General features: G+C 39.4%; 6 protein-coding genes and 3 non-coding genes across 9 annotated transcripts; 3 read left to right on the forward strand and 6 right to left on the reverse strand.

Annotated features, from left to right (window-relative positions):
* Positions 1-677: 677 nt before the first annotated feature.
* fitm1l (fat storage inducing transmembrane protein 1, like) lies at positions 678-3939 on the forward strand. Its single transcript, XM_042497994.1, has 2 exons — positions 678-1727; positions 2346-3939. Exons 1-2 carry the CDS (start codon positions 1549-1551, stop codon positions 3022-3024), a joined length of 858 nt encoding a protein of 285 aa, XP_042353928.1. The 5' UTR covers positions 678-1548; the 3' UTR covers positions 3025-3939.
* An 86-nt stretch (positions 3940-4025) lies between these two features.
* On the reverse strand, positions 4026-14065 carry trnau1apb (tRNA selenocysteine 1 associated protein 1b). The gene is made up of 9 exons (XM_042497993.1): positions 13899-14065; positions 12441-12538; positions 10371-10470; positions 9443-9495; positions 8642-8770; positions 8086-8202; positions 6616-6913; positions 5439-5481; positions 4026-5133 (listed from the first exon to the last, which is right to left on the reverse strand). Exons 1-9 carry the CDS (start codon positions 13932-13934, stop codon positions 4997-4999), a joined length of 1011 nt encoding a protein of 336 aa, XP_042353927.1. The 5' UTR covers positions 13935-14065; the 3' UTR covers positions 4026-4996.
* Positions 14066-14834: 769 nt separating this feature from the next.
* On the reverse strand, positions 14835-14906 carry trnaq-cug. The gene has a single exon. It is a non-coding gene; the product is annotated as a tRNA-Gln (tRNA).
* Positions 14907-15410: 504 nt separating this feature from the next.
* trnaq-cug lies at positions 15411-15482 on the reverse strand. The gene has a single exon. It is a non-coding gene; the product is annotated as a tRNA-Gln (tRNA).
* Positions 15483-15998: 516 nt separating this feature from the next.
* trnaq-cug lies at positions 15999-16070 on the reverse strand. The gene has a single exon. It is a non-coding gene; the product is annotated as a tRNA-Gln (tRNA).
* Positions 16071-16734: 664 nt separating this feature from the next.
* Positions 16735-18996, forward strand: ankrd45 (ankyrin repeat domain 45). The gene is made up of 4 exons (XM_042497138.1): positions 16735-16966; positions 18150-18317; positions 18455-18540; positions 18822-18996. The coding sequence occupies exons 1-4, from the start codon at positions 16735-16737 to the stop codon at positions 18966-18968; spliced, it is 633 nt and encodes a 210-aa protein (XP_042353072.1). The 3' UTR covers positions 18969-18996.
* A 4076-nt stretch (positions 18997-23072) lies between these two features.
* On the reverse strand, positions 23073-33122 carry bpnt2 (3'(2'), 5'-bisphosphate nucleotidase 2). The gene is made up of 8 exons (XM_042497755.1): positions 32524-33122; positions 31952-32024; positions 29790-29936; positions 28737-28896; positions 27305-27400; positions 26887-27048; positions 25768-25902; positions 23073-24299 (listed from the first exon to the last, which is right to left on the reverse strand). The coding sequence occupies exons 1-8, from the start codon at positions 32640-32642 to the stop codon at positions 24157-24159; spliced, it is 1035 nt and encodes a 344-aa protein (XP_042353689.1). The 5' UTR covers positions 32643-33122; the 3' UTR covers positions 23073-24156.
* A 1562-nt stretch (positions 33123-34684) lies between these two features.
* Positions 34685-46673, reverse strand: LOC121951499 (aspartate--tRNA ligase, mitochondrial-like). Its single transcript, XM_042497840.1, is given in 19 exon segments — positions 34685-35388; positions 36571-36646; positions 36744-36854; positions 36985-37203; positions 37347-37499; positions 38503-38565; positions 38790-38897; positions 39568-39747; positions 40138-40207; positions 40390-40496; positions 41142-41188; positions 42345-42468; positions 42560-42655; positions 44058-44159; positions 44260-44298; positions 44300-44327; positions 45542-45641; positions 46472-46502; positions 46504-46673. Coding segments are annotated over 19 exon segments (1992 nt in total). The 5' UTR covers positions 46648-46673; the 3' UTR covers positions 34685-35194.
* A 1125-nt stretch (positions 46674-47798) lies between these two features.
* Positions 47799-53508, forward strand: cryz (crystallin, zeta (quinone reductase)). The gene is given in 9 exon segments (XM_042498038.1): positions 47799-47983; positions 49223-49345; positions 49348-49377; positions 50455-50618; positions 51642-51693; positions 51789-51938; positions 52064-52165; positions 52797-52892; positions 53124-53508. Coding segments are annotated over 9 exon segments (987 nt in total). The 5' UTR covers positions 47799-47875; the 3' UTR covers positions 53286-53508.
* The last annotated feature ends 223 nt before the right edge of the window (positions 53509-53731 follow it).

Below are 53731 nucleotides of genomic sequence, written 5' to 3' on the forward strand. Positions count from 1 at the left end.
ATATTATGTCCTAATTACAACTTTTCTAAAACAAAAAATCTATGGTGGCCTAAGATCTTTGCACAGTACTGTATATACAGATGTCATCCTCCCTTGTTTGGGACAGAGGGACATATCTTGTCTTGTCTGTATTTAACCTAATATAGGTTGAAAAGAATTTGCAAATGAGTGAACTTCTTTGCTGAAGGAGCTTTGTGGATTATTTAATGTGACTACATAGAATAGCCTTCAGCGTCATATGAAATGTAATCAAAGTGGGTGTATCTGAGAGAGGACAGAAAGGACAGTAAAGTGTGTGTGTGTTTGTGTGTGTGTGTGTGTGTGTGTGTGTGTGTTACCATTCACTGATTGACAGAGACAGACTGCTGCAACAGCTGAGTCTCAGCACAGATACAGTACAAAGGTTATTGCTATTAATACACGTGACAACACACACATACACATAATTTGACTCATTGCATCTGATTTCATATTGTTGACACTTAATTTACTTTTCTGCAACACTGCTTCTGTTGCTGCTTGCTTAGTTCACTCTCAGCCTCTGACTCTGCAAAACCCTGCAATATCCATATCAACACCAAGGAAGCCATGTCATTGGTTCAACCTCCCAGTACCCTTTAGTCGTCTCAGTAGGAGCAATGTGACACCTTAAAGACCCAGGAGGCATATGACAGGGCGAGAACATAGGCAGCGTGTTGGACAGGGTGGGTGTGAGTGACGGAAACGAGCAGAGAAGCTAAAGTCGCTGCGGACATTGTTCGAACACAGGAGGTATTCTGAAACCATTGCACGGCTCTCATGGTAACACAGCGGCGGCTATCGCTGAGTAAAACACAGTGGTGGCCATTGCATTTCTGCAGAAGTGATCCAGAAGTGGCTAGTGACGGTCACTGCTCCACAAGAGGAAAAAAACGGAAGACGGCACCTAGGAAACCTGCTAAACAAGGTCAGAGGAGACTAAAACTGCAGCCGCAAGAAAAACTAGCAAAGCAAGATACGTGACTTGGTTGCTCTGAAACTACTCGCGGATACATTATACCAGACTGAGTCAGGAGAAGCAGTGCCTGCTGGACTGAAGAATTTTTCATGCTTGGATTTCACATATCTGCAGTCAGTGGAATGCCAGGGGGCCAGCTGTCATTTCATTCATGTCACACTCTACACATGGATGCTGAACACTAGCAGCTAACACCGGTGGACTTTAAGGACTTGTGCTACACAGACAGCATCTTTGGATTTCTGGATCTGGATTAATCTTCCATTAATGTGTCAATGGATCCACTCTCAAAACTTTGAAATTATAGTTTAGTTTGTGTAAATTAACTCATTCCAATCAGTCTTAAAAATTGTTCCGTTATGCAACAGAGGTAATCCACAGCATCAACAAGTGTGTTAAGTGCATTCTCGACGGGATTACAGCCGTATCACATGAAACAGTGTATGCTATACTGAGGAGGACAATCGACTGCTGCGTTCAGAGCCAGCGGGAGTGTATTTTCATTTAGCAATATTAATAAAGCATAGTGAGAGGTTTGGTTCTGGGTCCAAATGTTCCTCAACACAGTGCTGGTGGTCCTGACGGACCTGGCGGCCCGGCTCCTGGGCAACAACATGTTTCGACAGCACTTCCACCTGTTGCTGTCAGCTGTGGTGATGTTTGGCCCTGCGCTGAGCCTCTGGGTCTCCCAGCACAGCGTCTTTGCCAAGAGAAGCCACTTCCTCTACAGGTGAGGCTGCTTCCTGTTTACTTCCAGATAACTTGTCCTGATGGCATTTCCTTCTCTGTATTAGTCTATTGACAGTATAATAGCATTCTCATTTTGAAATTTTCAAACACTGCCACTTTGATGATGCTTTTAGCATAAGATCACGACACCAAAAGCTACCTTTCGTGTCTGCATGATACGTCTTTTGAGAACACGGCCGAACAGAACCGATAACCTGTCACGTCTCCTTGATACGCGTTGGGTTGAAACAGTGTAATGTAAGGAGCACCAAGGTCCCTATAGGGTGGGTAGAGGGGGTGTTGAATGGATTTGAATTTTTTTTTTCTACGCGTCAACATGTGCCTCTTTTGCCTAATCCTAACCATTAGTGCCCTTGCTGTCGAAACCTTTGGTAAAGGTAAGGATACAACCAAGTGTGGTGTCTTTGATGCCAACCCAGGTTTTGAGGCAGTCAGTTAAAATGGCATGATCTACTATGTCAAAAGTTGCACTTGATGTTTGACTACTACACGTTTTTGACCTTCCATGAGCAAAATCTGATTTGTTACTTTCATCCATCATTTTCTGCCTCCTCCAATCTCTTACTTAATATCTTAAACACATCTTACCTTCTTCCAGGATGTTCTTGCGCTCTGGTTGGGGCTGGACCTGCATCTTTGTCGGCTCCTTCGTCTTCCTCCTCTCCTTCTCCATCCGTCGCTCCCTCTCTCTCTCCATCCGTCACCTCTCCCGTCTTGGCGTGGCTGGGGGATTGTGGCTTGGTTTCTGTAAACTCCTGGACCTTCTTGAGAATGCCACCGGAAGCTGCTACGAACCTTTACTTAATGGCCCAGAGGTCACCAACGGGCAGCCTCTGTTGGTGTTACGAGAAGGAGAAAGCAAGTCCGAGTGTCTCAGGGCTGGGATGCTGTGGAGGGGGTATGAAGTCTCAGAAGATGTCTTCCTCCTGTGTCTCTGCTGCCTGCTGTTGGCGGAGGAAACAGCCGTGTTCGGCCCTTATCTGAGCCTGGGTGGGATCTCAGACGCCCCTCTGAGGATCCTCTTCCTGTTCTGTGTTCTCCTGCTCTGGCTCTGGATCTTTCTGCTGCTCTGCCTCTTAGCTTACTTCCCTCAGTTCCCCACTCAGCTGTTAGGGGGCGCTCTGGGGTGTCTGAGCTGGAGGGGACTGTACCAGGGTTGGTATCGCCTGGGGCCCAGCTGGTACTGCCCTGGGAGGCCTGGACTGGGACTGCTCAACACCAAGACCAGCAGTATTGAAGCGCAGGAGGCACAGCTCAACCACGACCACTGCAATTAACTGAAGAGACAAACACTGACACAAAGACGATTTCAATCATGAGCTCTCTGTGGTTGTTTGGACATGACTGAGACAATCTGTCCACTTGTGTTTGTTGTCCTCTTTTAACAGTAAGACAAAAAAACCCTGTTTAAGCTTTTTGGACTTTTTTTTATTGAACTGCTGTTTTCTTACATATGGCAGCAAAGACATGCTGTACATATAGGCCTGCTTTTTGTAACATTACAACAGTAATTTACAATAGATGACAGGAGAAGTCTCTGCAAGACAGATGCTCAGGACAAGAGAAAGCAGTGTCCAAGTCTATACAGACTGGACACAACAGTTTGAGACACCCAGAATTTACTTAAGCAAGTCAAAACTTCAATAAATAAATGACTGGAGAACTTGTGTGTAACTAAATGGACTAGTATAACAGACAGACGCTATAAAACATCCATTTTTTTTCCTCTGTCAGTGCCATTTTGCATGAGTAGCAGGTTTGATAAAGCTCACTGTCTGAAAGCTTCTGAACAGAGAACATGCAAAGATACTGGTTAAGTGTGTCTCTGTTGTTGGGACGCATTACTGTCTCCTTTGTTTCAAGACTGCAAATGCAGTGATTAAAACTTCAATTGCAATTATTCATCTTGGACTGGATTCTGGTTCTCTTAACAGCTCACATCACTTTGCACCAAACTAATGCATAAAAAAAGAAATGGATGTTTGTGCCGAATTTGACAAAAAATTCCAATCAAGGTATTCTTGAGATGTAACCTTCATGAGACTGAGAAAGACAAGGTCCCAGAGACCTTTGACCTTTGAGTCCAAGTGGACTTTTGTGCCAAATCTGAATTCCCTAAAGGCGTTCACCAGAATTTGACTGACGGACTACCGGAAAACGCCTCATAAAATGCTGCATAAAAAGTACAGAACCAGCTGTTATTTACCAACTCAAAAATGCGGAACAGTACCTGAAAGACATGACTCATCACTTCTGTGTTACAGACGACATGAGACCATTTTCCTTCTAAATTCGTTTTATTGATAAAACGTCTCCACAAAGAAAATATATACAAAACCTCAGCCATTAAACAGCAGGAAAATATGCCGCCTTGACCTGATACAGCAAATCAGCTGTAAGCCTCACTGAACCATTACACAGTGTCACAGCACTCACAAGTATTGGGAGGTTGAACCAATCATCTGTTAGACTGAAAGAATTTCAGCTTTTCGTCTAAAATAAACAGTGATAAAATTACATCTGTGACTGATTACTGTTGGATACACTCAACATCTGCATCTTCTTTCCATGTTTCACTTCAGAAAAATTAAAAAAAACTGAGGAAAATTCCTTCATTTAAAAAATGAACAAGACACGACAAACTGATATGCTGCATATATTAAATTATTCTAATAACCATCATAGACTGAGGAGGTACATGGCGAATGACAATTAAGGCATAGTTTAAACTTTTGTCTTCAGAAGACAATGTAATCTTAAAAGAGTCTGGGCCATATCCAATGAGTGAAGTTAGCTTTTGCTGGTGTCACCATCTCAACACGGATCAACTAAAGTAAAAGACAGCAGAGTTTGTTCCTCAGTGATATCATAACTGGTGAACTATTGACACGACATTCAGTTTCCAATGCTACAGCTACTGCGTGCCAGTCAGCAGCATCAAGGCTACTTCAGCACGTCCCCCCAAAGCTCACAGCCCCGGGTCATACAGAACAGTATGCACTACACAGTAACGTCACCGGTTATTGAACACCTTTTTGACGATTACCAAATTGGTAAATATTAAAATCAAGCTAATGTTTGTGTGTACTTTGAAAAGGAACAAGTACTTACGTCTGGAGAAGCACTGAGACGGTGAAGTGACGCTGGCCTTTTTTTAAGGTGTCAATGTGGTGTTAGATCATAGCACATTATGGGAAGTACAAAATGGTGAAATATTTAAGGTTTAGGAAGAGATCGGAAGAAGAATTATCAGGAGAGGGAGGGGATGGGCGAGTTTACAGAGTCCAAGGGTTCCCAGTGACTGCTCATCATGGCGTCATAGAGCTCCTCGCTGCGCTGCATAAAATCTTTGTTCCACTGCTCCACGTCACACTCAGGGATGGGCTCTGTAAAACACCACCAAGCAATAATTCGTACACATCCACTGTATATGGTTATCTGTGCATGCAAGTCATAGCAATAACACCCCAAATACTGTGTCACATATTAGTTGACAATATAGTAATGGGCAGGGCCCTCTGTGGCACCAGAGACAGCTGACTGTGCATTTACTAGGTCATATCTGCGAGGTATTTACTGCTACCACTCCTGATGAGCGTGTCTACTAACATACTGCATATCATGTATGATAATAGTGCATACAAAAAAAAGACTAATTTGATGATAATTTAATGATAAAAAGGGGTCTTACCCTCTGCATTATCTTCCTCCATATCTCCACCCTCCTCGTGGCTCTGCTCGGAAAGACATTAAAAGTTGGAAATGTTACTGAGAATCACATGAATGAACTAAAAGTGCCATCTTGCAGTTGTATGCGTCTGCACACCAGTCAAGTTGCAGTTACAGTTTACACCCATGAGTGTGAAAACATGGATGCTTCGCACTCATCTCCCCCCCGGCAGCACAGAAGATCTCTACAATCAGCAGAGTTTTAAGGTGGATGCCCAAGATTAGCGTCACCAATTCAGTATCTGACCAAATGCATTCCCTTCTGTTCCTGAGTTATGGCGCTGAGTGATGGCCAGTAAAGTGTTTGTGCAGAAAACTATGATGTCACAGTGAAGATGACCTTTGATCTTTTAGATATAAAATGTCATCCCTTCATCATTTTATCCGTTTAGACGTTTGTGTGAAATTTTGTTATGGATATAATCATTGTTTGTGAGATCACAGAGACCTTGATGTTTGAACTATTTTGATCAGCTAATTCTTGAGTCCAAGTGGATGTTTGTGCCAAATTTGAAGAATTTTCCAATAGGCACTGCCAGCATTGAGGCATAAAATCGCTGGTAAAAACCTGGTCATCATGCAACACAGCCAAAAAGGTATATATCCACATCTGGAAATACACAATAGAGCCTCATTCCCCTGGACAAAAAACAGCTAACACCTGCTAACATCTGGCTTTTTAATGCAATGGGAATGCTTATGGTGAGCATTCACATCCTGGTCAAATGGCTCTACAGAAGTCACAGGTGTTTATCTGCTCGAGCTCCGATTGGCATTGATGACAACACAACACCCAGGTGAACACAGGGTTAAAATGCAAAATGCTTTTCCATAAGAACTTCATCTGTGTGTTCAGTAGAGAGGTGGCCCCACAGCATGTTCCGCCTAGCTTAGCACACAATCAGGAAGTGAGGACTTATGGACTTAACAACTCCAACGCTGTGTTTTTTTTACAAGCTGCACGCGCGCATTTAAAGGGATTGTTCAGCTTTTGGGGAATTTTGCTGTTTGCTTTCTCACTGAGATTTTAATAAGAGCTTTTTCACTCTCCAAATAATTGGCAACACTGATTATCTGCCAAAGCGTTCCTTGGATGGGATGTGATAATGTGGCAAAACATGTCAGAGTATTTCCCTCACCTCTACAGCTCCTGACATGTCAGTGGGTGGCATCCCCATGGGAGGTGGCGGCATCATGTGTCCTGGTGGCGGGTACCCGTAGGGCCCGTAGTTATAGTTGTAGCCGCTGTTGTAGCCAGTGTTATAGCCGCTGTTATAGCTGCCGCTGTTGTAGCCACTGTACTGGTCATAGCCACCCCACTGAGAGTAGTAACCCGCCTGTCCGCTGCCGTGGTTGCCGTAGTAACTGGACTGGGTTTGGCTGTAGTTGCTATGGTAGTTCTGGCCCTGGCCCCCATGGTAGCTGCTCATCTTCTGGCTGCAATACAAGAAATAAAACAAACTTTCATAAACATTTGAAGGGAATTTGGTGAAAGATACTTTGAATGAGTTTAGTTCTTTGGTTGGAGATCAAATGAAAGGAAGGAAATACCGTCTTTCATCAATATTTTAGTGGCTATAATCTATTCGTAGGTGCTACCAAAATCTGCACCTACCTCTGACCACTCAAAGAGCTTGCGTAAATAAGGATGCACATATATTTGCTTGTCATTATAAGAAATCAGAATTAGAATTTGAACTTTGCTCTGTTCACAATATATGCAGATTTTCTTGAAACACACACATAAATTAGTTGGCAATTAGCAGATTCAAAAAAGGTGACTTAAAAAAGGTCAGTGATGGCTGTCAGGATGTAAAGATATTTATGAGATCATCACAGAGCCTAAAATACTGAGCCGGAGCCAGTGCCGTGTCTCTAAAACACTTACTAAATGTTTTAAATAATGTGTACAGTTAAACATAATGTCAACAGTAATTAACATTTCCTTAATTGTGTATAATTTGATCTATTAACAATATTTTGATTATATTTGTTTCAAATCTATCTCAGATTTGTGGAATGCTGTGCTGTTTGGTAAATATTGTCATGCACTGACAATAAATCATGTAAACCACAATTAACCATATGATTTCTTCAACTTTTGCTCAGGGAGCAAAAATTGGACTTTAAACTTGAAAGAAATACTGATTTGACTTTTTTGGGAGAAAACTATGGATCTATATTCTATATTTTAAAATCATGAAAACATTATTAGCCATATCACCCAGCCCTAATATAACAGCAATCGATATTTGTGTGTGTCAACTTTGGGGTGTTTTTGCTAATTTTCAGATATTTTTCTTTTGCCTTTTTTCTCTTTTTTGTTTAACTCCAATGGATTGGATTTCTTTCAAACACATGGGGAAAAAGGCAATGAGCAACTTGGTAGAAAGGTCATGCAAATCACAAAAAATTAGTAAATTTAGAAAAAGAAAAAAAAATTAAACACTAGGGAAAAACTTTAGAGCACTATATTTCTAATTATCATAATTAGAAATTCAAAGCTATGTATCTCAAGTTGGTCACTGCCACCCTCCCGTGATTTTTGAAAGAAATTAAGTCTGCTTCAGTCTCAAAGTGTTAAGAAGACGCGCAGGCTAGCGTCTTACCTCTTTGCTACAGCAACGCTGAGTCTGAGTGGCTTCCCCCCGAGCATCGTGCCCTGGCACTCCTCGATCGCTTTCTTCTGCTCGCTCTCCTCCCCGAACTTGACGAAGCCGTAACCTCTGCAGGTGAAACGACAGTTACAACTCCTCTCCACACCCACACACACTCCATACTTGGCATTTAACAGCCACTTATAATGAGACACAGAATATAATGGGTATTATTATGGTAGAACTGAAACTTGTTGTTTTACTTTTAACATTCGGTAGCATCACTTGAATTGTGAGTTGCTCTTGCTTAGCCTATATGGGGAAAACAATAGTTTTAGCATAAAACGACAAGGAAACATTTCTTCAGCCTTTTTTTCGAAAATAGATGAAGATGGTGGTCAACGTCCATAGCACTGCTTTTTAACATTTAGTATATAGTATAAATACAATAATATTCAAACCAGAATACTATGCAACACACCAAGATAATAATATGTAGTTCAAGAACTCAGACTTCACATTTCTAAAGCCGTGTGACTGTGCGGTGCTCCTCTATGAGTCTGCATACCTGGAGTATCCGTACTGGTCTGTGACTACTTTGGCTCCCTTGCAGGAAAGATACTTCTTGAAAACTTGGTGCAGTTGGAAGTCGTCCACCTCGGAGGCCAAGTCACCCACAAATACTGAGAACTCCGGCCTGAGAGAAACAAAAACTTTGATTAACCCTTAAATATTACACACACTTGCTCTGTGCACAAAATGCACTTTTTAGAGGCAAGCTTAAAAAAAATATTATACATTAATATTACTTTCTACTTTCAATTAGTGTTTTTTTAACCAAAATCAGTCCAACAACAAAAACGCAATCAAAAAGAATTATATTCAATATACCATATGCAACAGTGTTTATTTGTTTGTTTGTTTGTTGATATGTAAATAATTTGCAGCAACACTGATTGTAACAGTGCATCTAGTGGAAAGAGCATGTATTTTCTCCATATGCCAAAATAGTAAAAATGACAAATTCTAAGGCAAAAGCCCAGAATGACACCCCAAAAAATACTGTGCATGTTTTTATGCTTTGATGGCTGTTGGATCAAAAATGTCAGTTTGAATGGATTTCAATGGAGCAATTTTTTAATGTAACAGTATAAATGTAACAATTTTGTTTACACTGTATATTTTAGACTTATTGTAGATTAAACAAAAATACATAATCTTGCCAAAATGTATGCCATATGCATGAACACAGACAAAATTGTTAAAAAATGAAGACTGTAAATGCATCAAATGCACCGAACAGTTCCTAAAGGTTAAAGTTAGCTTTAGACTCAAAGAGTAACATTTGCAAGTTGAAAGGTAATCTTACCCTGCCTCCGGCCGTTTGCCGTAGGTGGCATAGTTTAGCTTAAACTTCCGGGGCTGCAGAGGGAAAGAGAAAACACGGACACTGAGCTGACCTCAAACACCAAAGACGTGTAGTATAGCACTGATATTGCTGGAAATAAAGAGTGGAGTTATTATGGTTGTTGTTATTTGGGTTTTACATACCTCCACCACCCAGACCAGCCTTTAGCCCATTCCTCAGTTAGTTCCTACCAGAGACTCTATTCACCAGCTTCAAACAAAAGTACATTCATGTACAAGCAGCCTGTCAGCCACCTTCAGCAGCGGGTACAGGCCAGCGGACAGGGGAGCCCAGTAGCTTGGCCAGCTCACAGGAGCCAGCGGCATTTCTAATGCAGAAGCAAGCGGCCGAAGCTCTCAACTTTATGCACAGCATGAGAGCATTTTCAAGCTGCTGCGTTTTCTTTGGCTCAGACCCTCAAGTAGAATTTGCTGTCACTGCTGCCAAATTTGAATATGGTATCATGTCTATCTGTATCTTGTATTTAGCATTTTTCTTTGTAAACTTTAAGTTTAAATTCAGTGGGGAAGCACAACATTGGTAGCGAAATTAACATCAACAGAAAATTGTACACATCTGTCGTATTAACAAATAGTCTGGTGTCTACAGAGCAAATTACAACCTTATATTGATTCATCAACATTTTATACTACTGACTTCCTGTCATTAAAAAAAGAGGACCAAGACTAGTAGAGCTCCACCATCCACAGTCAAATCAACAATTAAATACTGCTTTATAACACAAGTCTAACACTGGGAAAAAAAAGGAAGGCAGTATTAAATTGTCAAGACTTTATTTATAGAGAAACAATCATTTTAGATATATTGCAGTAAGGATTGCAAGAAAGATATATGAGTGAGTATTTTGAAATTACACCACAGAACTGACCGGGTTTGATCCAGGAACCAGTTTTCCGTTGAGTCTTTGGACACAGCGGTCGACACTCGCTTCATCTGCCAGCTCCACGAAGCAGTATCCTGCAGACCCACTGCACACAAGGACAGAAATGTTAGGGACAGAGAGAGGAGCATAAGGTAAGACACTAATAACATTAATAATAACCAACAAAGACTGAGTCCCTGTTTGGTTTTTTAATGTTATTTTTTTTATGTTATTTTTGTTGTTGTCTTGTCTATCCATTCAAGTACATTTGTAGGTTAAACTAGCATACATGGCGTATTCTTTTGGTTCTATGATGGAAATGATATGACCCATGCTAGTGTATAACACCACAAACAGATACATCTATAGAGGCCCTTGCTGAAACACCCTACACTGATTAATTTCCACGTAGGAGTTTTTTGTTTGTATGCCAGTATTCCTGTCATATTTTCTTGTAAACTTGTGCACCTCCCCTCCCCCGGAATGCACGATGAATCGTTGTTGTTTACTGTTCCAATAATGAAATTCTTTCTGGTGGTTAGAGCCGATAATATGACGGGATATGTATGACCAACTTTTCTTCTCATGGCTTGTGTTTGGCAAATTGACGTGTTTGATTTGATGAAGCAATTCAGAGTTTTTGTGAAACTGCTGATGGGCTCAAACTAGAGATTATTGGTTATTTTATTAAGTGTCAGCCATGAAGAGCAGCACTGGTCCGAATGAAAACAACAAACCAAACAAAAGACAAAAAGTCAATATCGAGCACCCCTAATCATTATTAATATTATTTTGTTGTTGCTGTTACTTGTCTTCTGTTTTTATTTGTTTATTTATTTGTTTTCTTGCTTTGTGTGTCATTTGTGGTGATTGTGATGGACTCCGACTGTTGTAGTTGATGATGTTAGGTTTTATGCATTGTGTCTCCTTTCGTCTATGAAAATAAAAAATATTTAAAAGCAAAAGGGGACAGAGGGAGGAAACAGTTTCTGTCAAAGCAATATATAGCTGCAGTTGTCTCTAGTGGAGGCGGGTTAACACTTACACCAAAGCTGTCCACCTCTGCTCAACATTTTTTCTACTGGAAAACCCACCAGCACACCTAATGTTCTAATAGTTTTCTTCAAATCACTAACACAGGGGTTCATGTATAGCATAAGAGGCTCTGTAACACCCGCCAGCAAAATAACAGCCCACTAAAATAATAAACCACAAACCTAATACAAATTTGCTTTTAGTGTAATAATCTCACAAACATAATAGCAGTTGCATACAACAAACGTAAAATGTAAATAGCAGTTACATTTGCTGGGATTGGTTATAAGGGGTCACATTAATCACCTGGGCAATTATCGGATATCTGGCATTTTGCAGATAATCTGTATCAATGTTTCATTTTCATGAATGCAGATAAAATTAATGAAAAAGTGTGCATATTTCACTGAAGCAACACCACACAAGGCAATCTGCAATACATTCAAAAAAAGTGTCACCATGGGCAGAACATTTACTTTGTAAGACCTCAGGGAGCTACTATTATTTGTCCATGTTTTGCTCCATTTTATTTAAAAAAAAAGTTGCTGGGAACTTGGTGTATATGATGTTAAACGTTTCAGTGTTGATTAACTTTTGGTCAAGGCATTAAAACAAAGTTTTGTGTTGGAGTTTGTTATATTCGGAATTCTAAATGTTAACAGAAAAATTTTCATTGGTATCGTAAATGCATATCAGTTACAAATATCAGTTATCAGGCTCATTATGTACTAATAATCAGCATCGGTATGGACCCTGAAAAAACAACATCAGCCAACCCCTAATTGTAATAACAAAATGACCTTTTTGGTCATTGTTGTTTCTTTATTTACTTGCCATTGGGTTCCAGTCAGATCATTAGACAATATCAGCAGAGCAGGTCAAAACATGTCAAAACAGCGCTCTGACTAAGTTATACATAACTTACTGAATTATTTTGTGCATTGTAGGCTGTGCATTAACAAGTACACCTTCTACCTTTCTACTTCCTCTTTCCTCTGTATGAAAAACATTTAGACGAAGACGGTGCTCTGTATATCTTACCCTGTTATCCTGTGAGTGATGATCTTGACTCCAAACGGTGATTCTCCCATAGCGCTGAACGCCTGCTTGATAAAGTTCTCATCCATGTATGGGTCCAGCTACAGAAAGAAGAAATTTTGACTGCATCACATTCAGTTATAGCCAGCAACTTTGTCATTATACAAGTGAAATATGTACACATCTTTATGATGTTAAGGTAAGTAAAAAACGACATAATTACAGGTCCTTTCTGGTGGATGCTACAAAATCAGCAATTGAGTATTTTAAGATAAAATGTTTGGGGAAAAATTTGCAGTTCAATATTTTTAGAATACTGAGAATGTTAACAATGACACTGAAGTCAGCGTCTGATTCTCAGCTGCCGATTCAGCAGTTAAGGGGAGAGTTGAGGGAAAAGTAACTGATATTGCTTGGTGACAGATCCTCTTACTGTCATGAAATCATGTTAGACATTTAAGAAAAAGCCCCAGCAATGTCTGAAACCTTCACATTTATGAAACCTTTGGGAAAAATCCAAAAAAGATGGATTTACTGTAGATGATCAAATGTAGACCACACTGAACTGGGTCCAGATCAAAAACCATTATACTTACACAGCTCAAATCTGGACTAGATTATCCCAAAGAGGCAAAATAGTTTTTAACACACAATGTTTGACTTGTGAATCATTTATTCTATGTGTGAAAATGCAAAAAAAAAAAAAAAAAAAGACAGATCTCACTACATTTTTCACATCTAGGCCACATCGGACCAGGTCCAAAAACCACTATACTTCAACAGGTCAACCTGGACTAGATTATGCGAGAAAAGTTGAAGTTTGATAAAAGTTTCAGTTTTAGATTTGTGAAACCTTTATTCTATTTGTGAAATTGAAAAAAGAGGACATTTCACTGCTTTTTTCAAATGTAGGCCATATACAACCAGATCCAAATTAAAAACCACCATACCTAGATAGGTCAAATCAGGTCTGGATTGTCTTAGAGAGGGTAAATCTTACTTGACACACTTTCAGTTTTGTGAAACTTTTATTCTTTGTGTAAAAATGTTAAAATGAGAGATTTCACTGTTATTGTTTTTTTTTAATACGTAGACCACATTGGTCCGGGTCTCTCTCGTAAACTACCTAAACAGGTCAGAGCTAGACTAAGATACAAGGTGCAATATCGGCGGACGATTTACGTTAGCTCGCGCGAGGTTAGCTAGCGCTTGCTTCAAGGTGACGAGCTCACGAGCGCACCGCTGGGTGCCGTTTCGTCAAATATTTAGCCACAAATGTTTACCACAGTTAGCGATAGTTGCATGAATTGTGCTAAAAAGTACATTAGCACGGAGTTTAGGCTAAAGTTTTCAAACAGCGGTCACATATCCGGGGCTAACTTATCGTAACCGAGCTAGCTACTAGCATGCGCAGCTAAGCTAACATCCCCACACCGAGAGCAAAACAGACTTCACACATACGTCTCCCATCCACAGGCTCGTCTGTCTGTTAAACATCTTGATCTGGTACGGAGATGAAGCTGCAAAGGGTTTGCTGGATTTTGGTAAGGGTGAAAAAACGGGAAATTCTACACAGGTAAAACTTCTCAGCACGTTACGTTGACGCCAAACACATCGGTACTATCGGTAAACGCCTTCCGCTTCCGTGTCACGCTGAGGTACTTCCGCCGCCGTCGACTGCACGGGAGCGCGTACAGCACCTGGAATTCACTTCTTGAAAATACTCGACTTATTTTTTTTAATAAATGTAATTTTTTTCTTAAAACGCTCTAACAGGACAGAAATAATACTATTCACTGTATTGAACTGTTTACTTTTTTTGTTAACCTATTTTTTCACTTGCTTTAATTTCTATAAAATAAAGAAAAACATTGATTTTAGTGGAACTGAAGGAAACTCCCAGTGATGTGACTGTAGCCAATATAGTACTACTGAGACTTGAACTTCCTAGAGGAAGAGCTACACACTTCTTGATGGGTTCAAAGAAGAAGATTAATAGGAAATTCGATAATAAAACCGATTTTATTGGCGATCGTGGAACTGTTCACTCCACTCATCATAAATGCATTGCACTGATGGCACGGCTCAAATAAAGAGGATTCTGCCTTATAGATTATCTCTGCTTTAGTCTACAGATTACAACTATCAATACTCTTAAAAACAATAGCCTTTATGCAGAGTCTCTGAAGCTGATATACAGTAAATGTATTAAATATCACATATGTGAATACACTCATGTCTTTACAGCCAGCATACTAGAGACCCAGTAAGTATGTATTCAAATTTATATGCAAAATCCCCACAGTTTCTAGGTAGTTGCTATCATCTCAAGTATCAGGTACTCACAGTATTTCCAGTAATGTTGATAATTCTTTTGAATTCCGCCCTTGAAAACACAGGTCCCACCGAGATTTGAACTCGGATCGCTGGATTCAGAGTCCAGAGTGCTAACCATTACACCATGGAACCGCTGATGAGCGTCCAGTGGTGCGTTCAGAAAACAATCGTGTGGGTGGGAAATGCCTAAATTGTGGCAGACGGCTAACAGCATGGTACATGGCAGCATAACCTTTTGCATAACCTTAGTTCTCATGTTTTTGTCTACCACCTCTCTCTTTGATTCTTCTTATTGAAATGTTTTTACACTATCTGAATAAAAATAAAGTCAAGAGTAACTAAACCCCCAAACCTTTTTTTTTCAATTGAAAAGCAATACATACATAGCGACTGCCTTCTGAAGGTTGAAAATAGTTCAAGAAATTAGCAAGAATTTAGCAAAACAACACAACAGCAAAAAAAATAAATAGAAAAAAACCCACCAAACAAAAGAAAAAACAACACAAGGAAATAACCTGAAAATTTTTTCCAAAATCTTCCGCAGTTTCTAGGTAGTTGCTATCATTTGTAGAATCAGGTACTCACAGTGTCTACTATAATGTTAGTAATTCTTCTGAATTCCGCCCTTGAAAACACAGGTCCCACCGAGATTTGAACTCGGATCGCTGGATTCAGAGTCCAGAGTGCTAACCATTACACCATGGAACCGCTGATGAACGTCCAGTGGTGCGTTCAGAGAACAATCGTGTGGGTGGGAAATACCTAAATTGTTGCAAACAATTCAGAGTGAGCACTATTATTACTATTACTATAACTATTATATTAATTACTGTAAGCCAGCACAGTGTGTTGTCCCTCACCTCTGGCAGCGTGCTGGTTGACCCAGGCTCCGTGTCTCACCAGCTCACGACACAAGGAACAACTCAAGGAAATGACCTGAAAAAAATGTGTTAAAATTGTAGTGATTCTGTAAAAACGATTTAAATATGTGGTTATGATAATTGTAATTATAGTTCTCAGGACATTTCTTTTAAAAATAATTTTCTTAATCTACTTTGCAATTTCTTTTTTTCTATTTCTTTCTTCTTGCAATCTGTGGGACATTTTTTGTCAAGCTGCTAATTGCCTTTTTTTCCACGTTTTTGACAGAATTCTTTACAGTATTAGTCAGCACACCAGAGACCCAATAACCATATCTTCTTTAATCTTCACACTTAAAAGCACAGGTCCCACCGAGATTTGAACTCGGATCGCTGGATTCAGAGTCCAGAGTGCTAACCATTACACCATGGAACCGCTGACGTATGACCCGTGGTGCGTTCAAAGAACAACCGTGTGGGTGGGAAATGCATAAATTGTGGCATTGTTTCATCAAATTGAAAAAAAAATGTTATTGTTTACTGAAAATGAAAAACAGTATTTGCAAAGAAATTGAATAAAAAAGCAGGCAAAGCCTGATGCATGAATAAAGGGCGGGCTTGCTACAGGTGGAATCAATGTTCACTGAGTAACTTCTGGAAATGAAAAAAAACTGTACTCTCCCACTATTTGCAAATTTCTATTGACGATATATTGTAACATAACGTATCTTAAGATGCAAACAAAAACTATGGAGAAATTGACATCAATACAATAATACAATAATATGAACAGCGTTGTTAATATTAAATTATTTTTTTACAATCCATGAAATCACAGAGGCAAAGTAGTTTTATTTTGAAAGCCCCAGTTAGTGGACTTCTGTTTGTCACAGAAAAATTTTGTTAGTGTTTTACCAAATGAGACCTATAAACGGGTCTTATAGGAGCAACTAAAAGTTATTTAAAGTCCGCGAGGACTTAAACGCAACTAAACAAATAGAGGCTGTTAACTATTCACACACAGGTTCACCGGTTGACGCTGTAACCATGGTAACAGCCTGTGCGTGTTGGAGAGCTAGCTAGAGAGTAGTGGGAGCAAAATGACATCGATACAGGATGACATCTTTCAATGTGTCCTGCGTGGGGACTTTGAGAGAATAAAACAGTATTTTGAACGCGAGGATGTCACAGAGTCGCAGAAAATGGATTTGTTGGAGATGAAGGACGAGGTTGGGAGAAATGTTCTGTCAGCGGCCGCCATGATGGGGAGGAGCGCCATCGTCCGCGAGCTGGTGAGACATGGAGCCTGTGTCAACCAGCACACTGCCAGAGGTGAGGGACAACACACTGTGCTGGCTCACAGTAACTAATGTCATAATAATAGTAATAGTAATAATAGTGCTCACCATCGTAGCGAAAATGGGTAACAACCAAAGACATGGAAAATCTTGAGGGACTGTTCTTTATTTATTAGAGGGGGAGGTGGCTGGGGTGTGACTTTTTCTTCTTTTATTTCGCCCTCCCTCTACCATAAATTAGTTATTAAATTATTATGTTTTAAACTCACTTTTTGATTTGTGAAAAAGTTGAAGACGAAACGGTGAAGGTGGAAAAGCCTTGGTTATTCCACTCTTGTGGTGCATGCTGGGTAGTTAGTGTAATCAGTTTATTTTTGGCAGCATTTTAAATGTTGTTTTCCCCTGATAAAGCTCTTTTTTTGTTTTTTTTACTTTTAATGACTTTAATAATTGTGTGTGTGTGTGTGTGTGTGTTTCTTATAACACTGAAATCTTAACCTTCTGTCCTTTCTTTGTGAGTGGAGGCTTCAGATAAACCCACTTGTTTTTTCTTCTACCTGCACTGCATGCCTTTTTTGTATTTTAAATTGTGGAGAAAAACAAAAAAAAAAACCAAAACCCACCTTTAATCTTTTAACCCAAATGATGTGTTCAAAGGACCATCGGAAATTTAAAAATCCAACGATATTTCCCTTTTTCCCCCCCTTCTTTTAAAAAATGTTTCTGGCTTTGATAAATGGTGTAATTTTGGTGATTTTTAAAGAAAACATGCCCACCAAACCCATGGTATATTTCTTTAACAATCTTAGGTAGAATAAATACAAAATATCTAAAGCTGTATGTTCCTCCTTTTAAGCCAAAATAAAAACATATGTCCCTCCCCACTTTTTCAAAATAACTGACATGCCACCCTCTTTTTGTACCAGCCCCTCCCCTTTCATAAATATTGAACAGTCCCCTAAGTCATTAAATAAACTGGACTGCACAGATGTCCAAAACCTCTTCTTGGAGTCCACCTTGATGCAATTAAATGTGAAATAAAGTCCAATTACGATTATCAGGAATTAGACTGTTCAAAACTGGATTTATTATTATTACTCTTATTATTATTAATTGTTTTTTATGTAGTCAAAGTTGGGTTTTTATTTGCCCATGTTTAGTTAAAATAAAGTGTTTGTTGTGTAAAAGTGTAAAGTTTGACACTGTGTGTCCTGCAGGTTATTCCTCACTGCACCTCGCTGCTTGTTGGGGACACGTGGACACGGTGAGGACTCTGCTTGAACTGGGAGCCGATACACAGGCTGAGACCTTCAGAGGGGAGAGATCTGTAGACCTGGCTAGTAAATACTCCAGGACTGACTGTGAGGACTGTCTCCTCCTGGCCGGTGTGTGTGTGTGTGTGTGTGTGTGTGTGTGTGTGTGTGAGTGTGTGTGTAGCTGATGTTATGGCTTTATCTTTGGCACCTGTAATAAATAAAGATGTGTAGCATTTTAACCTGCCTGTGTGTTCCTCTCTGTGCAGAAGCTAAGCAAGACTTGATGTCATATGTAGCCTTTGTCACAGACCTGACCTCTGACCCCGAGAGGAACCTTACCAAAGAGGAAAAGGTAACACATTTCATTATATTCAGAATTCAGAGCTATTTATTAACCCTTTAACACCTGGAGTGACGTCAGTTTTGCACACATGCACACAAGATGTTTATGTCTACCTAAGTTAATTTTATACTGCCTGTGTGGGTTACATTTTCTTTTTTACTCACTTTATTTTATTTGAACATTGCATCAATGCTAACAAGTGTATTTTCTGCCATTTAATTATTGTGGTCTTCATCAGTGCTATTCTTAACTATGTGTTTCTCCTGTCTCTTCTGTAAATTTTTGCATAGAACATCTGTGCGCGTGCATGCTCTGCCAAGTCCGAATGGATTCAGACTGCCCAAAATGCAACCGTCTCGGACTTCATCGCCCAAAAGAAAGACATGGAGGACACTCTTTCGCCTATTCTCTGCAAGCTGTCTGCTCAGTGTAAGTAGAAGTGATATTATGGTGCCGCAGTGAAATCTCTCTCCCATGCAGGAATCATCTGAAGTTATACTAACTCCTGTGGACTTACAAGTGTGTGAACTTTGTCACAGCAGAAGCAGGATGAGAGAGACTCACAGAGCAGCTGCACAACAGCCTGGTTATCAGACCAGCTGAGAGACACGGCCAGGTCACACCAAACAGATGAACAACAGCATGGTACATGGCAGCATGACCTATAGCATAACCTTAGTTCTCATGTTTTTATCTACCACCTCTCTCTTTGTTACTTCTTATTGAAATGTTTTTACACTATCTGAATAAAAGGTTAAAGAGTAACTAAACCCCCAAACCATGTTTTTTCAGTTGTAAAGCAATATATTTGGGTATAAGTTGTGTTTGTGAAGATTTGAGCGCAAAGTATTTAAATTCTACATATATGAATACACATAGACTGCCCTCTGAAAGTTGAAACCTGCTATTGCAATTCAATTTTGCAATTGGTTGATCCTGGCAGCAGGAGCCCCCCCTGTTGCCATAGTGATTTCATGCTATAAGGAAGTTTGACATCATGATTGACAGCTGTGTACGCCAGTCAATGTGTTCACAATCAACGGCGCTGCTTGCAATTAGTGGGACTGGTGTTTGCAACTTATGTAGTCTCAAACCTCCAGCCTCCTTGGAGATGAGGAGCAGGCTGCAGAGGTCTATCTAAACCCCCCCAATGCCCCAAAATTCTTTCATTTTCAACCTTCGCAGTCTTCAGTGGAAACACAGACTGACTTTGATCAGACTTCACACAGCTCCCTCTGGAGCCACAAAAGGCTTTATTCAACTTTTTTCAAATATGCAGTAGTACTTCCCAACACCTGTAAACACACTATGACTATAATGTAAAATTGGTGAAGTCCCCATTTAATCATTATCTCTGACTCATACGTCTTTCTCACAGTACTCAAGGAGCCAAAGTCAAGACTGAGAGAACATACAGCATTCACATGTCCATCCCAACAAACCTACAGTACCTATGTGATTCCCACGTCACTGTAATGCTATTTAAATTGCTATTGCAGCATTACCCTTGCATATTAAGCATCGTCACCAAAGCCACATCTACAGAAATCACGTTGACTGCTTTGGCTCGGACTGTCATCCGATGACAATGTTGTCTTTGACAGATCAAAGGCACTCGAATCAGAAAACTGAAATGTAACACACGAGGGGTTAACCTCCTGAAGGTGTAACAGCTCAAAGTTGCGTCCTGTTTTCTCTTTGAGCCAAGCCGTCCCCTTTATAATGCCGTCATCATCACACTGTTCAGATTGAAACTTTAACCCTTTGAAACTGGCTTGATTTATGCCAAAAACAAGGGAATGAGGCAAAGAGCAACGAAAGAAGAAATGGCCCAAAAATTAGCAAGAAATTAGTAAAAAGTACATGAAAATTATGTGGAGAAAAAAAGACGAAAAGTGCACATAAGTACTTTTAAAACTATAATTCAGTAATTTCATTTTAAATATGTAATTTTGATCATTATAAATATAGTTTTCACTAACTTTTTTCTTCTTCCCTTGACATTTTTTCCCCTCTTTGTAAAAATAAATTTTTAAATCTACTAATCTTGCAATTTTGCAGCATTTCTGAGCATGTTGCTCAATACCTTTTCCCCACGTTTCCCACGTCCAACCAATCTGACCAGGGCTCAAAGTTTAACCCTTTGAAACCTAAGCAAACGGCATGATTTCTTTCAAAAACATGGAAGGCAATGAGCAGACTTCAGAAGAAATGACCCTGAAATTAGCAAGAAATTAGTAAAAAAAAAAAAAAAAAAAGTTCAAGAAATTATCAGAAATTTAGCAAAACAACAACAGCAAAAAAACAAATTGGAAAAAAACACCAAACAAACAAAAAAACAGCACAAGGAAATGACCTGAAAAAAACTGTGTTAAAATTGTAGTGATTCTGTAAAAACAATTTAAATCTATAGTTATGATCATTTTAATTATAGTCCTCAGGACATCTCTTTTAGAAATAATTTTCCAAATCTACTAATTTCTACTACTTCTACAAATTACTAATAACTGTGGGACATTTTTTAGTCAAGCTGCTAATTGCCTTTTTTTCCACGTTTTTGAAAGAATTCAAACCAAATTCAAAGGCTGAAATACGTGTGAAAGGTGACTGAAAGCAGCACAAGCAAGGTGACGTCTCTCCAGGTTACAAAGGGTTAACCTGCTAACTGCTCCTCATTGTCACCATCATGGCAAGACATGCTGAATGAACACTTAATCTCTATACACATTTACTGTATCTATACAAGGTGATCAGTTATACAAAGGCTGCTGAGACAAACTGAACATTAAACAGGTCACTTGTTTTTGTATCTTCCTCAAGACACTGACGTGAGCCTACATCAGACAGTACAGAAATACCCACAGTAGTCCGAAAAAACGGGGGTTGATTTTGGAATTTCCACTAGGGGGAAAGTGTTAGATCAAAGGTTAATCACAATACAAAACCATGCATGTACACATGTCTGGCACAGCGTACAGTCTCCAACAAAATGACGGGTTCCAGGGTGTCATTTTTGCATCAATGAAAGTTTGGATAATGCACAGTATCCACTGGTAGAAATGGCTTGTAAACAGGGAGACGGAAATGTAGTGATCCAGCTCAGGTGAGTCTGAACTTCCATTTAATTGTTGGTGACATAAAACTCCTGAAACACAAATGCTCTTCTCCTAAAATGCAGACTGGTGAGTGTTGAAGTCCTGAATGAGACTGTACACATCACAGTGGTTTTTCTGCTTTTTTTTCCCCCTGTAGCCTGTTGATTAACAGAGTTGCAGCAGTCCGACCTACACTGTTTGTGCGGGAGAGGTGAGGAGAAACACACTGAAGGTGCTTCAAGGCTTCAGTCCAACTCATGACATGTATTTACAGGCTGTTCAGGAAGATTGCAGCATTGCATTCATGTTTGAAGTTACTGTAACCGACGCTCTGCTCAGAATCAAGGGAGCTGTATGTGACATTCAGGGCATTTCTATAATTTGCAGTATGGTTCAGGTTGTCTGCACATGGCTCTCAACATGGAGGTGGCTGAGTTAACACCTAGCAGCTAACAGTGACAACAACGGGAGCAGTGCTAACAGTGTTAACAAAAGAGGAGAACCAGAGGGTGGGCACTACGCTTTGGCGATGACACCATTTCACCACCATAGGTCGGGACTAGGGATGTCTGTTTTGTTTAATTTTGCTTTCAAAAGACGACACTCGTTAACCAGTAACCAACTGGATATTTTTTAAGAAAACAAAAAAAAAAAACCCCATAAATTACAAAAACGCCCTTTCCTTGAAGCGCCATGCCTCAGCAGGATTCAGGGCTGCATTTCAAAGCCCTACGTATTTAGAGGTGGTAACATTTTTATGTTTTATCCTGTAAATGACCCAGAAATTAGCAAGAAATTTTTAAAAAGTACAAAAAAATTACCTTAAATTTAGCAACAACAAAAAAAGAAATAACAAAAAAAAGGGGAGAGTAGAAAAACAAAAAAAGAAGAGAGAAAAAAAGCTACAAGGAATTTACCTGGGAAAAAAACTGCTTTAAGTTTATAGTAATTCTGTAAAAATAATTTTAGATATATACTTTTGAAAATTGTAATTATAGTTCCCTGGATATCTTAGAAATCATTTTCTAAATCTACTAATTTTTTGCAATCCACTTTATAAAGTTTTACAGTACACACAGACTGACTTGCACTAACGTGCATGCAAGACTGGACCTTCTACCACAACAAAAAACAGAGAAGCTCGGCTTGCAACACACACAGAGGTAACGTGACTTCATTGCATGTTGCGTGTGAATGTTGCATACAGCTCCTTTTAGTTTCAAGAAACACTTCCTTCATATTCTATGGCTGCCAGACACTTAGTATCCCCTCAACTATGTAGACACACCTTGCAGTTAACATACTGTGCAATGTTTCTATATATATGTACCAAGAATATGGAAAATCAATCCATGCATGCTCACACCCAAACCTGCAAACACGCTCAATCAGCCGGAAATCATTCCCAGCAAAAGGTGAGAAAATAGACAAATTTTCCTTCAAATGTCCCTTTTGACCATTTAATCTGGATTTAATTGTGATGTAAAATGATTTTCCACCTTTCTGGCTGCAACATAGTTAGCAATATTAGTAATTTAGGAAATCTGATCCCTTCTGGGCCTTGCCATGACTTGAAAACAATGTAGTCTACAATTAATTCACTACTGAACCGGGATTTCTCTTTTATCTAAATCAAGTTTTCTTAAATTTTTCAAAGCGAAGATCAAATAAATGCAACTACCCCGAAGCCTAAACTCCCGACCCAGAGTTTGAGAGACCTGCATCCACGGTGTGGGCAAGGCCAACAAAACGTAAATCCTGTGACTTTAGTAGAGCTGTAAATCAACATGCCATGAATTTTAGCGGAGCCGACACCTCATCTGTCGGTCCAAAGACAAAATGCTTTATGTGCTGCCTCCGTTGACAACAAGACAGCGTGAAGTGAATTGTTGTGGTACGATGGTGCTGGTGAATAGAGGGTCTGTTGATGAACAGTAACTCCATATTACAGCGGCTGTTTAGGGCCACTGTAGCCCATTGTTTCCCGTCTCAAATCACGACAACTTGTTTGACTAACTGACCTAAGCTGACTTTAATGACACCGTGCCTATGTGGAGTACATGTTGTTCCATGTGTTTTCACAGGAGTCTTATGTCATGACGATGGAAGCAAATATTATGAAGCATTATCAGTCACTCAGTAGGTAACGTTCAGCATTGTGCTCCTCAGATTTTAACATTTCACATTAGAGTCATGAGAGTGTCTGAAGGGACTCGGGAGGGCAACTGTCCAGTGTTCACTGTTTGTGTGTATATGCTTGTGAAAAGGAGTGTGTACCGTTTCTCCCTGTATGTATGCATGTACAGGAGTGTGCGTTCAGAGCCATTGTGTCAGCAATAGTTGTTTCCGTGGTAGCCATGTTGGTTTCAGTCAGTGGCCCATGCCGGTGACTCCAATCCATCACATTGGTGGATGTTTGGTGTCCCACGATGATGAAATAACGTTTGCAGCCTGCTCTCAGTTCCATACTGCTGTATGTTGCTCTCAACACAATCTGACCAAACTAGCAATGGCTCTGTATTTGTGTCTCTCAGTGCTTTTCAGGATCCCAATTTGGTAGTCTCTCCAGTACAGCCTTATGGTCCACACCGACGCTGGCCACCAGTCCTCCTTTGTTGAGTGGTGTTCCACTGTAGTCGATGTCCTCTCCCTTTAATGTTGTCATTTGGCCTCCTACAATCGTGGTGATTACATGTCATTAGTACAGTGCACTACTCATATGTCTATGGATATTGTTTTTTATGTTTATGTTATTATTGTTGCTGTGCATCTCTCCCTCTCTCCTATGTATCATTTTTGCATATACTTTTGTAATTTTATTGTTCTTTACAACATCTATTGCACATCTGTCCATCCTGGAGGAGGGATCCCTCCTCATTTTTTCCTCCCATTAAAGAGGTTTTTTTTTTGGGGGGGGGGGGGGGGGTTCCCCTTATCCGCAGTGAGGGTCCAAGTATAGAGGGATGTGGTATGTTGTAAAGCCCTCTGTGATTTGTGATAAAAGGTTTTCTTAATGACTTAATACCTCTCCAGAGATAATACCAACAACACATTCATTCATTTTGCACCTTAAATTTTAAATTCTTTAACAGGGTTTCCCACACATTTATTCATTTGTGGCAGCCCGCCACGGTTAAAACATCTGCAGCCACAAAAAGATTTTCTATTTTTGGAACTAGACCACTCACCATTTAGTTTTTGGCTGAAAACTTGACTAAATACGGCTGTTTGTTGATGTTTTTGCATTATATAAAATAAGTAAAAGAGAGGAAATAATGATATATAATAACATAATATATATAAACTAAACAGACTTTTGAAGTTGTTACTTTTTTCAAAAAAGTTTTTTTCCCGATGAAAGGTTATATTAATTGTGTGTGATTTAATTCGTTCTCATTTGAAGGAGTAATGAAGGGCTTCATCATTTTTAAAGAGTTCAGTTTTTTGTGTGGATTTCTTTGTTTCCCTGGCACAAAGGGAGAATTAACACCAAAAACAAAAAAACAATATAAAAACTAGAGCTACCCCTTGAATCTCGGAGGCTTGAATCATCGGTCAGAGACCCTCAGTCGACTGAAGATGCTTCCAGTCGAGCGGTCATTTATTTTTGTGTAGTGTACTTCTCCTAATAAAAACATCAGTATCAGCTATTGGCTGATGCTTTGTATTTAACAGTGCTTTGTATTTAATCTCTTAAAGCAGAATTGTTATCCTGCTGTATTTTATCTGCTCCTGTGTAGATTATGAGAGGTGTGTAATATCTTATTTTCTAGGTAAAATAAATACTACTAATATATATACTACGCATTTAGCAGACTGAAAAAAGATCAAAGGTTCTGCTATGAGTGTGAGGTCCCTACATGAACACACGATTTTCTGCCAGAGTCAAAGCAGCTGTGTTTTAATCAGGAAAGATTTGTGCTTTTGCTTTGTGTTTTTTTCACTGTGTTGAAAACGGCGAGGGTCAGTCAGAAAAACGTGATGTCACGTACATCCAGTCCGGATTTGCCGACATTTGTTCAAGATGTAGTTATGTAAAAATGTGCCCTCTAAAATGGCCCCTATAATCGAATCAACAGGAACATCGGAATAAAATCTGAAAATGAAGAGAAATCCAAAACAATGGAAAATACTACATTACCCAGTGCAGTCAGTAGCGCTGCACCAGCACAGATGTCCCATTTCTTAATATAGGTGACGTGGATGTAAACGTCTGCCTGGTCCATAGCAGCTGTTTCACTGGAGGGCATCTCCAAAAGTGCCAGGACCTTATATCCTGAGAGAGAGAGAGAGAGAGAGAGAGAGAGAGAGAGAGAGAGAGAGGATGAGACCATGGTCTATATGATTTTTAATCACACTAGTGCTACAGGATGCTGACTTCTGGTCCCACAAATTAAGATTATATTTTGCAAATCATTACCGAAATTGTCGTTGCAGATACAGCTTTTGAGCTTCATCTGCAAGTGCAATACTCAGGGTTCATACACATTTTTATTTATAAATTTCCATGACTTTGAGGCAAATTTAAGGACCATTCATTCTCTGAAACAACCATCAGTACTCCTTATTGGTTCCTGGATCAACATCATTTTTTTCCCCTCATTCGGACGCTTTACGTGCTTTTAAGTTTTTGACCCTTTGAAAATTGAGCAAATTACAGAAAAATGCAATAACATTCATATATATATATACTGTATATACATCTCCAGAACTATATTTACAGTTATTTTAGATTTAAAGTTATGTAACAAAATAATAAAATATATAAAGTAAACACTTTTATTTTCAGCAATTTTTCTGGGTGAACTATTTGGGTTTTTTTTAAATTATTATTTTCAGGTGATTTTCTTGTAACGTTTTTACTCTTCTCACTTTTTTTTGGCTTGTTGCCTTCCCCCTGTGTTTTTAAAAGAAATAAAAACCAATTTGCTTAGGTTTCCAAAGATTTACCAAAAAAATAAAAATAAAATAAAATAAAATATCTTTCCAAACCCATGGGCTCCCTGATTTGGAAGGGTTTTTTTAAATCACCAAAAATTACACCTTTTATCAAAGCTAGAAACTGTAAAAACACAAGTTATCTTTGGTTTTTCACATTTCCAACAGTCCTTCAACACATAATGTTTTAATATGCAGGTTTGTGAAACAAAATTCCTTGACTTTTATAAAACTTTCAGGGTGTATTTAGTTGAAAATTGCTATGACGCTATGAACCCTGAGTACATTTAAATGTAATTTATAAATGTGAAAGAGTTCTCACCTGCTCCACCTGCTCCTATGATTGTTGTGTTGTTTCCAAAAGCGTCCTGAACAAAACTTTTAACTTTTCCAGAGTGGGAGCGTGACACAATGACCTTGGGAGGGTTGACACTGTAGGACGAGCGGGGACGCATGTTTGAGCCCTGACCCACAATTGCCCAGGCTGAGGGAGAGACAAGAGGGAGGCAGAGAGACAAAGAATGGAGGGTTAAATCCTTTACTTTTAAAGTCTGAGAAAGATAATTTTACAGGTTCTTCTCCTAAATGGCATGGTAGGAGGACTCCCTTATTCCAAAATAAAAGGGCAACCTGAAGTTTACTGATCACCACAAAAGAAAGAAAAATGTATTTATATCAATAAAAATGTCCAATTGTGGAATCTGAAACATGGAGGCAACTTGTTGCACCGGCACACTTACCAGTGAAGCCAGTGAATGGCTGGTGTATGACCCCGACCACTGGTTTACCATCTACAGCCACGCAGACCATCGTGGTCACATACTTCACCAGATTCTCTGTGGAGAGAAGGATAAACAGGGAGGACAGAGATCAGGAGAAAGAAGGACAGAGATAGGAGAGAGGATAAAGGGAGAGGGAGAGAAGAGAGATGAAAATAGATATGGGTGGGAACAGGGAAAATAAAGGATGAATAGAGGAGACCAGAGAAGATACAGAGACAAGTGTCAGTGGAAATTCCTATCTCTGCATACTTGTGTCCGGTAAACCTTTATGTTGTTAATGATCACAAATAAACATTTAACTGCTGTTTGAAAGAACAATTACTTCCTGGACCCGCTGGGGATTCAATAGGTAAACATTAATTAGCGAACTCTCCCACACCCTTAGAGCAAATAACAGTGAGTTTCTCTAACATAAAGTTTGGCACCCTGGTTTTTACATTGTGTCCTGCACTGTTGCTACTAGTGGATCCTTGTTGGCTGTTTTTGTGTGTGATTCAGCATGTTTTACACCTGCATCGACATCAGTTTTTCTCGTGCTTCATTCAGACGCCTTTCAAAAGCATATCTATTGTTTATTGTTATTGGACATTATCAAACAACAAAGGAGAAATGTCCAGAAAACAATATTTATAATTCTGTTAATTATTTGAAATTATGTTACAGGAAAAAGATGTTTTTAATTTTTTAGCGCATTCTTGAGGTCTTTTTTTTTAAACAGTTTTTGTCAACATTTTCATTTAAAAATAATAAATAAATATTAAATCAGCGAGACTACAACCTAATTTTAAGTCAGTGCAAACCCGGCAGGTCGGGTCAGGCCCAATCAGGTTTATGCAGAGATTCAGCGCTCTAGCTCATTGACAGGTGGACATATTATTGTCTAATGAGTCTTTTATCACAGAGAAAAGTGCCAGACAGTATTCATTGCTTTCTCAAGACCTCTTTATGCTCTCTGTCCTAAACGCTCGGACAGGCATTGGGAAAAGGGTTTTTGGGTATTGTGCACCATCAGCCTGGGATTTGTTGCAGAAGGACTTGAAACTCAGGAAGCTGGTGTCTTTGAATGTTTTTAAATCTAAAATGAAAGACCCAGAAGCAGATTCTATTGAATGCCGATGTTTTTAGCCTGCCTGATTGTACAACTGACTCCCAGAAAGTTGTCTTTTGACCCAGATAGTTCTATTTTAATGCAATTTTAGTGCTTGAAAACTGCATTTTGTCTTCTTTTGTGTCTCTGCCTGCAACTTTGTGTTTACACTGTTGACTGTCTCAGCCAGGTCTCCCTTGGAAAAGAGATACTTAATCTCAATGGGACCAACCTGGTTAAATAAATAAATCAATAAAATGATGATGAAAATTAAGCGACCTCACTTCAGTGTCATACACACACCTGTATACTCCTGTGTAGCATCTAGAGGATCGATCCACACGGTGACGCTCTCAGCAGGAACCTCCTTGCCTGCCTCGACCTTGTTGAGTATGTCGGCTGGAATGACTCGGCTCCAGGCTGCAGTCTTATCCACCATGTTGTCATGTTCCTCGCTGTTCACCTGAGGACACGTGCAGGCAGAAGCATTGGTCCTGTGCCTTTGGTGGATATTTAACCCTCTGAAACCGGTATCAGTTTTCTTGTGCTGCGTTCAGATGCCTCACATGCTGTTTAACCATTCGAAACCTCAGAAAATTGGTTCTTTCTAAAAGATGGGGGGAAAAGGGCAATGACCAACTTTGTAAGAAATGTTCACCAAAGTTCAAGAAATTACTTAAAATTAGTTTTTAAAAAGAGGAGAGGATTATTTGAAAAATATATAAAAAATATGAAAAATGTCCAGAAAACTAAACGATAACTAGAATATTTTTAAATCTAAAATGATCTTACAAAAAATTATATAAAATAAATATGTTTTTTTTTCTAATTTCAGCACTTGTTTTTAGGTCATCTTGTTTTTTTTTTCTTTTGTTTTTGCTCATTATCAGATAATGTTCCTGTAATTCTTTTATTAAGTTTTTGGGGCATGCCTTTTTCAAGTTGCTCGCTGCATTCTTCCCATCTTTTTTTGAAAGAAGTCAAACTAATTTGCTCGGGTTTCAAAAGGTTACCTTTCAACAGTATGTGAAGACTTCCAATAAATAGGCTTTGCGGTATTTCCTGTCTGACTCGAATCTAACTGAAGCAAATACAGGAATGAAGAAAGGTCCACTTCAAAACATCACATTGTGGTTCCTAGCTTTGTTGCCAGTTCATGACAGTTTCCAGTTTGTGGTTTAACAGTCTCGACTGGTGAAACTGGTCTTGACTGAGATCTAAATTGCAAATACCAGCATTATCTAACATGACCGGAGTTGCCACAGTAGACGAGCAATGACTGAAGGAAGCAAGAGTACTGGTGCAATGTGCAGATTTAAAGAAACCTGCGCAACAGCTCCAGTGGTTAGTGCTCACCGTGACATCAGGGAAGGTGTTGCTTAAGAGGTTGTACATCTTTCTATGAGACTGCACGTCACCCATGGTCAGAAACTCACTGGCTCCCTCCCTCGTCTTGCCCTTTGACTTCTCCTTCAGGCTATTTTCATCGCGGACCTTCTTCACCTACGGAGGGAAAAAAAACCCAAAAAACTCAAATCCCACATGTTGATACAGTTTAAAGGGCCTGGATGTTCATAAAAGTACGCCTGTGTTTTTTTGTTATAACTGTACTCAAAATCATGGTAAATGTTACCACTTCAATGTAGACATCATGTAGTACTGGTTCAAGAATGTTGCATTTAATGCTTTGCAAGTCCTTGTCAAGTCCTTATCTACTCCCCCCTCATGCTGATGGAAAGTTGAATGAAGTTTTATAGTCCACAAATCACTGCCGGAGGTTCACGGGGAAAAGATGTTGCACTCATCTCTCAAACAACTGAACCAAATAGTGACCAGGATTCAAATGTTAAAAAAAAAAAAAAAAACATAACAAAACCACAAAATGTCTCCATACTGCTCATCTGAAGTAATCAAAGTGTCCTGAAGCCCTGACCTGCCAAGTTGTTTTGAAAAATGTCACTGGCATCACGTTTTTAGCTTTGTTGTAGCCTGTAGCTCCCACTGTGGGAGCCGTTGAGATGTAACAATATGAAGTTGTCATATCACAATTACTGAGACAAAATTACCACGATTATCGATATTATCGTGATATTATTGAATTTGTAATACATGACTATTTTGGCACAAGCACATGGACACAGCTCCCTAGGCATGTTAACAGTTACCAGTTATAACGATAACGATAAGATAGTAATACCATTTAAATTTTAATTATCATGATAACCATGTGTGATTACAGTGCTTTGAAATCATGGTAAATACTGTCAGCAGGGTCTGATATCAACACCTGTTAAGCTCCAAATGCAAGTATATTTTATGTTTGCAGAGTAAATTTCAAAAGGACCACATAATAATTCATGTTTAAAAAATAAGTCAACTGTTGCTTAAATAGAAAGTAAACTTTTGAACTAATAGAAACTAAACTTTTGAATAAACATGTTTGTTTTTCATCCAATAATGAACTAATGCAATGCAGTTACTCACTTTCAATGTGCCCTGGAAAATCCTAAAAATGTGAAAGTATTCTAACCATGAGAGTGATCCTAAAGAACATCTTGAAAAAATACTGCTTACTACTCCAGCACTCTGTCTGTGAGTCTGTTCGAGGTGATAAGAGCTCAGTGAATATTGCCTCCACTCTGTTATCAAGATCATAATCTCACAGCGGTCAGTTTTTATCTATGTAACACATATCTGAAACAAACTCCCTGAAAACTGCAAGTCTACTGAAAATCTGTTCTTCTCTGAATCAAGAATGAATTTCTTCTGCACTTTGCCTCAGTGTTTTTTAAGTTTTATGTAGAGCACTTTGAATTTGCCTTGTTGCTGAAATGTAAGATATAAATAAACTTGCCGTGCCTTGCTTTGCCTCAAGCCAGAATGTTTGAAATTGGAAGCAATGAATATCCAATCACTTTCATAATGTTCCAACAACATTCGATAAAATATGATTTTTAAAAACTATTTTTAAAGATCCATTTTCTAATGCATATCTTTCTTTTTATTGAGTTTAGACAACAGCAAATCAAAAATCCACCATAATTTAATATCATGTATGCAGAGATAGAGATAGTAGAGATAGAGAGAAAAAATATGAAATAATTAGAAAATTAAAAAATAAACTAAAAAGAAAAGAAAAAAAACAAGGAACAAATACAACTAAAGGAATAAAAAAAAACCCTAAGTTGCATGTAGCCAGCCAGCCAAAGGGCCCCATATAAACAAGTACTGATCGAGTTTGTTCAATATAAAGTATGTCACCCTCTCACAAGCAGCCAAATGAGCCTTTAAAGCTTTTTTTCCTTCTTGGTCTTGAAATCTGTCTCTTGTCCTTGTGCTTTTAAACTCATGGCTACTCTCAGGAAATGTATTACCTCCAGCTCAAATTCAAACGAGGAAAATATTACAAGCTACTAATAGTGAATTACATGATACTTGTTCTTATTAAATACCATTAGCATAATAGCTTACTTAATATTTGTTCACTGAACTGTGGAAGAACAAAAGCAATGTTTTACCTCTGTGCCTCCGAGTACTGCAGCCTCCACTGAGACAGCTAGCAGCTCCCTCAGATCCACTGTCTTCCTCTGTCTGCAGAGACAAATGGGACAAAACCAGAATGTAAGCCTCAAAACAGCACTGATACCTGTTTTCCACCAACATGGTTCTGTTCTTGTTCCCGCACCTAATTTTGAACATTTTGACCAATAATAACCTGGTTCACTTGGTTTAAGTTTTTGTTTTACATTTTACATAAATATTATTATTTTTGATCACTTTTTTCAGGCCATGTCGTTTTTTTGTGGTTTTGTTTATTTGTTTGGGTTTATTTTTTTGTCTTTTGTTTTTCTCTCCAATTTGGGGGTAATTTTCTTAGACTTTTTATCTTTTTTTGGCTAATTTTTGTTCATATCTTCTTAAGTTGCTTGCTTGCCTTTTTCTATGTTTTTGAAAGACATCGAGCCAATTTTCTCAAGTTCCAAAGGGTTAAACAGTAACAAGTCAAGCCCTGTATTTGCAGATACACTTAGTGCAGCTACAGTGAGAGATAAATTCATGTGTTATCATCATGAATGGAAATGAGTCTGACCTGAAAGCAGCCAGGCGGTTGGAGATGACCCCGGCATACAGGTGGTAAATGACACCGACTCCAAGGAGGCAGAAAACCGCCACACCGAGCGGTGACAGTCGGATACCCATAGGTGCCATTGTCCCAGAAGTATAGCCTTTATGTTTATATGAGAAAATATAAATAACAAAGCGAGAGCAGAGGCTCCCTGTGTAACAGCCGTTAGCGTTAAGCTAGGTGACGTGGCTGTCAACCGGAGGGTCCGGATAAAGCTGCTACCGCTAACCGGCTGCTGCACACCTGGCCTTTAGTTTTCCGATAAATACGTAAACTGTCATGAAGCAAACAGCCGAACGGAACCGAAGCTGTCCACGAGCCCGGAGCACGAGCTAACGGTAATGTCTAATAGTTGAAGAGCCGTTTAGCATCACCCGACGTCTGTCAGACGAAATTTACCAAATAACCGACTGTCGTCTGTGTAACGGCATTCCGTTAGCTGTACGGCTCGACGGCGGTCCTTCTTGTCGCCGTTAACTCGCTGAGGCGAGCCAAGAGCTCTCTGATGTCGAAAGCAAAGCGGAACAATCACACCTCTGTTCAGTCATCTTCCCTCAGCGGTACGTACACAGCCGAGAGGTCACAGGCTGACCGCTTCTCTTCCGGGTTACCGCTGCTGTCGTCATCGTGTTGGGTTTGCCATTTTTAAAAAACTTATCAATCGTATTTACGACGAATAGGCGAATTAAATAAGAACAAAGGGGAGGTATATGTTAAAGAATAAACATGTTAACATTTGAGAATAAAGTCATAATATTACGAGAATTACGTCGTTATTTCGAGAGAAAAAAGTCGTCATATTATGAGGAAAAAAAGTTATTAATTGGCATGATTTCTTTAAAAAACTTGGAAAGAAGGCAATGTGCAATAAAATAAGTGACCAAAAAATAAGCAAGAAATTAGTTTGGGTTTTTTAAACAGTACAGGAACATTACCTGAAATTTTGTTTAAAAAAACAAAGAAAGTTTAAAAAAAAAAAAAAGACGTAGTAAACATGCTTAAAAATTAAATAATTCTGTAACGTAATTTCAATATTTAAATTTAAGTGTGTGTGTGTGTGTGTGTGTGTGTGTTGATTGGATAAGGTCTGTGTTTAACACAAGCTGAAGAAGCTGTTTTCTTCTATGATATAAAATATGTCACTGTTCCTAATAGCCTCAAAGAATTTCCTTCTTAACAGCAATGCATTGGTATTGCAAAGTTATTTCGTATTTAGTAAATTACTTCCTCTTTGTGTTACTATCCCTCCACATAATTCAGCCAGAAAACAAACAAAAAAAAGCTTTTCACAATACTTTGCGCTGCTCACTACCACTGATGTCATGATCCTTTACTTTATAGCTTGAGCTCATCATTTTTTACTCAGAACAAGGACTGTGGATTTCATGATTACAGGTTGAGTTTTATTATTACCAAGGTGGCGCACAATCTGAAACATCTGGACTAGCATTAGACAGAAACCAGTACAAAATGAGCATCTCTTTGGAATCAGTGGAGCTACCAGTAACTGAAAGATCATCAAGTTTGATTTGGAGATATTGTTTATCATTTATGACAAAAACTTATTAACCCCTCGAGACATGAGCAAATTGGTTTGATTTTGTTCAAAAACATGGGAAAAAATACAATGAGCAACAAGAGAAAATTACCTTAAAAAATGCAAAAAATATTAAAAAAAACAAAAAAAAACAAAAAAAAAAAAATTAACTGAAAATATAATTATTATGTTTATTTTTAAAGATTATTTTTGGGGGATTTTTCCCCTTTATTGATAGGGCAGTTGTAGAATGACAGGAAATGTGGGAGAGAGAGGGAGAATGACATGCAGCAGGGGCCACAGGCTGGAATTGAACCCGGGCCGCTGCAAAGGCCTCGGCATATGGGGCGCACACTCTAGCAGAAAATGACCTGAAAATTTGTATTAAAAAAAAAATCACAATCACAAAAGAAAGTTTTAAAAGAAAGTCAAACGAATTACCTTTGAAAAACTGCTTAAGTTTTTTTTTAATGATTCTGTAACATAATGCTAATTATATATGTTTTTCCTAGCTTTTTTTTTTTTTTTTGTTTTGTTTACCCAAACATCTCCTAGCTTTTTCAAAATAATTTTCTAAATCTATGAATTTCTTGCAATTTGTGGAACATTTCTCACCAATTTGCTCAAGGTTCAAAGCTTTTCATACTTGTGAAAGACATTTGAAGGCAGTGCCAGTAAATTGATTTTGCTTCAGGTTTCAAAGGGTTAAAGAAAGATTAAAGAAGACAACGGTCTGAGAGTACTGCACCACCCTCAAAGAGGTTCAGTGTCTATAAACCAACATATCAATTTAAACTCAGCTGTTTTTATGTCAGTTTCATGTATTTCAGATTTCCATTATGTATGTTTTAGCTGATTAGATTCCCTTTTTCTCTTCCACTCCAAAGTAACAGTGCTGAGACGCATCCACAGCATCACCTCCTCCACATTTTCTCTCCTCCTCCTCCTCTTATTTGCCGGCCAGCTGGCGGAGGTCTCCACAGGCTACAGTATCTGCACCGCCTGCTGGTTGTCATCTCTGTCTCCTTGTCCTCACACTCCTCTGTTGGGTGTGTTATCAAGGTCCGTTAAGACATCAGCCCGTCCTCCTTTACCTCCTCACTTCCCCTCTCTTCCTCCTCCTCCTTGCTCTGTGGGCCATTTGACAGAGATGTGGTAAGTCTTCAGCTCCTCCTCAGAAACAAAGTCAGGGGCGCAGCTCATGAGGTCGTGACCCCGGAATGACTTAGGGAAGGCAATGACATCACGGATGCTCGGAGCCCCGACCATGATTGACACAAGCCGGTCCAAACCTAAAAAAAGCAAAGTGAAGTGATAAGATGACCAAATAGATATACAACCATTTTCACATTTTAGCACATTTTTAGAAGTGGTGTTAAATATCACATTTATTATTTCATATCTCTGCTCAGTGCACCACTGCCTCTTTAACCCTAATGTCGTTTTCATCATATCTGTCGAACAGAAGGTCCTTTGTTAGCAACTATGTCTCTTCACTTGCCTCTTCCAGGTACGGTGTTCCTCAGGGGTCAGCTTTGGGACCAATTTCAAGATTAGTGTCACCAATTCAGAACAAATGTCAAAGTTGACCTTTGACCTCTTCTATATAAAATTTCATCACTTCATCATCATATGCTATTAGACATTTGTGTGTCAATGTAGTGCACAAATTCTTGAGCTATAGCCAAAAACATGTTTTATGAGGACACAGAGACCTCGACCTTTGACCACCAAAATCTTGAGAGCTCAAGAGCTTTGAGTCTTAGTTAACATTTGAGCCAAATATGAAAAAACCCAACTCAAGGTGTTCTTGAGATATGTTCACAAGTTTGGGAGAGAAGGACAACTGGAAAACATAATGCCTCTGGCCTTGGCTAGCGCCAGCATAGAGGCAAAAAAATTAGATCAAATGTGTAAAAATACACTTTTATGGGTCTTTTCTGTGCTAAACTAGTTTGTTTACAGTTAAAGCCTGCTCTGGTCAACTGATGAGTTAACCTGTGAAACCTGAGCAAATTTGCTTGATTTCTTTCTAAAATATTGGAGGGCAACAATCAACTTAACAAGAAATGACCCAAAAATTGTCCGAAAATAAGCATAGAAAAGTAAATAAAAAAACAAACAAAAAGGGAAAAAAAACAAGAAAATAAGCTCAAGTAAAAACATTTGTAAGATCATTTTAAATGTATAATTAAGAAAATTATAAATTTAGTTTTCTTGACATTTTCTATTGTTTTTGATAATATCTAATAAAACACCACAGCTAATTTTCATTTTTACATCACATTTTAGTAAATTTCCTTTCTGCAATTGCGGGACATTTCTTGCAAAGTGCCTCATTATGTTTTTCCCATGTTTCTGAGAGAAATTAAACCAATTTCCTCAGGTTTTAGTGGTCTAAATGCTTGTAAAAGGCGCCTGGATGCAGCACAAGAACACAGACGTCGATCCAGGCGTTAAAAGGTTAACCTTACCCAGAGCAATGCCTCCATGTGGTGGTGCTCCCGAGTCCAGAGCCTCTAGCAGGTGAGAGAGAAGACTGGGGTCCTCCTACAAAAGACACAAGTCGAAAACAGTTAGGACCAGTGATTGATTCAACCCAGTTCCAAAGGTCGGCTGAAATCTGCCGAGATATACAGTGAGGGACCTTGAGGATACTCTTCAGCACGTGAAGCTGCTCTGAGGCCTTGTGGATGCGGATGGAGCCTCCTCCAATCTCACAGCCATTCAACACCAGGTCATAGTGCTGACCACGGACCTACGAGTGACAGCATACAACCCATAAGAACTCATGCAGCCTATACGACAAATGATAATTTAAAGAGATCCAAAAATGAATTAAAACAGACACATAGATGAAGAAATTTGGAGTAAGTCTTTGTGACTACCTTGTGTGGCTCTGTGTAGAGTAAGTGTGCGTCCTCTGGCAGCGGCGCAGTAAATGGATGATGGGCTGACTCCAGCTGCTCAGGCTCCTCTTCTTTAGGCAAGAAGAGAGGGAAGTCCACAACCCACAGGAAGTGGAAGGCTGAGGGGTCGCAGACTGACACGCCACGAGACGCCAGGAGCTCCACACACTTCAGGCGAAGATTACCTAGCAACGGACGCTGAGAGCGGACAGAGAGACAAGACAGGAGGAATTAACACATATTTAGCTTATGTATGGTTTTGTATTTCCTTGCAATGATGTACAACTTTTCCCCTTCATCACTCTAACATAATCTGAGTGTGACGTCCGTGAGTGTCTCACCACAGAGTGGAGGGAGCCAGCAGCCAGCAGCAGCAGGTCTCCTGGATTGGCTGCAGTCCTCTGCAGCAGCTCCTCTGTGGCTGAGACAGACAGCAGCTTCTTCAGGGGAGACTTCAGTGTCCCGTCTGCTTTGACCTGCACCACGCTGAGCTCCTTGGGACAAAACATAGACACATCACGAAAAAAATGACAATTAATACTGATTCTTTTTGTCAGATGATTATTCACCAGTAAAACAGTTGTTTTGGAGTTGTTTTTGTACTTTAAGTATGCAAAGGGTGCCAAACTGCATAAAACAGCATCAAAATGTTCATTGTTCATCCTAAAAATGTCCTGTAATCCTAGAAACATCCTCAAATCCTAGAAATGCCCTAAAATCTGAGAAATGTCCTCAAATCCTAGAAATGCCTTTAAGTCCTAATAATGTCCTGAATCCTTAGAAATGTCCCAAAATTTCCTGAAATGCCAGAAATGTTCTGAAATTCTAGATGCATCCTAAAATCCCAGTGGCATCCCCAAATCCTACAAACATCCTAAAGTCCTATAAATTTCTTAAAATCTGATCGGATCTAAAATCCTTGAAACATTCCTAAATCCTTGAGTGTCCTCAAATCTTAAAAACATCCTATAATCCTAGAAATGTCCTAAAATCATGCTGCTACAACTGGCCCCTGGCCTCCTGACATTTTGCAAAAATGGCCCCCAAGCAAAGCAAGTTACGTATCTCTGCTCTAAATCCTACACACTGCTCCTTTAAGATGGTCTCTAACTTTGATGGATGTTTATTTGGTCATAAACATTCAATTACAAAGAAATGCTTTGAAGCCACTTCAACCTTGTAAGCTTCACAAAGTTATATTTGCTGAAGGGCCACAACAGTAAACTGCAATACTACGCATTTATAGACTCAAACACATAAAGAAACACATTTTATATACGTTACATGTTGTACATAGTCTATAGATGCGAAGACCATGTGAAATTAAAACAATGTCAGTATCTCATTTCCATTCATTCTTTCACATTTGTCACTTATTTCCCATTTCATCATTTTATTTCCTGTATCCAGTCTCACCATTTTAATTATTTGTACCAAACATCAAGACTGTGATGTATAATAATGACTTCACATAAAGTAAGAGGAAATAAAACCTACCTGTCCAAACTGAGTCTTGGCCGTTTGTTTCAGCTCTTCCAAATCTTTTCCCGAAAACAGTGTCTGTGGTCACACAACAGAGAAGATGATTGGAGACAGACAGCAGTGACGAGGTCAAATAAAGGAAAGGACGGCAAAACGCAGACCGCAAACCAGCAACATATCAAATATAGTGCTGTTTGATCTGTAACAGCTTTTTGTTGTCATTACTTCTGCGTCGTACTTCACACAGTATGCGCAGTTTGTTCCGATGGCGTGCGCTCAACAGGAAACGGTTTTGTTCTTACCGCTCCACTGGGGACACAGACGGCCTGAACCGAGCCTCCTGGTTGGCTGAGAGCTGATCTGAGGAATTCAATCTCCGTGGATAAGAAAAACTGACTGAGGTCAATTAACTGAACAGAGAGAAAGAAAGAAGGACAGTGATTCAGACAGAGACGTGTGCTTTGCCAGAAACACTGCTGGACCCACAGACATATCAAGGTAGCTTCATAGGTTAGCCATCTATCTTTCAGCATCATGTTAGATCGGCATGCTGTATGGCTGCTACAGAGCAGGTTAAAGGTTCCTGTGGAGTTTTGATCTCTAGTAGTGCTATGGAGCTGTTTGTCTACAAGTGGGCTCCTCTTCTGCTTATCTCCTGCAGTCTAAAAACTCTAAAATCCAAAAAATTATCCAAAGATGAATTGGTAACAAAAAAATAGATAGTTGTAGCCATCCAGTTCAGGAATGTTCTGACTCCATACTACTGACGGCAAAAACAGTCAGTGGCAAAACCAAACCAATTTTAGTGAATGTAAATTGATAGCACAAGACTGTCCATAAGGGTTAAATGACAGCCTGTTTCACTGCTGTGGCTGCAGCCCTCTCTCAATACTGGACGAATTTAAGAAATTGTTGGTCCAATTTGTCACCTAGACACAAATACACAGGAAATGAGGTCCAGGTGGAAAAATAATGAAGTTTCTCTTTAATTATTTTCTCCTGCGAAAGGATCAGTTCTGATATTCAGTCATCGAGGAGATATTTAGAAGCAAACAAAAAAAGCAAGGCTCAGCAACCCACTTTCATATTGAATCTAGTATCAGGCTTGTCCACTCCGTAGTCCCTCATGGCCTCTTCATACGTCATGGTTTGGAAAGGAACCTCAAGGGGACCTTTGTCTGCAGGCCAGGAGTACTGTAACAAACCTTCCACCAGGGACATGATACCTGCCTGGTCCACAAAAGACATTTCTATGTCTACCTGAGAAAGATAATGAGAGGATGATTACTCACAGAGACCACAGACTGAAAACCAACTTATCAAATTTAAGTCAACACTGCCACCAAGTACAAAGGAACAAGAAACTATGAACAAGGCTGATCAAAGAACGTAGAACGTAGTGTACTACATGTAAGTGTACTTAGTGATGTGTCGCTTTTATCTCTTCCACTCCCGATATGGGAACAAATGTCTATCTAACTTTACTAGACTTGAATATTTCAGCTCCATTACCAGCAACTACAGACACTAAAAATTTAAGAGCCAGCAGCAGAGTGCAGTATAGTGCCAAGATCAAACCTGGGAATTTTTTAAAAAATGCTGAGTGTATTATTTGCATTTTGTCCTTCTCCCGTTCTGTCTCCATGTTACCTGGGTGAACTCAGGTTGCCGGTCTGGTTTGGAACCTTCATCTCTGTAGCACCGTGCCATCTGGAAGTACCTGCCACAGTGACAATGGAGGACAAAGTCAAAGGCACAGCAGTACTTTACTTAGCTCCCTTGTCAGACTCCCATCTGCTTCTCCAAACTGGGGATGTGCCAATCGACATCGACTCTATGTAATACACCGAGTGTGGGTAAGTACCCAGCAAATCTGAACTATCCCTTCAAGTCTGTAGCCACCTGTCTATACCAGCCACCATCAGAAGCTGTTTGAACTGCTGTGGACTCTGAGGCAGAGAGTAAAAGCGGCCTGGCTCTCTGGACGGAACCACAAACTCTTTGGCTCCCTGAAACACAAAACAATGAACAGAGTCTGAGGGAAGAACACATTATATCATTTCCCTAGTTTTTTTTTCTCAAATTGATGATACAGCAACTTGGAATTAGTCCTTAAATTATTTGAATGTTTCTTTGGCAAAGGATTGTTAAAGAGTAATTAAACCCCTAAACCACTTTTTTCAGATGTAAGGCAATATAGAGTATATGTGTATTTAGTAGTTGTTGATTGAATCAGGTTCAACTCTTGACATTTGAGTACAAAGTATTAAAATTCTACACGTTGTGTTATAAATATGCATAGAAAATGCCGTCTAAAGATTGATACCTGCTATTGCAATTAAATTTTGCTATTGGCTGATTCTGGTTGCGGGAGCCTGCTTTCGTCATAAACCAAGCCCCCCGTCAATGCCCTCTCAACAGCCAACTGATTTTATTTTGATTGTGTGTGTGCAGGGAGCAGGGAGGACGTGTGGATAGAGAGAAGGTATAATCAGTTGACTGGGCGTGTCTTAGCCTGCTCCTAGCCAAGCCCATTTTTGAGACTTTTTTTCACATTAGAGGGAGGAGGCACTCAAGGCAAAAGTCAGGGGTTTAGCTGCTCTTTAAGGGGACTTTGATTCTCTGTAGCTGTTAAGTGTTAAAGATCATCTTACCCCTGGTGTTCTTTTAAACAAAGACGGAGTTTCCACATCGACAAAACCTACAAATAAGAAAAAAAGATTGTTAGCGACACTTAAGTTTAGTTATGCTTCAGAACCTGGATTCTACCACTCTCTCCCTACAATTCAGTCAGTGTGTTTACATGCACTGTTACGTGGGCAACAGTTAAAGCCCGTTTCGGCCATTAAAATGGACCACTGTCCTTGTCCCTGGGAGAGAATTTATTTAATGAAGTATGTCCAACTCCTTCACGGCTGGTGGAGATATGCCTTTTTCAGCTACTTGCAATAAACCTAAATTATATGTACAGTCTATGATATGGACCCAATCACAATCACAGCTGTTGATTTTATTTTCAGTAACTTTGGGGTAGAAAACTGCTGCATCATGTTCATACAAAATCTACAGTGCTGAGCAAACTCTGCCTTCATTGATTAGTTTTAAGCCACCTAACGAAGCATTATCAGTGTAAGTGTAGCCTATGCAATATTTAGAATATTTTCAGTGCTTTACCTCGCAGTAAAAAAGTCCTTATCGACGGGGATTTGAAGCCGTTATATCAAAAACACCAGACGCCATTGAGAAAAACAGTCATTTTATTCCAGGTGAGCTGCTGCTTCCCCTCTGCCTCCATCAGCTGTTGTGGAAATATTCAACTGTAGTGTACATTTAAACAGATATTGATTTTTTTAAGTGGCTAAACTATGTTTTGCTGCAGCCCAGTCCACAGCAGGACATTGCTTAGCTTCCATGACAGTGTTGGTTTTTTAAGTTGAATGTCCCTCACCTAAGCCAAAACTAAAAGCACAAGTCCCTCCTCAGTGCTCACATTTTTTTTTATGCCTGACCTGTTTTTGCAGCACCCCTTCCTACCTCATAAATAACAAACAGTCCCTATCCCTAACCACCGAGGGAGGCCGGCGTGGCGACAAGGAGCATGCGCAGATTTTCTAGTCCGACTGTGGTGTTTACATGGCGGAATAGCTCGAATTCCAGCCGCATCATCTGGGTGTCTGATTTCAAGAAATTTGATTTTGTCCAATTTCAGGGGCAGCATGCTGGGAGTGTGAACGTGCTGGTTAGTCTGTGTATGATGGCTCTGTGTCAAAGTGTTTCCCAGCTCGGGCAGATCACCAGTCATCCACTGTTCTGGAAAAGATGATCTGAAGACAGAGAATGAATCTCGGTCTACCTACCGTGCACATTACAGAGGTATTCTCTCATCTTCATCACCAGCTGAGACCTCAGTCTGAGGTTCCTCTGCATCTGAGAGGACCTCAGGTCCAGGTAGCGGTACTGCATCCGCAAAGACTCAGACTTCTGCACAATCAAACAGCAAAAACACAATCGTTCAGGATCGATAACAATAACAAATCGGAATCTTTTGCTCGAATGTCCATAATATACTTACTTTGACAAATTCTTTAATTTCAAAAGGCAACCTCCGGCACACATTGAAAACTTCCACACTCTCAGCCAGGACTTCAACTTCTCCCGTTGACATGGCCTGTTGGTATGGACACAGCAGAATGAGGAGACAGCACTCTGGATACTACATGAATACTTCATATATTTGCTCTGCTGACCTCCAAGGTTCAGAAGAAGTCTGTCAAAATATCTTGAAATTCTGCAGTACAGGCTGCACGTTCAGCAGTGAAAACATGGAAAACTTTTCGGTGCTGTATATTTCTTAAACACATCATGCTTTACTTTTTACCTTCATCTTGTTTTGTTTTCTTTCCTTGTTTTTTTTTTTACTTCCAGGTCAAAGCCCGGCGTGGGTACTATGGAGCATGTGCAGAGCACCTAGGTAAGTTCAGGTCCAACGGCATTACCTAGTTGGATTAGTCCAACTTTGAGAAATTTAACTTAGTAGAATTTTAGTCTGAGCACTTCAGTTTTAGTCAGACTAACACAATAATTCCACTTTTCCTAACATAATGTAAACGTACTGAGTGTTGCGTCTAATCTGTGTAACTGCAGCAACAGAAAATTTGAGTCAGATAAGCAAGGATGCCAGCTGAGAAGGCGTGTCAATGCATGTCAATACCAGGTTTAACCCCCTAGAAACTGTTTGGCGCTTTTACATTCTTTTTATTCTTCATTTTTTGGATAATTTTGGCTGTGCTCATGCATATGGCATACATTTTGGCAAGATTGTGTATTTTGTTTGTTTGATCTTGGAATTTCCAGCTCAGCTCCTACAATAAGTCTAAAATACTCCGTGGAAACAAAGCTGTTTTGAAAATGCGCCATTTAAACTGCAATTTTTTCTGATCCCACGGCATTGTTTTATTTCGGGTGTCATTCTGTTTTTTTTACCTTGGAATTTTTATTTTTTATTATTTTCCACCTGATCATTTTTTTACCATATTTGGCATATGGAGAAAATACATGCTATTTCCACCAGGTGCACTGTCACAAACAGTGTTGCTGCAAATCATTGACATATCCCAGGCTGTGATAATATAATACAATATGATATAATATAATATAATAATCTACTCATTTAAAAACATAGTGGCGTCATGACAAAAACCTGGCATTTAAAGGGTTAAAATTCAGAGGATTAAGGAATACCTTCTGATTAGGACCGATGTTGGTTAAAAATGAACTCAAAGAAAAGTAGAAAATGATATTAATGTGTAATATTTTTTAAAGCTTGATTTTGAAAAGTGCATTTTGTGCGCAGAGCGATACGAGTGTGTGTAATATTAAAGCCTGCCCTAAAAGTTAAACAGGGCCAAAGAGAAAGCTGCTCTATCAAGCCACAACTGGAGATTCAATGCACCCTTTTGTTTCCCGCTGAGTATCATGGTTTAGTCAGTGCTGAACGTCCCCATATGAATAAGGGGACCTGCTTTTAACAGCCAGTCATGATCTAACAGATTTATTAACAGACACCTGACCTTGTTCTCCTGCCCCGCTGGTCGTCGTCTTACTGTTCCTGTAACCTTGACGACAGACTCGACGGTGAGATCACACTGCACTGCTTTCAAATTACTTGCAGACTTAAAAACACAGAAAAAAGGTAACACTGAAGTAATTGTTATCTACTCAAATGGTCGCAACAGTGATTGTATTGTGGTATTTGCATTGTTTGATCCTTACTTCTTCCTGAGGGATTAGAACTTGAGTCAAGCCGCTGAAAATCTCGCAGGATGATGAATAGGTCTTGCCTGTTGGGGGCAGTAACATTTGTTAGAGTTTGCAGGAAGTTTTAAGAGTTCAAATGTACCAGCAGTGAGTTAACGCCCGCAAAATCATAGACTGAGCAAGTGGCAACCTCCAGAGCTGGAAAACAAAGTGCCAAAAACTGCAGTTCCTCTAATGCCCACTAGAGGCTGGCATCATAACAGACTCAATCCCTAAAGACCTCCACGTTAACCCTTTAGGGCCCGCCTTGATATTACACACACTTGTATCGCTCTGCGCACAAAATGCGCTTTTCAGAATCAAGCTTTGAAAAATATTAATTAATAAATAATAACAATTAATAAATAATAAATAAAAAATGAAATAATAAATAATAAATAATTTAAGTAATAATTTATTAATTATTAATTAATATTAATTTCTACTTTCATTGAGTTATCTTTTAACCAACATCAGTCCTAATCATAAATATTAAATATTCTTTTTTTTTTTTTTTTTTTTTTTTTTAGGAATTTTAACCCTTTAAATGCCAGGTTTTTGTCATGATGCCTCTGCGTTTTTAGCTGAAAAAAAAATCAATCATATACTACATACAAAGCAGATTTGTTTTTGATGACAGCCTGGGATATGTCAATGATTTGTATCAACATTGGTTGTGACAGTGCACCTTGTGGAAATAGCATGTATTTTCCATTTGCCAAATATTGTAAAAAATTATGTCATCAAGTGGTAAATAGTAAAAATGAAAAAATCCAAGGCAAAAGCCCAGAATGACACCCAGAAGTAATCCAATGCCTTGATTTTTTTTTTTTTAAATTCCCTTTTTTAAAAAAATCATATTTGGCATATGGAGAAAATACACGCAACTCCCACTAGGTATTGCATTAGTGACCATAGAAAATACTAATAACGTATGATATTTTAAAAGCTTGATTTCAGTGCATTTTGTGCACAGAGCGATGCAAGTGTGTGTGATATTAAAGCGGGCCCTGAGGGATAAATGGATTGCAATAAAACAGACAAACAAACAGACAGATGTTCATGGTCACCACAGGATGAACCCTAGTGACTGAGTCCAGGTACAGCTCATACAGAGATGCTAGCAAGGCTGTTAAACTGTGACCTCTCATTGCTGTCTGGAGCCACCAGTGTTTACAGCCAATGTCTAGCATTGCTTTAAATCTGTCTGTTGATGACTTTCAGTTGGGTGTCGTAAACAGCAGTGACAGAGTGATACCTCAGGTATTGGACCCAGCCGCACAGAGTGACTCTCTCTCCCACATGATCCGTTCTCAGTTCTCCACAGGTGTGACTCCTGAAGGACAAACTGCTGGGACCTGGAAGAGGAGGGAAATGAAGATCATGACTGGATGATAACTGGAATTGCTGTGATGATAATGATGATTATTTTATATATTTTTTGTTTGTTTGTTTGTGGAGTTTTTTGCATTAGATAAGAATATTGGCGAATCACAGGCACAAGAATAAAAATCAGTGTGAATGGACTGGTTTTTACTGGTCTACAGACAGATTTTAGCACAATTCTAGGATTCAAGGGTATTTCTAGGAATTTGGGACGTTTCTAGGATTTTAGGACATTTCAAGGGTGTTGGGACATTTCTATGATATTAATATGTTTCTGGGATTTCTTGATTCTCGTTGCACCTTCTGTAGATTTTGTGTTCTTTCATTCTATTTTTCATTTGATACTTTTATCGTATTCTATTTAAAGTTACCATATTTTTTATCCTTTCTTCATGTTAATTGTTTTGCACCAAAATCACCAAATAAAATTCATTGTGAGTGTAAATGTACTTGGAAATAAAACCACCAGGGACTTAGCTAGGACCTCTGTTGGGGTATGCGGGGGATCCTCCACTGGTACTTTTTTAGATCAACACACTCTATTTCGATGCTATTGTTTTGTACTCTGGCACCTTATGTATTCCGAAAATGCACAAAACAATTCCCACTGTGGCTCACTTTACTTTTATTGTGAATTAATTATGGTTTTGGGGGCCACCCGAGAAATGTTGCTGGATAACAGACATGGGCCGCTTGTCATTTTACTTTCACACATCACTGCCCAAAAGACATGTCAGCTACAGTCAGTGAGGAAACTATAACCTATCAATCATTGACATGATCGATGCCTTCCTGTCAGTACCTGTGGTTGGAGCAGCAGCCTGACAGAGGGAAGTAAGAGCAGCTCAGGTGTCTGACTGCAGGTCTCCACAGCAGGCGTCCTTCACTGGAGGTCGAGGCTGAGCTCTGGGAGCAAACACTGTGAGCTCGGAGTCCTCTCAGCACTCTCTGCAGCACATACCGGCTCTTTGTAGCCATTCTGGTCTAAGAACACGAGCTGAGACACCGAGGATCTGAGGCTGTCAGGGTCATAGAGCTGTGTCTCTCATCACCAGGTCCTGCTGTTTGAATGAAGCACGAGGGAACTCTTCTTAAAAAACACTGTTACACGGAGTTTCTTGATATAATGGCTCCATTATTCAACACGGGAGAGCACACACCGGGTACGGGACTTTACTGACCTGGTCGAAATGTGAGGGTTGGTTAAGAAACCTCCACTGTTACTTCATCTGGTCCTGGTTCCGCATTTTCGCTCCTCCTGAGCGGATTTCACGACTCTCTTCTCATGTGGATGGGCTCTTATGCTGCCGCTACATGAGCTCAACGCTAATCCATATACATACAAGTCGACGAAGCGCAAACGGATGTGACGTCATTATACATGCGGCCAAAGCAGTTGATTTGCAACACAATCGATTTAATAATTCTGCAGTCAGCACTTGCGGGTTAATATTACGTGTTTGGATATTTCAACAGATTTAATTTGATTTGATTTATTTATTTCGGACATGGAAAAAATAACATATGACGAATAACAAACAAAATCAACAGTAAATACAAATAATTATTTACATATCTGAAATTTACACTTTTGTCCTACCCCAATAATACTAATAATACTAATAATAATATATAATAATAATAATAATAATTATTATTATTATTATTATACCTGTAAATTGGTTTAAAAAGACAAGAAAATCAAACAAAAATATAGATAAAACAACAACAACAAAGAAATATACTTCGAAAAAGTGCTTCAAATTCAATTTTGTAACATCATTTTAAATATGCAATTATGATAATTTTAAATATAGTTTTTCCCTAGCTTTTTCTTTTTTTTTCCTTAGACATTTTTGCCTTGTTCTCTTAAGAATAATTTTCTAAATGTACTAATTTCTTGCAATTCATGGAACATTTCTAAAAAAGCTGCTCGGGGTTCAAGGGTTAAATACTTCTGAGAGGCGTCTGACACAAGCGCAAGAAAACTGGTGTCGCCCAGCTTTCAAAGGGTTAAATATATTGTATTATTTTTTAATCATCTTTTTAACAAGTAAACTGCAGTACACTCCGGTCCAGACGGTGGCGCTGATGTGTTTCTAACCCGTATGTAAACCGCAGCGGCAGTGTACGTCTCGAGCTCAGAAGTGTGGCGAGGACTCGCGCTTTGAAGTTTCGTCGAGGTTAGTGTGCGCGTGCAGAAGACATGTCGGGCGGCAGGCTGATGAGAGCCATCAGAGTGAGCGAGTTTGGTGCGCCGTCAGTGCTCAAACTCTGCTCAGACGTGCCTGTCCCTCAGCCTGGACACAGACAGGTGAGACACACTGGCTGTCCACAGGAGGACGTTAACCAGAGCGAAAACAACTGCGCTAATGTTTAAGCTTATTATGCAAGAATGACAAAACTATAACGCTAACAGTCGCTTAAAACCCCGGTGGTATTTTGAAGTTAATAGAACATTAAAAGTCATAATCTAATCTGTTTGTGTGGGTTATATGTAAAAATCAAAGTTAACTTTACAGTTAAGCTAATCAGGCCGAGCGATATATCAGGGGTAAAATCTGTTTATACTATACACTTCTATTTATACAGTTAGTAATAACAATAACAACAACAAAAGGCCTATAATAATGACTTTATTTGTATAGCACCTTACATACAAGAAATGTAGCCCACTGTGGTTTACAAGAGAGAAATTAACATGCGCCAAGTGCTTCACATCAAAAGACACAAACCTGCATGTAAAAATGAAATCAGAATATACTGAAAAATACAAAATACACAGAATGCATCTTCACATGGATAAAAGCTAGATAAAAGAATGCACAGAATGCATACCATAAGATGGAAAAAATAAATAAAACCCACTGACATTATGCATAAGAAGGTTAAAAACTGTGTATAAAATGCATAAACTTAAGGAAAATACATTTTAAAGAGGTGCAGCAGTGTGCTTTGCAAATGCAAAGTGGTTAAATCAGTGCCCGTTAAAGGCTGAAGTAAAGAGATACGTTTTTAGTTTTCTTTTAAATATATTTAGTAATGTTAGTTTGTATTATGGTGCAGTGCATGGCCACAAACTGGCAACATAGTGCATGTTGCAATTATGTAAAACTAAGAACAGTGAATAAAAAAAGGAGTAAGAAATAAGAAAAAAAGGGAGATTGTTAAGACCTGGATTCTACCACACTCTCCATACTATTCAGTCACTGCGTTTACATGTTACCAGAGCAACAGTTATAGCTCTATAGCTTTAATTGGTCTACTGTCCTTGTCCTGTCCCAGTATACAAGCACCATGGGACAATTTGAATATTGACGAAAATATGTCTGACTCTTTGTCATCCCTTCCACTCTCCACTGAACTAGGGAAAACATACAGTATAGGAACTAAGGTGTATATTCTGTTTTGCTGTGCCTTTGGCTTTTTGTGTGTGTTGACCTCTCACGTCCCAATAAAAACCTTTACATGTTATATTTATCCGTCTAAAATGTACTGAGTGATGGATTTCAACCGACTGGCTGACTGACCGCTCAATGTCGTTCTGCTGTAGGTGCTGATTCGTGTCCACGCCTGTGGAGTGAACCCAGTGGAAACTTACATCCGGGCTGGGACATTCGCCCGAAAGCCTCCTCTGCCATACACACCAGGCACAGACGTAGCTGGAGTGGTGGAAAAACTGTTGGAGAAGGAGTTACAGCAGTAAAGGTCTGAGTTAAACACACACACACAAACAACAACAAAACAAAACAAAACTCAATGGCAGACATACTATATGGTCATCTATATTTGGGCCAAAATATGTCAATTTAAAGCCATGAACACCAAATTTAAATTAATTAAAATTTTAAAGCCATGGGGGTGGTGGGGGTTTAAGGTACAAGGTAGATTTACTAGTCATTTATTTGTTTATTTTTTAAAAATGACTAATATAACACAGTTTTTAAAATGTAGTTTAATAACTAAGTCAGATAGCTTGTAGAGGTCCACCAGGATCAAAAGATATATATAGCACAAACATGTCCTGGCATGTTTAATGTCCTATGACACTATGTTCCTGAATGGCCTGTTGAAGGGGCTGCACAGTAGTAAGACAAATGGAATTGTCAGAGATGTTATATAAGGCATGTTAATATATTCATGATGTTAACGGATGCACTGAATAACATACAAGTAAACATTCCAATTAAAAAGTTGTTGCTAGCTGCTGGCAGTAGCCTTGTGGCACGGTGAATTAATAATAATATAATAATTTTTTTCTCAATTACCTTGCTAACTGCTGAGAAAATCTTCATCACTTATTTGACAATTTCTTTGCAATGCATTTTATTTAACCCTTAATATGCTTTAATATTACACACACTCATATTGCTCTGTGCACAAAATGAGCCTTTTCAAATTCAAGCTTTAAAAGCATTATACAGTAATTTGATTTTCTACTGTCATTGAATTATTTTTTTTAACCAACATTAGTCCTAATCATGAATATCAAACATTCTTTTTTTTTTTTTTTTTTTTTTAATTTTAAGGCTTTAAATGCCAGTTTTTTGTCATGATGCCACTTCATTTTCAGATGCACCCCACCCACAATCACAATACAGTCTTGCCAAAATGTATTTCATATGCATGAACACAGCCAAAATGATTAAAAAAATGAAGAATGAAAAGTGTGTAAAATGTGTCAAACAGTCCCGAAGGAATAAACATGTCTCTGAATTGACTCTGAATGTTGATGCTAACTTGTCACTTATTTTATGTCTATAATTCTATGTATGTGTTTTCCAGGCTGGAGATCGTGTGTTCACCACAGCTACAGAGTCTGGAGGTTATGCAGAGTACATGGTAGCAGCTGACGACTGCGTCCACAAACTGCCCGATGCTTTAGACTTCAACCAGGGTGCAGCCATAGGGATCCCTTACTTCACCGCCTACAGAGCTCTGATTCACAAGTAAGACCACGCCTTCTCAACAGTTTGGTTATCAGAGTTGGTGGATAGCGTGTCACACAAGTATTTAACTGATATAAAGAGAGTCCTTACACAAAACCAGGCTGTGTATGCAGTAGAAAGATGCAAATACTTTTGAAAATAGTGCTACGACTAGAGAACACAGAGAAAAAGGACTGTGACGTTCACTTTTGCTCAAGAGACAGAAAACCTGCAACTACCAGAATGCACTGTGTTGTGGGTGGTGGGTGACATAATCCGCTGTCGTTCATGTGACACAATGACGGCTGGACGATAATAACTGATCATCTGTTACAGTTAAACAGTAATCTAAATCGAACATGTTCTCAAGTCGTCACATATTTCAGCTTTAGAGTGGATTTCTGCGTCAATATATTACGCTTTAGGTGTCCTTCTGCGTCTGTGTTTTTTTCGGGTTGCCGCTACTGTGATGGCAATAAATGCACATATGTTTAGACAACAACAGCACATGGCAACCAACACCAGGACGTCAGCAAACGCATATGCTGACACGGATGGTCAGAGTGGAGGCAAACACTGGAATCCCTCTGCCCCTTCTACCTGCCCTGTAGGTACTCACGTGCTCCTTATAATACGTCTTTACCGGCAGGGTTTCAACCGGACGATGTCCTGCAGCGTATCATGTGCATGCGACAGGTTCCATCGGGACACGTTCTCAAGTGACAACGCCCATCTGCGTATCATGCACCGGTGCCGTCCAGCCATCCATCGGTGTATAAAAAAAAAAACTGTGACTGGTTTTGTCTTGCCGCATTCTCAGCGGATGCCGTCCAGCGGCGTTTCATACGGACATAAAAGGTGGCTTTTGGCATTAGGATCTTGAAAAATACTCAACTTACCCCTTAAGAAGCAGAAGCATTGTTGGTGTCAGCCTTTTGATGGCATTTGTCTGCAACGGAGAAAATACAGAACACCAGGCTGAAGCAAGCCAGTTGTGCCGATGTCAGGACTAAAATGTTTTCTCACTGCTGTGTTGTGTTGCAGAGCTCACACCAAACCCGGAGAGACTGTCCTCATCCATGGAGCCAGTGGAGGGGTATGATTTTTGTCTTTTGTGTCACTCTTTCCCTGTTATTATTTTAAAAATTGAAATGGTTTCCACATTAATATTATGTATGTGTTTATGTTTAGGTCGGTGTGGCAGCGTGCCAGTTGTCCCGTGCTCTGGGTTTCACGGTTTTGGGGACAGCGGGGACTCCGGAAGGAATGAAGCTGATTCTCAATAATGGAGCGCACCTGGCCTTTAATCACAGAGAGGAGGGCTACACTCACAAAATCATGGTACACACACACAAGTGGACTATATCAGCAGAGAGAAAAACACTCATTTTCATTTTCTTCTCCTCTAGCAGGCGTTTTAGTGGTTACAGAAATGTGAATAATTTTGATGTCTGTGTTTTTTTCAGGAAGCCACAGAGGGCCGAGGAATAGATGTGATCGTAGAGATGCTGTCCAATGTCAACCTCAGTAATGACCTTCAGATGTTGGCCTTTGGAGGACGTGTTATGGTCAGTAGGACTACAGTCCAAGAGCCATATTCACAACGTGTCCTCTCCAACCCTTAAATGCTTTTACACAGAGATTGCGCTATAGGGCCGCAACTTAGTCCCCCATTTATATCGCCCCTGCATGTTTACACAGAAAAACAATGGCGGCATCATTCCACTCCCGTGTGTGATTATACACTGCATCACAGCATCCCGTAATCAAAAGAGGCACGTCAGGTGTGATATTTTGCACTCGAGTATCAACATCTAGCGTGACATATAGTATGTGTCAGCAGCACTTTGTAAACAATAACAAAGGCATAACATGTCAACCACAATCATTTAGCTTCCCTGTCACATGGCGGCTGATGTCATCTTCTGCTCAGAGGGTAAGGAGCTCCCGAATCTCATTGCTGACCCCCTACAATCTGTGGTCAGCGGGGCATCACCGTTACCCACTTGGAGGCAGTTGGGCACGCTTTTGCCCTTACTCAAGAGAACATCCATCTCTGGCACAGCATGTTAAAACCGACAAAGGAAACGGAAATTTGTGCGGCATGGTTTGAATCTACGCAGAGTAGTTAAATCCCAGTGTAGCTCATCCCCATACGTTTCTATACGCACCTTCGTCTTTCTTTCTGTTTGATTTTAGGTGGTTGGCAGCAGAGGCTCTATAGAGATCGACCCCAGAGACACCATGGCTAAAGAGAGCAGCATCATAGGAGTGGTTCTTTTCTCCTCTACACCGGTACGAAGCAGCGACATCGCACAGCCATGTTTGACATGCACATACAGCGGTGATTTTTCGGGGTTTAAAAGCCTGCACACTTTGGATGACACGTGACCATCACATGCGATACAGCTGAATGCAACTGAGCAACAAGCTTTTGACACGAAGCCAGGAAAAAGAAATCATGATACAATGTTTTACTTACTTTAAAATACATGTTGTACATCCTCTCTGCTCCTCTCCTCGCAGGAGGAGAAGAGGGAGTGTGCGGCGCTGCTCTACGCTGGGATGGAAGCTGGTTGGCTGCGTCCGGTCGTCGGTTCCCAGTATCCCCTTGATAAGGCCGCCCAGGCCCACCATGACATCATTGAGTGTCCCGGGGCTTTTGGGAAGACAGTCCTGACCATGTGATGATGAGATCACATCAGAGGTCAAGAGTCACCAAGTAGGGCTTTAGTTGTTCATAAAGGGGAGACTCTTGCTACAATAAAGAAAATAAGGTGTAATGTGATTACATTAACCCTTTGAAACCTGGATCCACATCAAATATCTTGTGCCTAATTTGGACGCCTTCCCCACGTATTTAGACCTCTGACCCCTGAGCAAATTGGTTTGATTTCTTTTGAAAACATGAAACATGAGGAAAAAAAGGCAATGAGCAACTTTGCAAGAAATTACCTGCAAATTGCAAGTAACTAGTAGATTTAGAATATTTTTTAAAAAGCTAGGGGAAAATGTACATTCATTTATTTTATAATTATTATAATTTTAAAATTTAAAATTATGTTACAGATTTTTTTTCTAAAGCACTTTTTAAGGGTCATTTGCGATTTGCCTTCGCTTTTTTCTACCTTTTC

Source organism: Plectropomus leopardus, chromosome 12 (genome assembly GCF_008729295.1).
Source record: "Plectropomus leopardus isolate mb chromosome 12, YSFRI_Pleo_2.0, whole genome shotgun sequence".
In the NCBI taxonomy this organism is placed as follows: domain Eukaryota; kingdom Metazoa; phylum Chordata; class Actinopteri; order Perciformes; family Serranidae; genus Plectropomus; species Plectropomus leopardus.

Excerpts from the sequence above, each read along its gene's own strand:
- fitm1l (XM_042497994.1), top strand. The coding sequence starts at position 1,549 with ATGTTCCTCAACACAGTGCTGGTGGTCCTGACGGACCTGGCGGCCCGG. Across the intron at positions 1,728-2,345 it reads AGAAGCCACTTCCTCTACAG|GATGTTCTTGCGCTCTGGTT; the intron begins GTGAGGCTGCTT and ends ACCTTCTTCCAG.
- trnau1apb (XM_042497993.1), bottom strand. The coding sequence starts at position 13,934 with ATGTTTAACAGACAGACGAGCCTGTGGATGGGAGAC. Across the intron at positions 12,539-13,898 it reads CGAGCCTGTGGATGGGAGAC|CTGGACCCATACATGGATGA; the intron begins GTATGTGTGAAG and ends TTCTTTCTGTAG. Across the intron at positions 6,914-8,085 it reads AGCGTTGCTGTAGCAAAGAG|CCAGAAGATGAGCAGCTACC; the intron begins GTAAGACGCTAG and ends CTTGTATTGCAG.
- ankrd45 (XM_042497138.1), top strand. The coding sequence starts at position 16,735 with ATGACATCGATACAGGATGACATCTTTCAATGTGTCCTGCGTGGGGAC. Across the intron at positions 16,967-18,149 it reads CAACCAGCACACTGCCAGAG|GTTATTCCTCACTGCACCTC; the intron begins GTGAGGGACAAC and ends TGTGTCCTGCAG. Across the intron at positions 18,318-18,454 it reads GGACTGTCTCCTCCTGGCCG|AAGCTAAGCAAGACTTGATG; the intron begins GTGTGTGTGTGT and ends CTCTCTGTGCAG.
- bpnt2 (XM_042497755.1), bottom strand. The coding sequence starts at position 32,642 with ATGGCACCTATGGGTATCCGACTGTCACCGCTCGGTGTGGCGGTTTTC. Across the intron at positions 29,937-31,951 it reads CAGTACTCGGAGGCACAGAG|GTGAAGAAGGTCCGCGATGA; the intron begins GTAAAACATTGC and ends TTCCCTCCGTAG. Across the intron at positions 27,049-27,304 it reads GCCATTCACTGGCTTCACTG|CCTGGGCAATTGTGGGTCAG; the intron begins GTAAGTGTGCCG and ends TCTCTCCCTCAG.